Here is a 70,922-nt window from a genome sequence, read left to right as displayed (position 1 = left end):
TACACTGTGCTTGTTCTTTTGGCCTGTTTACCCTTCAAGTCAAGTAGGAGCCATTTTTGTACCACAAAACCTCACTTGTGCATAAGCAAGAGATACATTAATGGCCACATTGTGCTGTCTTCTTATAAACAGGTCCGAAAAGTAATGCCAAACACCACCACCTACTTTTCCATCCTGAGAAACCCAGTTTCACTGATGGAGTCCTCCTATGCCTATAATAAATTTTTTACACCAGCATTTAGAAGATCAAAGGATGTGAATGAGTTTCTGGCATCTCCATGGACATATTACAATATGAGTGAATGCACAAATAACATTCATGCGAGGAACTACATGTGGTTTGACTTTGGCTATGACAACAACGCAATGGACACTGAGGACTACGTTCAGAGTGTCATAGCGGAGATCGAACAGGCTTTTCAGCTGATGTTGCTAACTGATTACTTTGATGAGTCCATGGTCCTGCTGAAGGACACTTTGGGTTGGGAGCTGGATGATGTGGTTTACTTCAAGCTGAATTCCCGAAGCCAGGACACTATCAAGAGCATGACCCCTGAGAGCAAGGAAAAGGTAAAAGAATGGTGCTCATTGGACTGGAAGCTCTACCAACACTTCAACAGAACCTTCTGGAGGAGAATTCAGGAGACAATAGGGCTAGAAAAATTGGATCAGGATGTGAATCTCCTGAGAATGAGACAAAAGGAACTTATGGAGCTGTGTCTCTTGGATCCAGTGCCGATAGATAAGAACAAGATCAAAGACAAAAAACTTCAGCCCTTCCAATCAGGGCGTGCAAATATTCTGGGCTATAATCTTAAAGAAGACATGGCTAATGAGACTCTGAGAACCTGCCTGAGACTGATCCTGCCTGAGCTTCAGTATATGTCATATCTGTATGCTCATCAGTTTCCAGAGAAGAGGAGGAAGAGCACAGCTTTTCCCTTGTGGCTGAGATGACAGTGTTGGTGGATTGTTAATATCACCCACAGAGCAATAATGCTTATAACATTCCTATCACCTTGTTCATGTACCTCCCAGAGATGTGTTTACATTTTTGTGGCCTAATGGAGTTAACCCATGAAATTTCCTTACAGCGTTTTCAGATCCGGGAGTGGGGTGGGGAGACAGAAGGGGTGTGGCAGGAACACAGCACTCCCCAGCTGACTCCATTTGCCATATGGTTCCCTGGATGTCTTTGCTTGCTCCAGCCTACACCAGGGGCTGGGCTGGGGTGAAGTTGGCTAAAGAACCAGGGAGCTGTGACTGGTTCCCTAACCACCTACTGTCTCTGCTGCACAGAGCAGATACTGGCCTTTCCTCTGTGGGTGAAATACTAGTTTAAATCACAGCATCAGGTTTAGTAAAAATACCTGCACTGATCTTCTTGTAAATGGAAAATACTGCAGAGAAGTGACTCTGCAGGAAATTCCTGTTTCCCATTCTAGGCTAACGCAGGGATTGCCAGTGCAGTATAGGTCAATTTCGTGCACGAAGACATTCCAAAGACTAGACAGCATATTTAACAGGCCTGAGGGAAAGCTTTATATTTCAGTTTATTTGATTGTACTTTATATCACAAGTCAGTGGAACTGAGCTCACAGGATGTACCGTGCCAGCTGTTGAAACACAGGAACAGACTCCTGAGATACAACATCCCTTTGAGTCTGGAACATAGACACCGACTGCTACTGGTGCCGGTGAGTGCTCAACCTCCCCCCCCCCCCCCCCCGGCCACTACTCCACCACTGCCCTGTCCCCTCCTTCCCCCATTCCAACCCCTTCCCCAAAGTCTCCGCCCCCTCCCTGCCCCTATTCTGACTCCTTTCCCAAATCCGCACCCTGGCCCCGCCTCTTCCCTGCCTCCTCCCCTGAGCACGCCACATTCCTGCTCCTCCCCACTCCCTCCCAGAGCTTGCTACAGCTGTTTGGCAGTGGTAAGCGCTGGGAGGTAGGCAGAGGAGTGGGGATGCAGTGCGTTCGGGGGAGGAGGTGGAGGTGAGGAGAAGTGGAGTGGGGCGGGGAGCTTGGCTGCCAGTGGGTGCAGAGCACCAACTAATTTTTCCCCATGGGTGCTCCAGCCCCAGAGCACCCATAGAGTCGGTGCCTATGTTTGGAATATATTCGCCCCCCTGCCCATGTAATAGCTACAGAGAACAGACTATTCAAGGGCTCTGGGAGGGTAGTAGGTTATTTCTATGTACGCAGAAGCAGTGTGATCATTAGCAGGGCTACAGCCTGGGACCTTCAGAATCAAAAGCACAAGTCCCACCTAGGAGAGATAAAGGAGTTATGCCATGAGCCATCGCTAAGTTGCAGGCTGTGATGCTCAGTGGAGACAGGAATGTGACCACACACATGCAAGTGAGCTGTAGCTCACGAAAGCTCATGCTCAAATAAATTGGTTAGTCTCTAAGGTGCCACAAGTACTCCTTTTCTTTTTGCGAATACAGACTAACACAGCTGTTACTCTGAAACATGCACTAAGCCAGGCTCTCGTACTTGGAACCAGAATCTCCACAGACAGACCAAGCCAAGCCCCAAACATCAGCCCAACTCAGAGAAGCCAATAGATGGCTGCGATTTCAGTCAGCAGAAGATGCTTCAAGCTGGACTCACCTTTTTCTGCCAAATGTTGCCCTCTGGGCTCATGATTTTACACAGCAGCTGTCATCCTCCAGCTAGCCCGAAATGTGTCAGGTAGTCCAGAGCACAGTGAGGCAGAGTATTACTGTCAGCTGGGTTAGAGAGATGTCAGTGTCATTATTCACCACTAGAGATTTAAGGAAAGATGTGAGATTATGCAAATGTTCCTTTTTGAGACAGCAGCGTGGTCTAATGGATAAATCATAGAATCTTAGAATCATTTATCAACATTAAATTTCATCTGATGATGGTGTGTAGTTTGTAAAGATTGTCCTCTGGTCTGGGTTCCTTCAATGAAAGGTAAATAAATAGCATATAAGGTGTTGTATACTATGTTAATAATTAACAATAAAGACTGTGTCATATTAATCTGTTGCTCTCTGAACAGATCTTTGCAGATTGGGATAGTTTTTGAATCTACAGATTGAGAGGTGGTCACATGTGCAAACACTTTGTGACAGGACATGGAGTTCAAGTATTACAACTCTTCCAGTGCAATGGCATTGCTACAGTGCTCAGAGTGGTAAATACGACACCCCTCTCCCTTATCTGTCCCATGTCAAGGGCAGGAATTTTAAGTGTGCAGTAAATCAATAAGGGTGATATATTTCATCAACTGTTTCCTACCTCAGTTACTGTATAAGCACTGATTACACAATAAACCCATTGAAAACAGGTGACACCCATTCCTTCCCTGGAGCACTATGGCTGCTAGGTCTTATTCCACCTTATTGCCATGCTGTGCCATCTGTCCTTCCCCACTCAGCAGCACTGCGGTGGGTATAATGGAGAGGGTTAATAATTACAGTGCAGTGGGCAAGGGCCATGTTTGCTGGTGTCACTATACCGGTACAGCGATGCTGGCAAGCCCTCCGAGCATAGCCATAGCTATACTGGCATAAATGTGCCTTTGCTAGTATAGCTTATACTGGGCACCCAAGTGAAATGAACTGTTCCCCCAGTAGCACTTTTAGGTTGATGTAACTGGTCCACCATAGGGCTTTTGCTGGTATAGCAATATCACAGGTAATCACACCCCTGAGCGACAACTATACTGACAAAAGTTTCTGGTGTAGACCTGGAATAAAGCTAAAACCACTGTGGATGCCTTGGTTAACTGGGCATAAGGAGAGAGCATAGAGGTGGTGGAAAGGGAGTTAGTCTGGAGAAGGGAAAGGGGTGAATGCTGAGCTTTACAAATTAAATAAAAACATGGTGCAAGCACTAGTGCGAGTCTCCATTGCAATCCATGCTGCTGTGGGGATAGGAGTGCATGCAGTAGCTACCGACAAACTCCAGAATCCATAATCTGGAACAGTGCCACTCTGCCAGTGGGTTGTGATGCCTGGGGCATTAGCAATCAGAAGAGTCACAAGGGAGTGAAAATATTACTACAGCCTAAAACAAAGAAAATCTTGCTGCCCCACTTTCCACACACCCTGTATCCTTCAAGGCCAAGTATCCCTATCACCTCTTGTAACTCACGCACACACTCGTATATTACACAGGCTGATCACTGTTACCATGGAGACAGATTTTTACTCTAACTTTTGTAGTAAATGTTGGGGGAGGGGTGCAAACATTCTTGCCTTTGAGTAAGGGGTCACCAGCCTGACAAGGTTGAGAAACTCTGAGCTAAAGCAAAGGAATGAGGTCAGCACAGTGCCCTCCAGGGGGCAGAATGGGGCTCTCTCCCTGCTGGGGGCTCGGTGGAGGGTGCAGACCTTGTTATTCATCCTCCACAAGAGAGGAAAACAGAGGCTCTTCCTTCACTTCCAGAGGACAGACTCAGGCTGTCTTTTGCCAGACAGCAATATTGGCTTCCCCCCGCCCTTGGTGGGACGGGTTTCCTGACTTCATCTTTACTCCCTCAGGAGGAGAGCTCCCAGCAATGAGTCCTTCTGCATCCACCCAGGGAGGATCACTCCAAGCCCATGCTCCCTCTTCAACTCCCACTCCAAGAGCAGCTTCCATCACTAGCTCTCTCATTGCCGCTTACAGGGAAGGCCGGTCCTTTTGATCACCTTCCATTTTGTCTGTTTAGGATGGACCCTAGGGCTAGGCTGAAGGAAGCTGCTCACATTTGTTTTACTTCCTGTAGCCAAGGAGACCTGCCATGTTGTTCTCCTACAGCTGAGACTGGGTAGCTATTCTCTCTCCCTTTTGAACCTGCCCTAGAGGGATGGTGACCCTCCCACCAACCTCTAGCCAGGACTGGTGCTCCTAATCCAGTGGGCTATTCCTTGTCTCCCTAAACTTGGTGACAGGAAGGGTTTGAAGACCCTTCTCTACAAATCAGGTGTCTGTGCCTGCCTTTGAAGGGGGTGTGATAGCTAAAATGAATAAGGGACATGTATCATCTAAACTGAACCTGGATGTCCTGATTCACAGAGGGGAGGGACACAGAATAGACAAATGCAACCGCTGCCGGAAGGTACCGTACCATCTTCCAAGTCATAATCATGTATAAGCAGGCAAACACAGGGCACAGGAGATCCAACAGGGAGTCCAGGACTGGAAACTAGGTGACACCAGTTCCACAGAGATGCCATCTATATGGCACCAAAGAAGAGGAGACCTCTCTGCTGTACTAGCTTGTGGCCCTGTAAGGGGGGGCGGGGGAGAAGAGAAAGGGTGGCAGCTAAAACAACAAGGGTGTTGCCGGCACCCAGTGCCGAGAGGCTAAACGACAGCTGGAGTTGGTTCTCCACCCGGTGTGCTACACCCAATAATCACAACGGGGTGGAGAAGCAGAAAAGTTTATTTACAGCTGCAAAAAGGTACAGGGAGAATAAAATATCAAATCCTGCACACAGAGCAGGAAGTTACACAGGCTTTTATACATCCTTTTTCCCAGCATACTTATCCAATAGCAAGCTGCCCTAAGTATCCATATAGCCAGCCAATCCAGTTCCCAGCTAGTGCCCTTGTGCGCTGTATCATTTCTTAAACCATACATAAAGCTGCTTTATTCAGCATTGTTCTTCCATATCTGCCCTGTTTGGCCTTGCTTAGTTTCAGGCAGTCTGACTCTGCAACATATTGTTGCAGATCCCCAGCATAACTGCTGCGAGTGCCTCCAGGCGGGGGGGCCAAGGACACTTGGGCCTAGTACGCAGAGCTGTTGCGAGTGCCTCCAGGCAGGAGGGGGCCAAGGACACTTGGGCCTAGTGTGAGGGGGCTTCATTGACACTCGTGGTCTTCCATCCCCTCGAGTTACCTAGTGGCCATGCCCCAGTGTCCTCAACAACTTCCTCCTTTGAGAACGCTCAACAACCTTGGCTCTGAGTTTTCTCACTTGGGCTACTTATTTCTTTACAATAGGACTTTGCATAAGCACTTTGTGATAGCCCTGAAGAGAATGACTTATTAACTTTTGCAAAAGGGCCCTAACACATGATACTGCACAGCATAATACCAATAATACAAGCAATACAGGAAAGAGAAGTTTCCGATGAAGTGAGCTGTAGCTCACGAAAGCTCATGCTCAAATAAATTGGTTAGTCTCTAAGGTGCCACAAGTACTCCTTTTCTTTTTGCGAATACAGACTAACACGGCTGTTACTCTGAAACCTGTCAATAAATAAACCACCAAGCCAAAATGACAAACCCCAGCCTGAAAATAAGGTTTGCAACCAATCACTCTATGGGGCAGTATAGGCAACCTGTGCTCCAGCTCGGGCATGGGCCTCGGCCTGTACCACCTTTTCATAGATCTCATAACTGCTATCATTTACATATACACAACATCGGTGCCCAACGAGGGCACAAACCCCTCCTTGGGATGCCAAGAGATAGTCCAAAGCCAGTCTGTTTTGGAGGGAAAACGTCCTGAGCTGCTGTACCTCTTTATTTAATGTTTTTACTGCTGATCCTAAATCACTAACCGAGTCCTCTAACTCTAAGGCCACTTTCTCACGTACCATTATGCCAGCATGTACTTTCTCAAGTACCAGCATGCCATGGCTGGCCCGGTAAACAGTGGCGCTATTTCCAGTACAGAGCACCCTACAAGCTTCTCGGTTATGAGGGAATTCTTCATACTGCCCTCTAATGCCGTAGTCAGTCGCCGCAGGGTTTTTTCTCGTGACTTAACAGAGGTGTCTCGGGCATTTCTAATCTTTCCTTTGGGCAGTGTGGCAGTTATGGAAAGATGAGGAACTCCATGAGCTATATAACAGCTATCTGTCCAGTTGGCTGGCAGCACCTTGTAAGCCTTTCGGCCACATGCAAAATAGTAACCCTCTAGGGCCCAGTAAGGACTGTTTCTTAAGGGGATTCCTGGGATATTTAAAGCTGCTTTGGCTGCTTTTCCAAACAGTTCATATGCCCCTAAGGGGGCATCCCATCCTCCTGATTGGGTACAAGTGGGGGCGTTTCTAATTGCGCCGTTCAAATTACACTTGCCATAGGGACCACTACAAACCCACCATTGGCTTGCTACATTGGAGATATTAACTGGACGGCAAGTTATATTTCCAAACCTTTCTTTTGTGGTAAGATTATTTGTAAGAGTTTCCCTAAAAGGGGAGGAACCATTACACCCACACTGTTGGCCTCCCCTGTTGGTCTTTATCCAATATCCATCAGCCCACTGTGTGATAACACAGGAGCTCTTTCCCACAGGACGCCCATAGTGATCAGATTGGTTTCGGGTAAAACATAACATTCCCTCAGTGAGTACTGCAACTGACTACTCCTGGTCCTGATAGGTGGCCTGCTGTAAAGAGGTCTTATTCCAGAACGGCGAGTCCGTTCTTTCCTGCTCTTTGGTGGTGGCTAATTCTGCTAAGATCAAGAGCAGCATGTCAAGGGGCATTCCTGTTTTGGGGGACAGTGGAGTTGGAGCACATACCCAGCAATCAGTCTGGTTTGTTAAAGTAGCAACATGGTGCGCAAGCAAAACAAAGGAGTTATGCTCCCGATATGCACAGTTTGGAAATACCAATACAGAGACTAACAATGTTACCCAATTAATTATCACCAGAGTCTTTTTAACCCAGGGTCTTTAGTACCTGGGTGGGCCCATTTTAGCGTAAAGGTGCCCACTATTTGTGTCTTTTAAACAGTAGCTTTAGCCCGAGATCATCACTAGATGAGGAGTCCGCAGGTTGGACGGTCCACTGTTCTGCTGACGAGGGGGCGGGTACTGCCTTCAGACGAGAGTGATGGATCCAGTTCTTGTGTCCCTCGATCTTTGCCGCTGTATGGGAGATCAGCAGGACAGTATAGGGTCCTTTCCACTTTTCCTGGAGAGGCTCATCTTTCCAGGTGCAAACAAGCACAGAGTCACTGGGCTGTAAGGAGTGGACGAGAGAGTCCAAGGGGAGAGGCTGGGAATGCTTGGTATACCTGTGAAGAGACAAGAGAACAGGAGACAGGGAACACATATACTGTGACAAAAAACCATTACCCAGCTCCCATTCCCCTGACAGAACCGGGGTGCCATTCATAGGCCATGCCCTTCCAAACATAATTTCAAAGGGACTAAGCCCTAATCTACCCTTAGGGAGAACGCGGATACGAAGTAGGATGAGGGGCAAAGCATCAGGCCACCGCAGTGAAGCTTCTTGGCACACTTTTGAGAGATGCCGTTTAAGGGTCTGATTGGTATGCTCCACTACACCACTGGCTTACGGTCTCCAGGGCGTATGGAGTTTCCAGGGGATCTGTAAGGCATGTGAGATGCTTTGAATGATTTTTGACGTGAAGTATGTCCCATTGTCAGATTCCATCCACAGGGGGAGTCCAAAGCGAGGACTGATCTCCTTAACAAACTTGAGGGCCACTGTTCTGGCAGTGCAATTAAGGCATGGAAAGGCTTCTGGCCATCCGCTGAACCGATCCACTATGACAAGGAGATATTGGAACCCTTGGGTCCGGGGAAACTCAGTAAAGTCTATTTGCCACACTTGTCCGGGGCCCGGAGTGGGTTCTAGGGCAGCTGGTGGCACAGGATGTCCCGGTCGGGGGTTATTCTTTTGGCAGACTAAGCAGTCCGCTTGTACCTGGGCAGCCAGGGGTCGGAGTCCGGAAGTGATAAAGTATTTTCCCATTAGCTGGATAAGTGCTTCCCTGCCAGCATGAGTGGTTTGATGTAGTTTCTGCAGCACCAGCTGGATCAGGCCCTTTGGTAAGAGGACCTTCCCTTCTGGGGAATGGAGCCATCCCTCCTTTTCCCGGAGACCGAGTTTGTCAGTTAGCTGTCTCTCCTCCCCAGAGTACTGAGGGGTTGGAAGCTCCCCTACTGATGGGATAAGGGCATGCATATGGGCGTTCTCAGTCTGATGGGATGGCAGGGTGCCAGCATGCTTAGCCTCTCTATCTGCCCGGGCGTTACCTCTGGCCACATCTTGATCCTCCCTTTGATGGGCTTTACAGCATACCACCGCCACTTCCGAGGGAAGTTGTACGGCTTCTAGGAGCCGGAGGATTTGGGGCCCATACTTGACTGGGGAGCCTTGGGCTGTCAGCATTCCCCTTTGCTTCCATAGACCACCATAAGCATACCAAAAGCATACTTTGAATCAGTAAAAATGTTGACCCGCTTTCCTTTTGACAGTTCAAGTGCATGGGTCAGGGCTATTAGTTCGGCAAGCTGGGCAGAGGTCCCAGCAGGCAAACCTTCAGCTTCCACAGTGTCATGGAGGGTCACAACAGCATAACCCGCCCTCCTTTGCCCATCTATTACAGTACTGCTACCATCAGTGTACCACTCATAATCTGCATTTGGGAGGGATTTAAATTTAAATCCGGACGGCTGGAGTACTGAGCATCTATGATCTCTAAACAGTCATGTTTTTGTTCCTCTGTTTCTGGAAAGAGAGTGGCTGGGTTAAGGGAGGGGCAAGGCTGTAAGGTGACTTCAGAGTTCTCTAACAGCTTAGCTTGGTACCGAGCAATCCGAGCCTGGGTGAGCCAAAGCCCTCCCTTTGCATCCAATAAGGCTCGGACCATATGGGGAGTATAGATTTGCATAACCCCTCCCAATGTTAGCTTCTCAGCTTCCTCAAGCACTAGGGCAGTAGCTGCGACCACCCGTAAACATGCCGGCCAACCCTTTGCAACCTGATCCAGTTGCTTAGAAAAATAAGCCACGGGACGTCTCCATGCTCCTAACAGCTGTGTGAGCACTCCTAGGGCCACCCCCTTTCGTTCATGTACATACAACTGAAACGGCTTAGAGAGATCTGGCAGGCCCAGTGCTGGGGCTTCCATCAACTTCCTTTTCAAGATTTTAAATGCCCTGTCAGCCTCTGGGGTCCAATAGAAGGGGTCATGATCTGCTCCTTTTACACAGTCATACTGAGGTTTAGCCCACAGTCCAAACTCTGGGATCCATATCCTGCAAAAGCCTGCCATACCCAGAAATGGCCTGAGCCGCTTACGATTACTTGGGGTAGGAACTTGACAGATAGCTTCCTTTCTTTCGCTTGAAAGCTGACGCTCCCCTTGCTGTATGTGAAACCCGAGGTACCATACCTCTGGGAGGGCGATTTGAGCCTTACTCCGTGCTACCCGATATCCCCGGAATCCAATAAAATTCATGAGGCTCACGGTGGCTTTAAGGCAGGGGGTTTGGCCCACAGTGGCAATTAACAAATCATCTACATACTGCAGAAGGAGGGCCTCCTCATTATCCGACTCCTCTAGGTCCCTGGCCAGAGCCTGGCCAAAGAGGGTGGGTCAGTTTTTAAATCCCTGGGCCAACACTGTCCAGCAAAGTTGCTTTTTAACCCTTTTTCAGTCCTCCCACTCGAAGGAGAAAATCTCCTGTGACGGGGTGGCAACTGGGATGGTAAAGAAAGCATCTTTCAGATCGAGGACTGAAAAATGGGTATACTGTCCCCCTATAGAAGCCAATAAGGTATACGGGTTAGGGACAAGTGGGTGCAGCGTCTTAACCCGTTCATTGACTGCCCTCAGGTCCTGTACCAGCCGATACGTGCCATCAGGCTTCTGTACGGGTAGAATGGGAGTGTTCCAGGCTGACTGACATTCCCGGAGAATACCTTACATTAGGAATTATTAGGGTGAGAAACTGCTTGATTCAAAACTTGCTTAGGCCTTGTCTACACTACGAAATGACTCCGATTTTACAGAAGTCGATTTTTGGGAACAGATTGTATAAAGTCGAGTCCATGCATCCACACTAAGCACATTAATTTGGCGTTGTGCGTCCACAAAGCTGTGGCAAGCATCGACATTCCAAGCGGTGCACTTTGGGTAGCTATCCCACAGTTTCCACAGTCCCCGCTGCCCATTGGAATTCTGGGCTGAGCTCCCAAGGCCTGAGGGGCCAGACATTTGTCACAAGTGGTTATGGGTAAATGTCGTCAGTCAACCCTCCCTCCGTGAAAGCAACATCAGACAATCATTTCATGCCCTTTTCCCTGGATTGCCCAAGCAGACGCCATAGCACGGCAAGCAAGGAGCCTGTTCAGCTCACCGCAGCAGTTATGACCATTGTAAACACCTCATGCATTATCATGCAGTTTATGCAGAACCAGAACCTGAAAAACCAGGTGAGGAGGCGATGGCAGCGCGGTGACGAGAGTGATGAGGACATGGACATAGATTTCTCTAAAACCGCGGTCCCCGGCAATTTGGAGATCATGGTGTTACTGGGGCAGGCTCATGTTGTGTAATGTCGATTCTGGGCCCAGGAAACAAGCACAGACTGGTGGGACCACATAGTGTTGCAGGTTTGGGATGATTCCCAGTGGCTCAGAAACTTTTGCAGGAGTAAGGGCACTTTCATGGAACTTTGTGACTTGCTTTCCCTTGCCCTGAAGCGCATGGATACCAAGATGAGAGCAGCCCTCACAGTTGAGAAGTGGGTGGCAATAGCCCTGTGGCAGCTTGCAACGCCAGACAGCTACCGGTCAGTCGGTAATCAATTTGGAATGGGCAAATCTACTGTGGTGGTTGCTGTGATGCAAGTAGCCAACGCAATCATTGAGCAGCTGCTATCAAAGGTAGTGACTCTGGGAAATGTGCAGGTCATAGTGGATGGCTTTGCTGCAACAGGATTCCCTAACTGTGGTGGGGCTATAAACGGAACCCATATCCCTATCTTGGGACCGGACCACCAGGACAGCCAGTTCATAAACTGCAAGGGGTACTTTTCAATGGTACTGCAAGCACTGGTGGATCACAAGGGACATTTCACCAACATCAACGTGGGATGGTCGGGAAAGGTGCATGATGCTCACGTCTTCAGGAACTCTGGTCTGTTTAAATGGCTGCAGGAAGGGACTTACTTCCCAGACCAGAAAATAACTGTTGGGGATGTTGAAATGCCTATAGTTATCCTTGGGGACCCAGCCTACCCCTTAATGCCCTGGCTCATGAAGCCGTACACAGGAACCCTGGACAGTAGTAAGGAGCTGTTCAACTATAGACGTTTATGGAGGGGTGGGAGGTTGAGGCAAGTCACCTGCCCACTGAATACACGCAGCCAGGCACCAGGGCGACTAAAAGAGCTCAGCAGGGTGTGGTGCGCAACAGAGAAGCTTTGAAAACCAGTTTCATGACTGGCCAGGGTACCGTGTGACACTTCTGTTTGTTTCTCCTTGATGAAAACGCGCCCCCTTGGTTGACTCTAATTCCCTGTAAGCCACCCGCCCTCCCCCCTTGGATCACAGCTTGCTTGCAAAGGAAATAAAGTCACTATCATTTAAAAACCATGTATTCTTTATTAATTGATTATAAAAACAGGGAGATAACTCACAAGGTAGCCCGGGTGGGGTGTGGGAGGAGGACAGAAGGGAAGGAAAAGGCCACTTCAAAACTTGTTGAATGACAGCCTTCTGTTGCTTGGGCTATCCACTGGGGTGGAGTGGTTGGGTGCCCGGAGCCTCCCCCCCCGCAGCTTTCTTGGGCGTCTGGGTGAGGAGGCTATGGAACTTGGGGAGGAGGGCGGTTGGTTACATAGGGGCTGCAGCGGCAGTTTGTGATCCTGCTGCCATTCCTGAACCTCCACCAAATGCTGGAGCATGTCCGTTTGATCCCGCAGTAGCCTCAGTGCTGCATCCTGCCTCCTCTGATCTTCCTGCCGCCACCTCTCATCTCGATCGTCCCTCCTGTCCTCACGTTCATTGGCCGCTTTCCTGCACTGTGCTACTGTGTCCCTCCACACATTCTGCTGAGCTCTGTCAGTGTCGGACGACTGCATGAGCTCAGAGAACATTTCATCGTGCATGCATTTTTTTCGCTGCCTAATCTGAGATAGCCTTTGGAACGGAGGAGGGAGGCTTGAAACATTTGCAGCTGTGAGAGGGAAAAAAGGGAGAGAAGTATTTAAAAAGATACATTTTACAGAACAATGTCTATACTCTTTCATGGTGAACAACACTATTCACATTACACAGCACATGTGATTTCGGTACAAGGTCGCATTTTGCATCTTATATTGAGTGCCTGCGGCTTTGGTGTTAGAGATCACACACGCAGTGCCAGGCAACAGAATTCAGCTTGCAGGCAGCCATGGTAGCCATAGTCTTTCGGCTTCTGCAACCTTCATAACAACAGTGCCCTCCTTTCCCATACCAAGCAAAGCCCGTTGAGTTGGCCATTTAGTGCTGCAGTTTTCATGTTAACGTGCAGCAGCAGAAATCAAACTAACCCCCCCCCATCCAATTCTCTGGGATGATTGATTTACCCTTCCCCCCACCGCATGGCTGGTATCAGGGAAGATCCCTGCTAGCCAAACGTGAACAGCTCAGTGCCAATGGCACCCTGCTCCGCCCCCCACCGCTTGGCTAACTGCGGGAGGATTTCTTTTCAATCACAGGCAAACAGCCCAGTAGGAACGGCCACCTCTGAATGTCCCCTTAATTAAATTTCCCTATTTCCACCAGGTTACCATGAATAATATCACTCTCCTGAGGATAACAGAGAGATAAAGAATGGATGTTGCTTGAATGCCAGCAAAAACCTGGACCATACGCTGCCAGGCTTTGTCATGCAATGATACCAGATTACTTGCTACTAGCATGGCATAGTAAAGTGTCCTACCATGGAGGACGGAATAAGGCTGCTCTCCCCAGAAACCTGGCCAGTGCATCCGAGTTCAGAGTGCTGTCCAGAGCAGTCATAATGGTGCACTGTGCAATAGCTCCCGGAGGCCAATACCGTCAAATTGCGTCCACACTAACCCTAATTCGAAAAGGTGATGTCGATTTCAGCGCTAATCCCCTTGTTGGGGAGGAGTACAGAAACATAAACTCGTAGTGTAGACCAGGCCTTAGTCTGTAGAATCTAGACTGTAATTTTATTTTAATTTCTTATGTAACCAACTTTGAGCTTTTATGCCTGCTAGTTATAATCACTTATAATGTATCTTCCTGTAGTTAATAAATCTGTTTTATATTTTACCTAAAACAGTGTGGTTTTGGTTGAAGTGCTTGGGGAACCTCAACTAAGGTTAACAATGGCTGTTGCACATCCACGATCCTTTGCTGGAATAGTGAACTAATTAATGAGCTTGCACCATCCAGAGGAGTCTTGAGCAGTGTAAAATGGTATATTTCTGGGGTGCAAGGCTAGAGTCTCGGGTGACTGGCTGGTGCCTCTCTGTATATGATTCATGAATGGCTTAGACAGCATTCGTATAAATTAGCTGGGTGTGGGTCTCCACATGCTGATGGCTGAGTGATCACAGAGCCTGCAGGAGTTTGTGGCTTCTCACTGGCATAGCATTGTGAGAGACAGCCCAGGCTGGAGAATTAAGGGACACAGTGGTCCCACAATTCCCGGTGGTACCCCAGTGATCCTGTCACAGCAATCTCTTTCTTCTAGGTTTGACTAACTGCTAATCCTTATCTTGGTTTGCTGGTTTGATGCCTGTCCCCCAGAGAGTCTGGACAGCCTTCCACAAGGTTTACTCTTTTGAGGGTCCTAATCCCCAGGGCTGTCCCTAGCCATTTCGGTGCCCTATGCAATGCCCCCCTGCCCCACGGGGGGGACTGTGTGGGGCCTCAGGCCTCCATGGCGGGGGACTGGCCCCAGGCCTCTGTGTGGGGGAAGGAGAAGGCTTGGGAGGCAGGGGGGAAACCGCTCCCCAGCACGAGCCGGCGGAGCAGAGTGGGTTGGGGCCAGGTCGCTCCACTTCCTGCTGCCTGGTGATTGCAGGGCAGGCCCGACCCCACACTTACGGGGTGGCGGGAAGTGGAGTAACCCAGCCCCAGCCCGCTCTGCTCTGCTCCCCTGGCTCTCAGCCTTGGGAAGCAGGGGGGAACCACCCCCCAGCACTCACCAGTGGTGTGGAGCGGGCTGTGGCCAGGTCGCTGCACTTCCTGCCACTGGTGAGTGCAGGCCTGCAGGACAGGGGCAGAGAAGAGGTGGGGGGCATGGGGAAGAGGTGGGGTGGGAGCGGGGCAGGGGCTTTGGGGAAGGGGTGGAGTGGGGGTGGAGCAGGGGTGGGAAGAGGCGGGCTGGGGCGGAGCAGGGCGGGGGCCATGGGGAAGAGGCGGAGCAGGGGCTGGAGCAGCACACAGATGTGTAGGGCACCAGGAAATTTGGTGCCCCAAGTTCCTGGTGCCCTACGCAGCTGCGTACTTTGCATATGGGTAGGGATGGCCCTGCTAAACCCTTCTCTTTTTTCTCTTGTATGCCTGTCTGTTGTGGATGAAGAGGAGATAAAAGATGTCACACTCCTGTACCAGAGATGGGCTAGTCACAGACCAAGCTTCTGCACCTCAGCTTTCTTCATCATAAGGTCCATTAAGGATCTGCCTAATACAGCTTTCAGAGTAAGAGCCGTGTTAGTCTGTATTCGCAAAAAGAAAAGGAGTACTTGTGGAACCTTAGAGACTAACCAATTTATTTGAGCATAAGCTTTCGTGAGCTACAGCTCACTTCATCGGATGCATACTGTGGAAAGTGTAGAAGATCTTTTTATATACACACAAAGCATAAAAAAATACCTCCCCCCACCCCACTCTCCTGCTGGCAACAAAGCCCGTTGCCAACTGTGCCCACATATCTATTCAGAGGACACCATCACAGGGCCTAATAACATCAGCCACACTATCAGAGGCTCGTTCACCTGCACATCCACCAATGTGATATATGCCATCATGTGCCAGCAATGCCCCTCTGCCATGTGCATTGGTCAAACTGGACAGTCTCTACGTAAAAGAATAAATGGACACAAATCAGATGTCAAGAATTATAACATTCATAAACCAGTTGGAGAACACTTCAATCTCTCTAGTCACGCGATTACAGACATGAAAGTTGTGATATTACAACAAAAAAACTTCAAAGCCAGACTCCAGTGAGAAACTGTTGAATTGGAATTCATTTGCAAATTTGATACAATTAACTTAGGCTTGAATAGAGACTGGGAGTGGCTAAGTCATTATGCAAGGTAAACTATTTCCCCTTGTTTTTTCCTACCCACCCACCCCCCCCAGACGTTCTTGTTAAATCCTGGATTTGTGCTGGAAATGGCCCACCTTGATTATCATACACATTGTAAGGAGAGTGGTCACTTTAGATAAGCTATTACCAGCAGGAGATTGGGTTTGTGTGTGTGGTGGTGGTGGTGGTGGTGGGGGGGGGGGGGTGAGAGAATGTGGATTTGTGCTGGAAATGGCCCAACTTGATTATCATACACATTGTAAGGAGAGTGATCACTTTAGATAACCTATCACCAGCAGGAGAGTGGGGTGGGAGGAGGTATTTTTTCATGCTTTGTGTGTATATAAAAAGATCTTCTACACTTTCCACAGTATGCATCCGATGAAGTGAGCTGTAGCTCACGAAAGCTTATGCTCAAATAAATTGGTTAGTCTCTAAGGTGCCACAAGTCCTCCTTTTCTTTTTGCTAATACAGCTGAGGTTTGTTTAAAATCGGGTATTTTTGCACACAGCGCCACCTAGTGGCCACACAGTACAATACAGTTTAGCATTCCATTACAAAGGGAAAAACCCATCTGTATTTTGACAGGTTTCAGAGTAGCAGCGGTGTTAGTCTGTATTTGCAAAAAGAAAAGGAGTACTTGTGGCACCTTAGAGACTAACCAATTTATTTGAGCATAAGCTTTCGTGAGCTACAGCTCACTGTGAGCTGTAGCTCACGAAAGCTTATGCTCAAATAAATTGGTTAGTCTCTAAGGTGCCACAAGTACTCCTTTTCTGTATTTTGAGTGTCCCATAATGCTGTTGAGAGTTCAGCTAGCTCCCTTCTGTGTTTTGGAATGGTGGCTGCTGGATCCTGCAAGATCAGTAGTTTATGACCCCCTAGAATTACCACTGTGACCTCTCTGGCTTTTCTTACAATTAGATCTTTTTGCACAAAATAGAGAAATCATACAATCTGGGAGGAGGGATAGCTCAGTGGTTTGAGCATTGGCCTGCTAAACCCAGGGTTGTGAGTTCAATCCTTGAGGGGACCATTTAGGGATCTGGGGCAAAAATTGGGGATGTGTCCTGCTTTGAGCAGGGTGTTGGACTAGATGATTTCCTGATGTCCCTTCCAACCCTGATATTCTATGAATCCTGCCTATTGAAATGTTAGTGGGGGAGCATGCAGGCCTCTGAGCTCTTTCTCAATTTTGCTAGCTCCTGGGTATAAGAAGGTGTAGGAGACACCTGCTTTAGAATTTGCACTGAATCATAGAATCATAGAATATCAGGGTTGGAAGGGACCTCAGGATGTCATCTAGTCCAATCCCCTGCTCAAAGCAAGACCAATCTGTCCACACAATCCTCCAGATCTTTTATGAAGATATTGAACAAAACTGGCCTGAGGACCGACCCTTGGGGCACTCCACTTGATACTGGCTGCCAACTGGACATGGAGCCATTGATCACTACCCATTGAGCCCGACAATCTAGCCAACTTTCTATCCAGCTTATCGTCCATTCATCCAGCCCATACTTCTTTAACTTGCTGGCAAGAATACTGTGGGAGACCGTGTCAAAAGCTTTGCTAAAGTCAAGGAACAATACATCCACTGCTTTCCCCTCATCCACAGAGCCAGTTATCTCGTCATAGAAGGCAATTAGATTAGTCAGGCATGACTTGTCCTTGGTGAATCCATGCTGACTGTTCCTTATCACTTTCCTCTCGTCTAAGTGCTTCAGAATTGATTCCTTGAGGACCTGCTCCATGATTTTTCCAGGGACTGAGGTGAGGCTGACTGGCCTGTAGTTCCCAGGATCCTCCTTCTTCCCTTTTTTAAAGGTGGGCACTACATTAGCCTTTTTCCAGCCTTTTTCCCTTTGTTCCACTCCTTCAGGGAGGCCCCTGATCCTTAGGTTACTGCTCCTCTCACAGTTCTTTCTTTAAGCTTCTCTGCAGGGTCCCTCTTTTTGAACCTAGCATTTTAATTCTATTCTACAGCAGAGCTTCAGTGTCCAATCTCTCCCCTATGCCTGTCTCCAGACTGATCACTCTCACCCCCATTTTGCTGAGATCAGCCTTAACTTTAGCCAATTTGGCATCTAGAGGGATTTTAGAGATCTAAACTCAGAAATCAGATCACCAAAACCTTCCTCTCCTGAGAGGCCTGGCTGGGCCAGGCAGCTACTGTAACAGAATGCCAGACTATATTATACTGTACCACCATTAGGTGACACTATGTGCAACATACATTGTTTAAGCTAACCATATCTAACCTGGTAGAGAATTAAAGGATCTTATGGAAGATATATTTTGTGCATCTGTCCATATCTGGTACAGAAGCTTGACCTGCTAGTAGCAGCCCTGTAACCTACCATGTACAAGAAATATATGACAGCCACCATCTTGGATTTTTCCAGCTCAGCCTGCTCTGCAATCTCCCTACCTTGTAAATTCCTTTTCTAGAAATGGAATCATAGAAATGTAGCCCTGGAAGGGACCTTGATACTTCTAGTCCAGTCTCCAGCACAGAGGCAGGACTAAGTACTATCAAGACCATTTCTGATAGGTGTTTGTCTAACTTGTTCTTAAAAATCTCCAGTGACAGAGATTCCACATCTCCCTAGGTAATTTGTTTCAGTGTCTAACTACCCTGTCCCTGACAGTTAGGAAGTTTTTCCCAATATGTAACCTAAATCTCCCTTGCTGCAATATAACCCCATTACTCCTTGTCCTGTCCTCAGTGGTTGAGAAGAACAATTTATCACCCTCCTCTTTATAGCAACCTTTTATGTGCTTGAAGGCTGTTATCATGTCCCCTCTTAGTCTTCACTTCTCCAGATTAAACAAACCCTATTTTTTTCAATCTTTTTTCTTAGGTCATGTTTTCTAAGACTTTAATCATTTTTGTTGCTCTCCTTTGGACTTTTTCCAATTAGTCCACATCTTTCCTGAAGTATGGTATCCTAAACTGGACACCATATTCCAGTTGAGGCCTTATCAGTGCTGAGTAGAATGGAAGAATTATTTCTTGTTTCTTACTTACACCACTGCTGCTAACACATCCCTTTTGGTGCAACAATATTACATTGTTGACTCATACTTCGTTTGTGAATCACTATAATGCCCAGATCGCTTTCTGCAATACTCCGTTCTAGGCAGTCATTTCCCATTTTGTACTTGTGCAATTGATTATTGTTTCCTAAGCGTAGTACTTTGCATTTGTCTTTATTGAATTTCTGCCTATTTATTTCAGACCATTTCTCCAGTTTGTCAAGATCTATTTGAATTCTAATCCTGTCCTACAAAGCACGTTCAACTTCTCCTAGTTTGGCATCATCCACAGACTGTGCTCTTTATACCATTATCAAAGTAATTTATGAAGATATTGAATAGAACCAGACAGTGTTCCCTCTAATCCATGTGTGGAATGAATTTTGTTATGTGCACCATATCAAGGTAATGTGAGGATTTGCGCCACCAGTAGAAACAAAAAACCTAGATATAATATATATTTTTAAAAAGTTACCATAGCGATAAGTACTCCAGCCAGGACAGGGTAGGCATTATAGAATTCACTAGTCAAAGAATTAAATTTAAGTGTAAGAAAGAAATAAAAATTATGAAATGCATAGATCAGTCAAAACACTAAAATCACACACTTTGAAAGAACTATTAAGTAACAACAACAACAATAATACACGTATGTGATGGGAGATGAGTGTGAAAGACAGAGTGTGTGTGCATGTGTGAGTGAGACCGAGACACACACTGTGTGTGTGTGTGTGTGTGTGTGTGTGTGTGTGACACAGAGAGACTGCCTTTTAAATAGATCGGCACTCAGCAGTCTGAAGCCTGCTCCCTGCTTGTTCAGACACAGCAACAGCTGCCAATCAGCTGCCTCTGTCCTGACCCCTGTCGTGTCCCTCACCCGGCTCTGTGGAGATGGGGTACAGGGGTGGGAGGAGGGGACATCCTGACATCAGTGCCCCTCCTTCCCTCCCCCCTGCTCTGCACAGCAAGCAGGAGGCTCCCAGGAGCAGCTGGCCAGGGGCTCCAAGGCAGAGGGCAGGAGCAGTGCAGCAGTGAGGGGAGGGACACATGAAGTGCGTGGCACTTGATAGCTTCTTGGGCGCAGCCGGGCAGCTTAGAGGGAATTTAGGAATCAGATCCAGGACAGATCCCTGCAGGACCCCACTTGCTATGCCCTTCCAGCTTGATTGTGAACCATTGATAAATACTCTGAGTGCACTTTTCCAACGAGTAGTAGGTTTTGTCTAGGCTATAGTTCTCTAGTTTGTTTACAAGAATGTCATGTGAGACAGTATCAAAAGCCTTACTAAAGTTGACATATATCATATGTATTGCTTCCTCCCTATCCACAAGGCTTGCTTCCCTGCCAAAGAAGGATATTAGGCTGGTTTGATATGATTTGTTCTTGACAAATCCATGTTGACAGATGGGAACTCCATATGAAGGAGATCTATTAAGGAATTAGGTGAGGCTTTCTGGGGAGTCATGGGGGACTGGGGAGTAGTGAAGGCTGAGGATTGTGCCAACTTCAAGCAGCCATTCTGCTCTGGTGATATCACTTCTCCTGCCCCACCTCCCCGCAGTTCTTTCTATTTTTTACTTTCCTGACAATCAAACAGTAGACAAACAACACAGTAATGAGACATATGAAGACTTGGAGGAAGGGTGACTTTCGATGTTTTACTCATTACAGACCCCTAGAATGCCTCAGTTCAGATCTCTGCAGTGTCATTGCCTGAGTATGGCACATGCAAGTATTTTTCTACTGAGACGCCTTTTTTGCCAAACTTTCTGGCTGATTATGGCTTCCTTTTTTGGGTGGGGTCTTACCTCTTGTGGTGGGTTGTACGTATTTGTCAATGTTATGGGCCTCAGCATGACACTAAAACTGTAGAGCAACTACAAACTGTGAGAACCAAACACATTTGATTCCGTCTCCCTTCCAGTTCTCTTTAGTCTGGAAAGAAATTGGAACCCCTTTTCTGTGTTGTGACCCTGAGTCACCTCTCCTCTGTAGCCACCTGCCACTGCTTCTGGGATTTTACAGGTCCTGCCTGTTAAGAGAAAGCCATATAAGAAATGTCTATACGCATGAGTATATGTAGATAACACAAAAAGTGCCATTTTCTGGCATGTAGGAACTGCGTGACTGGGCAACAAAATGGCAGATGAAATTCAATGTTGATAAATGCAAAGTAATGCACATTGGAAACCATAATAAGCTTTAGCAAAGCTTTTGACACAGTCTCCCACAGTATTCTTGCCAGCAAGTTAAAGTATGGGCTGGATGAATGGACTATAAGGTGGATAGAAAGTTGGCTAGATTGTCGGGCTCAACGGGTAGTGATCAATGGCTCCATGTCTAGTTGGCAGCCCGTATCAAGTGGAGTGCCCCAAGGGTCAGTCCTCCGGCTGGTTTTGTTCAATATCTTCATAAATGATCTGGAGGATGGTGTGGATTGCACTCTCAGCAAGTTTGCAGATGACACTAAACTGGGAGGAGAGGTAGATACGCTGGAGGGTAGGGATAGGATACAGAGGGCCCTAGACAAATTAGAGGATTGGGCCAAAAGAAATCTGATGAGGTTCAACAAGGACAAGTGCAGAGTCCTGCACTTAGGATGGAAGAATCCCATGCACCGCTACAGACTAGGGACCGAATGGCTCGGCAGCAGTTCTGCAAAAAAGGACCGAGGGATTACAGTGGACGAGAAGCTGGATATGAGTCAACAGTGTGCCCTTGTTGCCAAGAAGGCCAATGGCATTTTGGGATGTATATGTAGGAAAAATTGGAAAAATTGGAAAGAGTCCAGCGGAGGGCAACAAAAATGATTAGGGAACTGGAACACATGACTTATGAGGAGAGGCTGAGGGAACTGGGATTGTTTAGTCTGCGGAAGAGAAGAATGAGGGGGGATTTGATAGCTGCTTTCAACTACCTGAAAGGGGATTCCAAAGAGGATGGATCTAGACTGTTCTCAGTGGTAGCTGATGACAGAACAAGGAGTAATGGTCTCAAGTTGCAGTGGGGGAGGTTTAGGTTGGATATTAGGAAAAACTTTTTCACTAGGAGGGTGGTGAAACACTGGAATGCGTTACCTAGGGAGGTGGCGGAATCTCCTTCCTTAGAAGTTTTTAAGGTCAGGCTTGACAAAGCCCTGGCTGGGATGATTTAATTGGGGATTGGTCCTGCTTTGAGCAGGGGTTTGGACTAGATGACCTCCTGAGGTCCCTTCCAACCCTGATATTCTATGATTCTATAATCTTAATGCTACATACAAAATGATGGGGTCTAAATTAGCTGTTACCACTCAAGAAAGAGATCTTGGCGTCATTGTGGATAGTTCTCTGAAAACCTTTTGTTCAATGTGCAATGGCAGTCAAAGCTAACAATGTTAGGAGCTATTAGGAAAAGAGAAAGATAAGACAGAAAATATCATAATACTACTATATAAATCCATGGTATGTCCACATTGTGAATACTGCGTGCAGTTCTGGTTGCTTCATCTCAGAAAACATGTATTAGAATTGGAAGAAGTACAGAGAAGGGCAACAAAAATAATTGGGGGTCTGGAACAATTCCATATGAGGAGAGACCAAAAAGACTGGGACTCTTCAGCTTGGAAAAGAGACAACTAAAGGGGGATATGATTAAGGTCTATAAAATCATGACTGGTGTGGAAAAAGTGAATAAGGAAGTGTTATTTATTCCTTCATGTAACACAAGAACCTTAGGTCACCCAATGAAATTAATAGGCAGCATGTTTAAAACAAACAAAAGGAAGTACTTCTTCACACAATGCACACACTGTGCATTGTGTGAAGCTGTAAAACTCACAGGGATGTTGTGAAGGTCAAAGATATAACTGGGCTCAAAAAAGAATAAGAAGTTCATGGGGGATAGGTCTGTGACACCCTGGTACCCCAATATTCACCACTGTCATATAATTAGGCTATGTTTTGCACAAAGTATCCCTTGTGAGGTATCATTCTAAAAGTCTTGATCAGATAGACATTAATAGCTCATTGGGTTTTATGTGCTGCCGTCATATGTGAAGTGATGAAGTTTGGCTATGAGTGTGTTGCTGAAACATGTTTAGAGGTTGGAAACACCCACAAGAAGACTTTCAGGTACAACAGTAAAAAGGCCAAACAATGTTAATGGGTTATTGAGGAAATGCACACAAACACAAGGATTACCCCAGGAGCTGTGTACAATAGAAACCTCTCAAAGATAGTATTACACAATGGGAACTGTTTGACCCAGGTCACAGCAAAAGATCTTTCCAGCAAGTGGGAAGAAGATATAAAAGGAGGAAATGACATCATGATGGTACCTCACTCTCCCTACAGCAACACACCTGGAAACACCTGAAGAAATAAGACTAGACTGGGGGAAGTGATGGTCCCCAGCTAAATGAATTTCTAGCCTGTGTATGACAACCCAGGAAACCCAAGCTGCAAAGCAAAGGCAGCTTGTGCCTTAAGAATCAGCCAGCCTGCTTATCGCTCAGGGTGAGAATTTGCTAATTCATATCCTACCTATCTAGTATGGTAAACTCAGTTTGTGGCTTTGTTTATTTACTAGGTAATCTGCTTTCATCTGTTTGCTATCACTGATAATCACTTAAAATATATCTTTTGTAGTTAATAAACATATTTTATGCTTTAATCCAAACCAGTGTGTGTTTGACTAAGATTTCTGGGGAAAATCTCAGCTTGGTTACCCCAAGTGTGCATGGTCCTCTTCACATTGAGGGAGTGGTGGACTGGGTGTTAAACCCATATACAGGCCAGATTTGACCAAGGCAGGATGGTACTGCTCTGGGGTCCTAACTGGGAGGCTGGTGGTTAGAGAGCCTGCATGTAACTGCAGCTGCGTGTGTCTCTACCTGTGTGAATGCTGGTGAAAGTGCAAGCTTGGAGGGCTTTTCAACTTGTCATAGCAGCACAGTGTGAGAGGGAGCCCAGGCTGGTGGGTCAGAAGGCTCAGTGATACCCCAGTTCCATGCTGCACCCTGGGGGGAACCCATCACAAGGTCCATCAATGGCTATTGATGCAATCCCATGCTCTGGATATCCCTGAACCTCTGACTGCCAGATGGCGGGGCTGGATGAAAAGGAAAGGATCACTTGATACTTTCCCTGATATGTTCATTCCCTCTGAAGCATCTGACCCTAGTCATTGTGGGAAGACAGGAGAGTGGGCTAGATGAACCATTGGTCTGACCCACCATGGCAGTTCTTATGTTAACATGTAGCACTGCTCTTGGTAAATTCCATAAAACTGTTACTATGCACTGCAATTGGCTTCCTGAGCCTTGCTACTGGTATGTCCCCCATGCTGCACCTGCTGTTCACTTCCTCTCTCGGTGTGGCACTTTCCACTTGTTGGTACTAAATCTCCTGTCCTAACTGACTGTTGCCCCTACTACTCTAATCATCCCCACTTAACCAAAGACACCTCTGGCATCAAACAGCCATGTAGACTGCTGAGAGAGGCTTGTTTTTCAGAGAAGTCTTTGGAGAACCTGAAGGAGTCTTAGATGGGGTAATAGGTAGCAGCACTACTTGAATGCTGATAGATGCTGCACCTCCATGAATTAGACAATGCCATGGAGCACAGATCAGTCTGGGAACTCCTGCCCTGCTACCACTCTAGCACCTTTCACTTCAAATTTCTGGCTTTGACATATCACACTGCATTTGGGTTACTGCTTTAGGAACAGGTCTCATAAGCAGAAAGATGGGGCAATGGTGCAAGTGCGTTATCCATGCAGCCTTCTTGGCAACCAGTGCGCGTAGGGGCACAATCCATATAAATGTGGCACATGAGCAACTTTTTACATAATAACTATATAACTCAGCACCATGACAGTTCTTGCAATGCTATGGTGGATTGGTATCCCAAACAGATATCCTGAAACCCAGCTAATCCTGAACTGCTATTTAGCTTTTCTCCAGCCACAAAGGTATTCAGAAATGCATGCTTTTAAATCAAAGGTTGGGTGGATTTCAGTGCTTACGAGTCAGAGGCTAAGAGCACCAGATTGAGCCAGGCATAATGGAGGCAGGCACTGTGCAAGCTTCCACACACAGCTTTGTTAACGAGCCTTTATCCCTGTCCAGAAACACCCCATCATGTTCATTCTACTGATAGATCCTTGAGCTGTCCCTCTGATCCCTTTCCCCTAGTTATTGCAGGCCTTGGCCCCTCAAACAGATGCTTGATCCAAATTGTGATGGACTTATAATGGGCACAAATGGGAACTAGGAGACAATTTATCTTGCTTTAAACCAAACTGTTTCCTAAGGAAACTCAGATCTGTGGGTCTGATTCTCATTTCATACCAGTGTAAATCAGGAGTAGCGCCTCTGAGGTCAGTGGAGGGACACAGTTGTAAAGCCAGTGTGAACGTAGAATCGGACCCTGTGTCTCCAGACATGTAAGGCACCTGGTGTCTTGCTCCCACATTTTTGTAACATGCTGAGTGATAGTTTTTGCCTGTGGATATCTCACAGGGAACCCCAGAGCTTTGTGGTAGGGAGGCATTATTCATTAGGCATTATGCATGTCCCTGAGAATCTCCTCCGTTCCCAGGCCCTCCCTAATAAATAAGCTGTAAATGGATGACCGTGGGGACCTGAACATGGGTCACTGCTGATCACTATTTCACTGCTCTCTGACAATGAGGCCTTTGTTGGTCTCATTTTGCTGTTTGAGCCAAGCGTTGCTGTCTCAGGGTTTTTTTCCTGATCACTGAAGATCTCTGCTGTCAGCAAGCCATGTGAGTGAGCCACAGGGGGCCAGGCAGGGGAGAGGGAGGCTGGAGTGATGGGTCTAAAGAGAGAACACAATGGATGAAATGCATCCTAGAAAAACCAGGAGATCGGAAGACTTGCTATGATGATAACATTTAAACCAGTTCACAACCAGCACTCAGGAGAACAAGGCTGGAAGTGTGCTCTGATCTGTCAGTACTAGCTTTGGGGAGGAACGAGAACACGCCAAACTGAGAGGGGGATTAGGTGAGTTACTTCATTTTTCCAGGTTCCACTACTCCTTTAGTGAGCGCCTGATAGATTGGTTCTAAGCACTAGATGAAATGTGTTTCCCTGGCTGTCGCAGCTCCCTGTTGCAGGGAAACTGCTGGTCAAAGACATATTTCCTCAGTAGCAGATTCTACTAGCAAACCACTAATTTCCATCTTTAGCTTTCCATTCCATAGGTCACAACAGGACATTTCCTGCCTGCTATCCACTAGTTCCCTTCCTACAGGAGCCCCAGGTCAGAGCATTCTGAATCAGTTCACGTATGGGCATTATCTAGTATTTTTTTTCCTGGTTAACTGAAATGTATAATTAATGCAATGAGATAGCCAGTAGTCAAAGCAGAAACAGATACAGTTAAAGGAGAGTAAACAAAGAAAAAAACCTAAGTCTCCTGTGACCATCTAAACAGTCCAATATACTGAATGCAGAGAGAATGAGCCAGGTGCTCACCAGATGTAAGTCACTTATAGCTCCATTGACATCAGTGACTTACAATAAGGAGTAGAGTATAGAACACTTAATCAAGAATCCCTGTCAGGATTTCCCTTCATCTCTGTAGTGCCTCCTCCTGTGGGAAGTCTGCACCAAAAAATTAAACATTCTGTGCACAATATTTTAAAATTCTGCATATTTTATTTGCCAAATTAACACAAAATAATCACACCGTTTTCAATACTTTTGGTAATTTATTTCAAAATACCTGTCAGTAAGTGTGTCTGTAACAATACAGACAAAAAGTCAGGAAATGGTTTTTGATAAATAGATTCCTTACTAGGCATATTAGCAGATGGCTCCACAGTGAGCAAGAGGGACAGAGTCTTCTATGCACACCCAGCCCTGCTCCAATCAAGGTGTGGGACAGGCAGGATCAGCCTGGCAGGAGCCAAATGTGAGGGGGGGCTTAGTGTGGGGGAGGTACAGGTCTGGGATGAGAGGGTTCTGCATGGGACACTCTGGGAGTGAGTGGTTTGGTGGGGGGCTGGGTGTGTGGCGGATGTGGATGCACAGGGATTTGTTGAGGCATTCTGAGTGCGGGTAGAATGGGACTCTGTGGGGGTTCAGGTGAAGGTGGTTGGGGCTCAGTGGGGGGGCAGGGTCTGTGAGAAGGGATGAGGCTCAGCAGGGGGGGTCTGGGTGTCTGAGCGGGGAGTCTGGGTGCTGGGGAGTTGGGCTTGGAGGGGTGGGGGTCTGGGTGCAGCTGGTTGGGAATCAGTGGGGTGGCTATTACCAGCAGGAGAGTGAGTTTGTGTGTGGGGGGGTGGAGGATGAGAAAACCTGGATTTGTGCTGGAAATGGCCCAACTTGATGATCACTTTAGATAAGCTATTACCAGCAGGACAGTGGGGTGGGAGGAGGTATTGTTTCATGATCTCTGTGTGTATATAAAGTCTGCTGCAGTTTCCATGGTATGCATCCGATGAAGTGAGCTGTAGCTCACGAAAGCTCATGCTCAAATAAATTGGTTAGTCTCTAAGGTGCCACAAGTACTCCTTTTCTTTTTACACCAAAGACCGAAGTTGGAGTTGTGGGGTACCAGTGGTAAGGTTTTTAGCCTGCATGTAAGTTTTTGTTGTTTTTAATGTTTTCTCTGTAATGCTTTCACCATAAGAATAAAGGTGCTTGCTTATACTGGGATGTGTGGTAACTTATAGCTGCTGGCAATTACAGCTGTTCACAGCCTTCAGAGAGAAAGCAACGTGCAAACACTGGGCTGTTTAGGCCATCTGGCTTGCTCAGGATATCACAGGATAGGCAGGGAATTGTGCAACCTAGAAAAAACTCGGTCAGGAGGGGAGAGGTGCGGGTCTCTATGCAATAGAGGTGAAGGCTGAGGAACCTAGTGGGTGTCCTTGGTGGACCATGGAGCCAGAATACAGATGCAGTTGCCCTAAACTGTGACAGGAATTTCTCCTGCTGAAGCTATTCCATTGTACTCCAGTGACTGAAGCACTCAGATGGGATGAGGGAAAGTCAGGCTCACGTCCCCACTCCAGAGAATATCTACTCATATAAACTGGAATAGCTTCTCCAAGAGAGAGGCCTCTCCTGAATACCCCTCCTGATCATTAGGGCATGCATCAGGGAGGTGGGAGACCTGCACTGGAAACCGTGCTCCAAGTCAGTCAGAGCTGGGATTTGCATCTAGGTTTCAGTCAGCTGCCTAGAGGCCCAGATCAATGGGAGTTAGACACCTGAGAACCTTTGTGGATCTGGGCCTTAAGCCCTGCCCTTTTCCTCTGCATTTCACTCCTAGCTCCTTGCTCAGCATGCTGGTTTCTGATAATCCCTGTGTTAGGCACCAAGCTCACCCCATACATTATATTGGGAGCCTGGTAGCCTACCTGGGGCCTGAGGAGTCCGCTGTGCAGCAGGGGAGCTAGGAACGAAGAGTAGCCATACTGAGCATTGCAACACCTCAGTGCCTTTGTGGTTCTAGCCCTGTCTTATGCTCAATAGCTTCAAGGTGTTCACACATGTGTTGTGCTACGCTCCCAGCAGTCTCTGCACTGCATCACAAACCACACACTGATTTTGAATTTAACAGGGATTGGTCCAGGGGGTTGTGGCAGCTCTTTTAGTTCACTTGAAAACTTAATATAAATGATCTTTAAAAAAGAGATGTAAATTGTTCAGTGGAGACTGTAGATAATGTTTTGACCCATGCATACGCTACTGGAACCTCACACTCCCTGGGTTCCATATCGGGGCCTTGATTGTTCCAGGCTGGGCCAAATGAATAGAACACAAGGATGGCCAAGTTCCTGGCTGACATCAGCAAGGTCATTGTCTGGATGTGCCCTGTGGCCTTGACAAGCAGCTACCCTGTATATGGCAGAAGGGTGGGACAAGACTTTGGCCTGCTAGGGGCTTATAAGACTAAGGGGTGACTCTGGTATGTTTAGTGTCTTTTAAATCTGTTTATTGTTTTTTACATGTTTTCTCTGTAATGCTTTTACCTGAAGAATAAATGTGCTTGCTTAGAAAGAGCTGTGTATGATTGCTGACAATAAAGTGTTCACAGCCTTCGGAGAAACAGCAATGCACAGGTGCCAGTAGTTAGGCAGGTGGCTTGCTTGGGCTATTCCAGTCTAAGGCAGCCTTAAAACCTCTGGTCAGGAGGGAGTGGGACATGGGTCCCAACCCAGAGACCGGTGATGACTGGAGACCTGAGAGGGCACTGCGGAAGCGGACCACAGGAGTGTGTGTTTGTGTGGGGAGGGGAGGAATACAGACACAGGAAACTGCATCAGTATTTTCCCCTTTGTTATGCCTCATCTGTTTGGGGTTTATGTATTTTCTGTCCCTGGCTGCAGCAGTGATGGGATCGCGCCATTTCCCAGCTCGCACTGTGCTGTTCGAGAGGGAGCTGAGTGGAGTGACTTACCGTGTCCCAGCTCTGCTCTACATCCCCTGCATGGCAAAGCTGTTGGCCTTTGCTGAGGAGAGATTGAGCATTGATGATGCCCATGCCAACCTGCTGGTGCTGAGACGAGGAACCTTCTACAGAAACTACGTGGAGGTGAGGGGGAAGGCCGATGCTGTTAAATCAACTAATTAGGCAGCTGTCTGGAACAACAAAATAGTTAGGGCCAGATCTGCGGGGGTCCCCACGGCTGGCTCTGCATCACCCTTTCCCACCCCACTGGTGTGGGGCATGACAGGGGACCAATGGGGTGTGTGGCTGGGACAGACAACCCTGTGTAACATGATATAGCTTACAGCAGCCCTGAGGCTTTTCTCTGTGGGGCTTTAAAATGGGGAAGGAGGGATAAAGATGACATGACTTCATCTTGTTCCCACCCATGGGTCCTGCCTTGGGCATGATGTGACCCAAGGAGCAGGCCCAATATTCCTGTCTGCTGTGCAAGTTGCTGTGAGGTGTGCAGAACTCCCGTTTTCATAAAGGCAGCAACCCCTCCAGCTCCAGCAGGGAGAGCAACCGAAAAGAGGATGGTGACTGGAGTCAGTGTGGGACAATGGCTGAGGTGACCTGGTTTGTGAGGGAACAGACAAAGGCCACAGTTCAGGAGAAAAGATGGGTGAGAGTCATAGAATCATAGAATATCAGGGTTGGAAGGGACCTCAGGAGGTCATCTAGTCCAACCCCCTGCTCAAAGCAGGACCAATCCCCAATTAAATCATCCCAGCCAGGGCTTTGTCAAGCCTGACCTTAAAAACTTCTAAGGAAGGAGATTCTACCACCTCCCTAGGTAACGCATTCCAGTGTTTCACCACCCTCCTAGTGAAAAAGTTTTTCCTAATATCCAACCTAAACCTCCCCCACTGCAACTTGAGACCATTACTCCTTGTCCTGTCCTCTTCTACCACTGAGAATAGTCTAGAACCATCCTCTCTGGAACCACCTCTCAGGTAGTTGAAAGCAGCTATCAAATCCCCCCTCATTCTTCTCTTCTGCAGACTAAACAATCCCAGTTCACTCAGTCTCTCCTCATAAGTCATGTGTTCCAGTCCCCTAATAATTTTTGTTGCCCTCCGCTGGACTCTTTCCAATTTTTCCACATCCTTCTTGTAGTGTGGGGCCCAAAACTGGACACAGTACTCCAGATGAGGCCTCACTAATGTTGAATAGAGGGGAACGATCACATCCCTCGATCTGCTGGCAATGCCCCTACTTATACATCCCAAAATGCCATTGGCCTTCTTGGCAACAAGGGCACACTTCTTGTCCACTGTAACCCCTAGATCCTTTTGTGCAGAACTGCTGCCGAGCCATTCGGTCCCTAGCCTGTAGCGGTGCATGGGATTCTTCCGTCCTAAGTGCAGGACTCTGCACTTGTCCTTGTTGAACCTCATCAGATTTCTTTTGGCCCAATCCTCTAATTTGTCTAGGGTCCTCTGTATCCTATCCCTACCCTCCAGTGTATCTACCTCTCCTCCCAGTTTAGTGTCATCTGCAAACTTGCTGAGAGTGCAATCCACACCATCCTCCAGATCATTAGTGAAGATATTGAACAAAACCGGCCCGAGGACCGACCCTTGGGGCACTCAGTCAGTGAGAGCCTGTAACCCCATCTTGCCCTCTCCTGCTAGTGGGAAGACATGAGAGCACTCGAGACTGCGACCTTGAAGCACCATCGGTCCATGAACCCCTGTCCTGTCTATGATGAATTCACAGGCATCGTCTTCCTCTTCTTCACTGCTGTGCTGGGCAAGACTCCTGAGGCCTATCAGATCATCACAGGCCAGAACGTCGCCCGCCTGTGCTATGTGTCCAGTTCCGACCAAGGGCTGAGCTGGAGCAAGGTTACAGACCTGACACAGCAGGTCATTGGCAGGTCCATCACAGGTAAAGATCCCAAGAGGTAGGCAGGGGGCAGGGGAGAACAAAGAGGTTCAGAGGGGGCTGGGACAAAGTGCTCTCTCCTGGCTTCCTAGGAAGCTGAGCGTGGGAGTCAGTGAGGAGGAAGCACACTTCCTTCAGCCTGGAGTTTTGCTTGCCCAGCGTTGGTAAACGGCCAGGCCCAAGGCAATAGGGACAGCAGGAAAGGAGCAGAACCATCAGGGTCAGGAGAGAAGGTGAGGAGGAGGAGCATGGGAGGGAGTCAGTATTTGCAAGGTTCTCTCTCTTTTGATCAGTTGTTGCCATGGTCAAGATACTTCAAGGAAAGAGGCTGATCAGCTGGGCTTGCGCCTCCCCTCAGTTGCTGCTGGGGAAGCCTTGCTCGCCTTAGGCTCTGTACCTCATGCTCGGTGGGCTGACGTGACAACACAGGGCTCAATGACATTCCTGGCTCTCAGCTCAGGTGTTAGTGGACAGAAGGGCTTCTCATAACTAGCACCATTGATGGCATCTTGGCAGAGAGACTGAGGAGTGAATGAGGCTGAAGACAGAACTACCCTTTTCCCCAGAAAAGTGGTCTCTGGAGCTCAGGGTAGAGGCACAATGAAGGGGTGCTCGTTCTTCCACATGCTGTGCTGGGGACATCAGACTCAAAGTCTCAGCCCCTGGTTCTGGCACTAAGTGCACTTCTAAGGGAAAGACAGTTAGGGGGAGAAGATGGAGAGGGTAGAAGGGAAAGTTCCCAACATTGGTCTTTTCTTTTCCGCACAGATTGGGCCACTTTTGCTCTAGGCCCTGGCCATGGAATTCAGCTCAAGTCGGGACGACTGCTGGTTCCAGCCTACACTTACCACATCGACTGCAAGGAGTGCTTTGGGAAGCTCTGCAAGACAACCCCTCACTCCTTCACCTTCTACAGCGATGACCATGGCCAGAGATGGCGCTTCGGCGAGTTCATCCCCAACCTTCCCACCGTGGAATGTCAGATGGTGTCTGTGGATGAGGAGGATGGCAGCAACGTCCTCTACTGCAATGCCAGGAGCCCCATGGGCTTCAGAGTGCAAGCGCTGAGCACAGATGATGGAGCAGTTTTCCACTTGGGGCAGCTTGTTCAGCGGCTTGTAGAGCCCCCTCATGGCTGTCATGGCAGTATCATTGGCTTCCCAGCCCCTCTCTTCTATGCCCCGAGCAGCCCCCATTCACAGTGGAGCACGCCTTGGTCTATCAATGGCCCAGACTGCCCACTGCTGTCTAGAAAAACCACTAGACACTGTTATCTCCCTCTCTGTGACATGGCTGTTGAAAACCCAGCAGCCATGTCTTTGGGCAGCCAGCTGCAGGGTCACCAACAGCCGGCAGGGTCAAAAGAGCCCTGTCCTTCCAGCAGCCATCACGAGATCCATGACTCCATGTCCTCAACTGTGTCATGTGGAGGTACGGGGCAGCCTGAACCAGGAGCTGCTTCCAAATCCATTGTCCTCTTCCAAACCCCAACATGGGTGCTCTATTCCCACCCAACAAGCTCCAGGTCTCGGGTCAACATGGGTGTCTATCTCAGTACATTCCCCAGTGATGCAGATAGCTGGACAGAGCCCTGGGTCATTTATGAAGGCCCCAGCGCCTACTCAGATCTGGCCTACATTGAACTGCCCTTCTCTGAGTTCTCAGCCACTGGGATCCCAGCCATAGCCTTTGCTTGCCTGTATGAAAATGGGACGAGGTCCCCCTACGAGCAGATCTCCTTCAGCTTGTTCACACTGTATGACGTGATTCAGAACATCCCCCTGAAAGTCACATCACCAGACCCGAAGCACCACTTGGATAAGAAAAAGAGGGGGAGGAGCTGTGTCACCTCCTAAAGCTCCAACTCCACAGCACTCAGGAGCTAGAAGTGTGGGATGGAACTCGCTACAGGGTGGCATGAAGGATGCCTAATTATTTGTATTCAGACTGATAGTGGGCCAGATCCTTAGCTGCTGTAAGCAAGCACTGCTCCCCTGCCATGAGTGCAGATATGCTGCCTGACACCAGCTGAGGAGCTGACCCACACCTTCATCAGTGAAAACATCAAAGGCCCAAGCTGCAGACCCATATTCATATATCCTACAGAAGTCAACGGGACTAGAACATGCATAATAAGGTTTGCTTGTGTAATCAAATGCTTGCAATCAGGCTCAAGCCCAATGTATGGTTTAATACCCTAGAAGGAACTGTTACCCATATATTACAGTGCAGCTATGCAGGAACACTGTACTTTTTTACAAGTAATCACAAAACATTGTGCACTTTTACTTAAAGGGGACTCACTTTTAAATAAGAGAGAAACATCCCGATGTGTGATTGCTCTAAGATACAGTGAGCCTGATTCAACAGTGCCTTGAGCTCTGTGCAGTATTATGCACCACTGCAAAATGCTCCTACCCATCACCGGGGTAGCAATATTACACCCCTGCTGCACAGGTGTAAATGACACCACAAGGTGCCATGCGGCATGAGACCCAGCGACCCAATGGCAAGAAAACTAGATGTTACAGAAAATGATCCGTGCTGCTCATTCATTACCAGCTAGAATAGACATGCCCAGTTGTGGCCTCTGTACCACTGCATCAGAAAGCCTGCAGAAAAGTTCAGCTGCAACTCGCCATGGCTCATTTGTATAGTAACTGTGAAAACACCCTTTCTATCTGTCATGCTTGGGGCTAGTCTCTGTCATGCCCTCATCAGCGGGATAGTTCTGCTATGTAAATTTCCCCTGCTTGTTGTCAAATGAAGTGAACTTTGGCCATAAGGGCAGGCCTAGGCCCAAGGAAGGATTAGAGGAGAAAGAACTAGGACTGCCTCAGCACCAGTCGCAGCTCTGCCACAGGCAATGTGTGGCCATGGGCATGTCCCTCAGGTTTGAACGCTGTGGCTGAGGTCTGGCTAGCCTGCAGTCCGAGGTCTGACTGCAGCACTGTAGTGAGCTAGCTTGGCTCAAGACCGTGTGGGCACGGCTAGCCGAGAAGCTGTGGTACTTGCACAGGTGGCCGCATTGGCTAGCTGCTGGAGTGGCTCCCCAGGGCTCTGGTCTGGTCTGGTCTGTACAAGCCAGCCTGCCACCTGTGCCACTGCTGCCGCTGTTCAGGACAGCCAGGTTAAAGCTCGCTCGGCTAGGACTACTCATGCTGCGGGCATCCCGGGTGGCCATACCCTGAGTTTGCCACCTCAAACCATGCTAATCAGGCTACTTATTTAGGCCCCTAATGATGAAGCTAGGCTGATTTACTTTGTTTACTCGGCTTTGCAAATGTCGCCTTAACCTCTAAGTGCTTCATTTTCCTCAACTTGTGAATGAGGCCAATACTTGCTCTCTGGCGTCTGATGTCACAGTGTGCATGGAGTTTTACAGCCCAATAGAGTGACAAAGCTCCTGCCTCCAGGAGCTTCCAGTCTGTGAAACAAATGGCAAAACAAAAAGCTGTAACAGACTGGGGAAGAGGGGGGGATCCAGCGAAGGGAGGGTCAGCTTTTCAGGTAGGAGCACGATTTACAGGAGTTAGCCCTGGCATTTTGATGCAGTTTTGCTTTTCTCATGTGTTAGTTGCTTAGTTCCCTTCTAATCAGATACCAGCAATGGAGCAGCTCTCATCAAGGTCAGATTTGGCATGGTGCAGTAAAGCGATGAGTACTACAGATGGGCTTTAAAGGAGAAGATTCAGAGATTCCAAGGCCAGAAGCAAACATTGTGATCATCTACATACTTCTCATATAACACAGGCTATAGAACATCCCCCAAATAATTCCTAGAGGATATCGTGTAGAAGAAACATCCAATCTTGATTTTAAAAGTGCCAGTGATGGAGAATCCACCACGACCTTTGGTAAATTGTTCCAGTGGTTAATTATCCTCCCTGCTAAAAATTTGTACCTTATTCCCATTCTGAATTTGTCGAGCTTCAGCTTCCAGCCACTGGATCATATTAGACCTTTCTCTGTTTCCTTGAAGAGCCCATTATTAAATATTTGTTCCCTGTGTAGATACTTATAGATTGTAATGAAGTCGCCCCTTAACCTTCTCTTTGTTAAGCTAAATAGATAGACTTGGGGTGCTCAATCTCTATAAGACATGTTTTCTAATCCTTTAATCATTCTTGTCGGAACCCAAAAGCTGGAAAGCTGCAGGGGTTGATGGCATTCCTCTGGAGTTTCTCAAGAACCTGGGGAGACGGGGACAGGAATGGCTGGTGGTGCTTTTTACTGCCGTGCATAGAACTGGAGAAGTGCCAACAAGCTGGTGACAGGCAACAGTGGTTGCCCTACTGAATCCTGGAAAACTCCAAGAGGATGCAGACAGCTACCACCCTATCTCTCTCCTCTCAACTACCAGCAAGCTCATGGAATGGGCACTGCTCCGCTGCCTGTCTGACATTATCAAAGACATCCTCCCAGTGGGGCAGGCAGGATTTTGCCCTAAGAGGAACTGCTGTGACCAAGTAGCTTCACTTACCAGCTACACTGAGGCAGAATTCCAATGTAAGTTGAAGACACGGATCACGCTTGTTGATTTGTCCTTGGCATGCAATGCCATCTGGAGACCGGGCCTCCTCCTCAAGATCTCCTGCATTATTCAGTGCCAGCAAACGATCCACCTCTTGGTGGTGATGACTGGGGACCACCACTTTAAGATACAGCTTAATGCAGGGGTGGACAAACTTTTTGGCCCGAGGGTCACATCGGGGTTCCAAAACTGTATGGAGGGCTGGGTAGGGAAGGCTGTGCCTCCCCAAACAGCCTGGCCCCCACCCCCATCCACCCCCTCCCACTTTATGCCCTCTGACTGCTCCCCTCAGAATCCCTGACCCATCCAACCTTTCCTGCTTTTTGTCCCCTGACCCCCACCTCTGGGGACCCCCTCCCCTAATCGCCCCCCGGACCCCCCCATCCACCCCCCTGCTCCCTGTCCCCTGACTGCCCCAACCCCTGTCCACATCCCCACCTCTTGACAGCCTCCCAGGACTCCCATGCCTATCCAAGCCCCCCTGCTCCCCATCCTCTGGCACACCCCCCCAGAACCTCTGCCCTATCCAACAGCTCCCTGCTCCCTGTCTCCTGACTGCCCCCGGGACCCCTTGCCCCTTATCCAACCCCCAGACCCTGGCCCTGGGCCCGTTACCATGCTGCTCAGAGCAGCAAGTCTGGCAGCCGCACCGCCCGGCCAGAACCAGACAAGCTGCCGCACTGCCCTGCATGAGCGTGCAGCCCTGCCGCCCAGAGCACTGCCTGCGCGGCAGCGTGGCTGCAGGAGAGCGGGGACAATGGGGGAGGGGCCGGGGGACAGCCTCCAGGGCCAGGAGCTCAGTGGCTGGGCAGGACGGTCCCGCGGGCCGGATGTGGCCTGTGGGCCATAGTTTGCCCACCTCTGCCTTAATGGCTAGATCAGTAGACCAAAAACTCTTAACTTGGGCATCCCGCAGGGCACTGTCCTGGCCCAGATACTTTTTAATCTATACACCGTGGATATACCAGTGACAGAGTTGAGGAAATTCATGTATTCAGATTACATTGCCCTAGCTGCTAAGCACACAAGCCTCCATACCATCAGCTGCGCGTAACCCAAGATCTTACAACAGTGGCTGATTATTTCCAGGGCTGGAAGCTTAGGCCTAACCCGAAAAAAACCATAATGACCACTTTCCATCTGAACAATTAAATGGCTAATGCCAAACTCGATGTGCAGTTCTGTGGCGAAAGCGTCAGCCACAAAGCTAACCCAAAGTATCTCGGCATTATACTGGACCGGAGTTTGACCTTTGACAACCCCTCAAAAACACCCGGGATAAGGTCAGGTCTCATGTCGTGCTTATCAGGAAATTGGCCAGAACATTTTGGGGTTCCAGGCCATGGACCTTATGAACTGCAACAATTGTCTTGGTACAGTCTGCAGCTCAATACTGTGCACCAGTCTGGTCTCACAGCAGTCACACTAAAGTCCATGATATGCAACTCAATAACACCATGCGCATAGTGTCAGGGGCGCTCAAATTGACTGGCTCCTGGTCCTATCACACATCCAGCTTCCACAGATTAGAAGAGCTGCCCAGACATCTTGCTTTCTCAACCATGTCAGTGCAAACACAAGGATCCCATTGCACGATGACCTGCAGAACCTGCCAAAGACAAGATAAAAATCCTGCAACCCTCTATGAAACCGCATCAAGCCTTACATCCAACTTCGATGCTGAGGCTCAATGGAGAGCCACATGGAGCATTTTGACCATTCAAAACAAACAGCTCATCACTAATCCTGCCAAGGAATCACCAGGTTTTGATTTATATCGGGCAGGCTGGTGCAGATTGAATCATATCAGGACATCTCATGGGAGATGTGGACAAACCCTCTTTAAATGGAAAATGAGGCAAACATCTGTATGCAACTGTGGTCACCAGGCAAAAACAATGGAGCACATCATATCTGAGTGTCCCCTTTGTTCTTTTGCCAGGGCCTAAAGGACATTCACCAGCTCACTGCTGCAGCAATGTGTGACTATCAAATCTAGATATAAATTTGTAATTGTTGCTATCTACCCAAGCCGTACAAAAGAAGAGGATTCTTGAGGCTCTTCATTCAGCCCTCTCCTCCAATTTACCAACATCATTCTTGAACGACGGGCACCACAACTGGACCCAGTATTCCACCAGCAGTCACACTAATGCCAAATACAGAGGTAAAATAGCCTCACTACTCCTATTCAAGATCCCCCTTTTATGCATCCTAGAATCATAGTAGCTCTACTGGTCACAGTAACACACTGAGACCTCATGTTTGCCACAACTCCCAAATCTTTTTCACAGTCAATGCCTTCCAGGCTAGAGTCCCCTATCCTGCAAGAACGGCCTACATTCTCTGTTCCCAGATGTAGACATTTAGCAGTATTAAAATGTATTGTACATTTGCTTTTGCCAAGCTTACCAAACAATCTAGATTGCTCTGTATCAATGACTTGTCCCCCTCATTATTTACCACTCCCACTATGTGTGTGAGGTCTGCAAACTTTTTCAGTGATGGTTTTATGTTTTCTTCCCGTTTATTTAATAAAACTGTTAACAGTGTAAGACCAAGAACCTATCCCTGTGGTACCCAACTAGAAATGCACGTGGTCGATCCATGAGGATTCCCCGTTTACAATTACATTTTAGATCTAACAGTTAGGCGGCTTTTAATCCATTTAATGCGGGCATGTTAATATTTATCTCTTCATGGTTTTTTAATCAAAATGTCATGTGGTACAAAGTCAAATGCCCTACAAAACTCCATTACGTCAATGCTATTTGCGGATGATACTAAACTGGGAGGAGTGGTAGATACGCTGGAGGGGAGGGATAGGATACAGAAGGACCTAGACAAATTGGAGGATTGGGCCAAAAGAAATCTGATGAGGTTCAATAAGGATAAGTGCAGGGTCCTGCACTTAGGACGGAAGAACCCAATGCACAGCTACAGACTAGGGACCGAATGGCTAGGCAGCAGTTCTGCGGAAAAGGACCTAGGGGTGACAGTGGACGAGAAGCTGGATATGAGTCAGCAGTGTGCCCTTGTTGCCAAGAAGGCCAATGGCATTTTGGGATGTATAAGTAGGGGCATAGCGAGCAGATCGAGGGACGTGATCGTTCCCCTCTATTCGACATTGGTGAGGCCTCATCTGGAGTACTGTGTCCAGTTTTGGGCCCCACACTTCAAGAAGGATGTGGATAAATTGGAGAGAGTCCAGCGAAGGGCAACAAAAATGATTAGGGGTCTGGAACACATGAGTTATGAGGAGAGGCTGAGGGAGCTGGGATTGTTTAGCCTGCAGAAGAGAAGAATGAGGGGGGATTTGATAGCTGTTTTCAACTACCTGAAAGGGGGTTCCAAAGAGGATGGCTCTAGACTGTTCTCAATGGTATCAGATGACAGAACGAGGAGTAATGGTCTCAAGCTGCAGTGGGGGAGGTTTAGATTGGATATTAGGAAAAACTTTTTCACTATGAGGGTGGTGAAACACTGGAATGCGTTACCTAGGGAGGTGGTAGAATCTCCTTCCTTGGAGGTTTTTAAGGTCAGGCTTGACAAAGCCCTGGCTGGGATGATTTAACTGGGAATTGGTCCTGCTTTGAGCAGGGGGTTGGACTAGATGACCTTCTGGGGTCCCTTCCAACCCTTATATTCTATGATTCTATGATTCTATGATTCTATTACTTTTATCGACCAAATTTGTAATTTCATAAAAAAAATACCAAGTTAGTTAGACAGGATCTATTGTCCATAAACCCATGTTACTTGGCATTAATTACATTACCGTCCTTTTATTCTCTGTTAATCAAGTCCCATATCAGCTGCTTCATTATCTTGCCTGGGATTGATGTCAGCCTGACAGGCCTGTAATTACCTGGGTTATCCCTTTTATCCTTTTGTTGCCGGCACCCAGTGCCGAGAGGCTGAACAACAGCTTGAGTGGTTTGTTACCCGGTGTGCTACACCCAATAATTACAACGGGGTGGAGAAGCAGAAAAGTTTATTTGCAGCTGCAAAAAGGTACAGGGAGAATAAAATCTCAAATCCTGCACAACAGAGCAGGAAGTTACACAGGCTTTTATGCATTCTTTTTTTTAGCATACTTATTCAATAGCAAGCTGCTCCAAGTAGCCATATAGCCAGCCAATCCAGTTCCCAGCTAGTTCCCTGATTCTCTGTATCATTTGTTAAACTATACATAAAGCTGCTTTATTCAGCATTGTTTTTCCATATCTCCCCTGTTTGGCCTTGCTTAGTTTCAGGCAGTCTGACTCTGCAACATACTGTTGCAGATTCTCAGCATAACTGCTGTGTGTGCCTCCAGGCGGGGGGGCCAAGGACACTTGGGCCTAGCACGCAGAGCTGCTGCGAGTGCCTCCAGGAAGGAAGGGGGGGGGGGCAAGGACACCGGGGCCTAGTGCGAGGGGGCTTCATCGACACTCGTGGTCTTCCATCCCCTCGAGTTACCTAGTGGCCATGCCCCAGTGTTCCCAACAACTCCCCCCTTTGAGAACACTTAACAGCCTTGGCTCTGAGTTTTTTTACTTGGGCTACTTATTTTTTTACAATATGACTTTGCATAAGCACTTTGTGATAGCCCTGAAGAGAATGACTTATTAACTTTTGCAAAAGGGCCCTGACACATGATACCGCACAGCATAATACCAGTAATACAAGCAATACAGGAAAGAGAAATTTCAATAGCAGGCTAAATAAACCACCAAGCCAAGACGACAAACCCCAACCTGAAAACAAGGTTTGCAACCAATTGTTCTCTGGGGCAGTATAGGCAACCTGTGCTCCGGCTCGGGCATGGGCCTCAGCCTGTACCACCTTTTCATAGATTTTATAACTGCTATTATTTACATATACATAACATTGGGGCCTGATGAGGGCACATACCCCTCCTTGGGATGCCAAGAGATAGTTCAAAGCCAGCCTGTTTTGGAGGGAAAACGTCCTGAGCTGCTGTACCTTTTTATTTAATGTTTTTACTGCTGACCTTAAATTACTAACCGAGTTCTCTGACTTTAAGGCCACTTTCTCAAGTACCATCTGCAGCCTTACAGTATAGCGGCCTATGCATGCCAGGGCTGGCCCGGTAAACAGTGGTGCTATTCCCAGTACAGAGCACCCTACCAGCTTCTCGGTTGTGAGGGGATTCTTCATATTGCCCTCCAATGCCTTAGTCAGTCGCCGCAGGGTTTTTTCTCGTGACTCAACAGAGGTGTTTCGGGCATTTCTAATCTTTCCTTTGGGCAGTGTGGCAGTTATGGAAAGATGAGGAACTCCATGAGCTATATAACAGCTACCTGTCCAGTTGGCTGGCAGCACCTTGTAAGCCTTTTGGCCACATACAAAATAGTGACCCTGTAGGGCCCAGTAAGGACTGTTTTTTAAGGGGATTCCTGGGATATTTAAGGCTGCTTTTCCAAACAGGTCATATGCCCCTAGGGGGGCATCCCATCCTCCTGATTGGGTACAAGTGGGGGCATTTTTAATTGTGCCGTTCAAATTACACTTGCCATAGGAACTACTACAAACCCACCATTGGCTTGCTACATTGGAGATATTAACTGGACGGCAAGTTACATTTTTAAACCCCTTTTTTTGTGGTAAGATTATTTGTAAGTGTTTCCCTAAAAGGGGAGGAACCATTACACCCACACTGTTGGCCTCCCCTGTTGGTCTTTATTTAATACCTATTAGCTCACTGTGTAATAACACAGGAGCTCTTTTTTACAGGATGCCCATAGGGATCAGATTGGTTTCGGGTAAAACATAACACTCCCTCAGTGAGTACTGCAACTGAATACTCCTGGTCCTGATAGGTGGCTTGCTGTAAAGAGGTCTTGTTCCAGAACGGTGAGTTTGTTCTTTCCTGCTCTTTGGTGGTGGCTAATTCTGCTAGGGTCAAGGGCAGCATGTCAAGGGGCATTCCCGTCTTGGGGGATAGTGGAGTTGGAGCACATACCCAGCAATCAGTCTGGTTTGTTAAATTAGCAACATGGTGCGCAAGCAAAACAAAGGAGTTATGCTCCCGATATGCACAGTTTGGAAATACCAATATAAAGAATAACAATGTTACCCAATTAATTATTACCAGAGTTTTTTTAACCCAAGGTCTCCAATACCTGGGTGGGTTCATTTTAGCATTAAGGTGCCCGCTATTTGTGTCTTTTAAACAGTAGCTTTAGCCCGAGATTGTCACTAGATGAGGAGTCAGCAGGTTGGATGGTCCACTGTTCTGCTGACGAGGGGGCGGGTACTGCCTTCAGACGAGAGTGATGGATCCAGTTCTTGTGTCCCTCGATCTTTGCCGCTGTATGGGAGGTCAGCAGGACGGTATAGGGTCCTTTCCACTTTTCCTGGAGAGGCTCGTCTTTCCAGGTGCGAACAAGCACAGAGTCACCGGGCTGTAAGGAGTGAACGGGAGAGTCCAAGGGGAGAGGCTGGGAATCCTTGGTATACCTGTGAAGAGACAAGAGAACAGCAGACAGGGAACACATATACTGTGACAAAAAAACATTACCCAACTTTTATTCCCCTGACAGAACCGGGGTGCCATTTATGGGCCATGCCCTTTCAAACATAATTTTAAAGGGACTGAGCCCTAATTTACCCTTTGGGAGAACGCGGATACAGAGTAGGACGAGGGGCAAAGCATCAGGCCATTGCAGTGAGGCTTCTTGGCACACTTTTGAGAGATGCCGTTTAAGGGTCTGATTGGTACTTTTCACTACACCACTGGCTTGCGGTCTCCAGGGCGTATGGAGTTTCCAGGGGATCTGTAAGGCATGTGAGATGCTTTGAATGATTTTTGACGTGAAGTGTGTCCCATTGTCAGATTTCATCCACAGGGGGAGTCCAAAGCGAGGAATGAGCTCCTTAACAACCTTGAGGGCCACTGTCCTGGCAGTGCAGTTACGGCATGGGAAGGCTTCTGGCCATCCGTTGAACCGATCCACTATAACAAGGAGATATTTGAACCCTTGGGTCCGGGGAAACTCAGTAAAGTCTATTTGCCACACTTGTCCGGGGCCCGGAGTGGGTTCTAGGGCAGCTGGTGGCACAGGATGTCCCGGTCGGGGGTTATTCTTTTGGCAGACTAAGCAGTCCGCTTGTACCTGGGCAGCCAGGGGTCGGAGTCCGGAAGTGATAAAGTATTTTCCCAGTAGCTGGATAAGTGTTTCCCTGCCAGCATGAGTGGTTTGATGTAGTTTCTGCAGCACTGGCCGGATTAGGCCCTTTGGTAAGAGGACCTTCCCTTCTGGGGAATGGAGCCATCCCTCCTTTTCCCGGAGACAGAGTTTGTCAGTTAGCTGTCTTTCCTCCCCAGAGTACTGAGGGGTTGGAAGCTCCCCTACTGATGGGATAAGGGCATGTATATGGGCGTTTTCAGCCTGAGGGGATGGCAGGGTGGCAGCATGCTTAGCCTCTCTATCTGCCCGGGCGTTACCTCTGGCCACATCTTGATCCTCCCTTTGATGGGCTTTACAGTGTACCACCGCCACTTCCGAGGGGAGTTGTATGGCTTCTAGGAGCCGGAGGATTTGGGGCCCGTACTTGACTGGGGAGCCTTGGGCTGTCAGCATTCCCCTTTGCTTCCATAGGCCAGCATGAGCATGCAGCGCACTAAAAGCATACTTTGAATCAGTAAAAATGTTGACCCGCTTTCCTTTTGACAGTTCAAGTGCATGGGTCAGGGCTATTAGTTCGGCAAGCTGGGCAGAGGTCCCAGCAGGCAAACCTTCAGCTTCCACAGTGTCATGGAGGGTCACAACAGCATAACCCGCCCTCCTTTGCCCATCTATTACAGTACTGCTACCATCAGTGTACCACTCATGATCTGCATTTGGGAGAGGTACATCCTTTAAATCCGGACGGCTGGAGTACTGGACATCTATGATTTTTGAAGAGTTATGTTTTTGTTCCTCTGTTTCTGGCAAGAGAGTGGCTGGGTTAAGGGAGGGGCAAGGCTGTAAGGTGACTTCAGAGTTCTTTAACAGCTTAGCCTGGTACCGAGCAATGGAGCCTGGGTGAGCCAAAGCCCTCCCTTTGCATCCAATAAGGCTCGGACCATATGGGGAGTATAGATTTGCATAACCCCTCCCAATGTTAGCTTCTCGGCTTCCTTAAGTAATAGGGCAGTAGCTGCGACAGCCTGTAAACATGCCGGCCAACCCTTTGCAACCTGATCCAATTGCTTAGAAAAATAAGCCACAGGATGCTTTTATGTTCCTAACAGCTGTGTAAGCACTCCTAGGGCCACCCCCCTTTGTTCATGTACATACAACTGAAATGGCTTAGAGAGATCTGGCAGGCCCAGAGCCGGGGCTTTTATTAATTTTTTTTTTAGAATTTTAAATGCCCTGTCAGCCTCTGGGGTTCAATAGAAGGGGTCATGATTTGCTTCTTTTACACAGTTATACAGGGGTTTAGCCCACAGTCCAAACTTTGGGATTTATATTTTGCAAAAGCCTGCCATACCCAGAAATGCCCTGAGCCGCTTACAATTATTTGGAGAGGAACTTGACAGATAGATTCCTTTCTTTTTTTTTTTGCTTGAACGCTGAGGCTCCCCTTGCCTTAGCTGTAACCTGATCCCTCTCCACCTCAGACAACAGGGTTCTCAGGAGGATATTACAGTTGTCTTAATTGGCTTGTGACTACTGAGGCACCCTCAAAGACTGAAATAAACCTGCTTGCGTTTGTTGAGAATTCCCCAGCCTGTGTTTTAAAAGCTGCTAAGTCTATTGGATTGAATGGCACATGGGTTTAAACTTGCATAGTGGTAGCCTGACGTCTATCTGCCCCTGGGCAAGCCACAACAGTCTCGGTAAGCAAAGGATAGAGTCCCACCGAGGGGGCAATCTCTGTAACCCGAGGCATCCTACCCTTATAAGGTGGGGATGTGGGGGCCGAAGGGGACACCGGCTCTGCCATTACAGTGGGGGTGGGGGTCTGGAGACTAACATTAGCTACTACCGAACCAGTCGGAGTCAAATTACAACTTTGCAGAATTATAGCTTTTTTTTATTTTTTAAAGCTATAAACGCTTGTGCATACAAATATTTATTTTATTTATTTATTTACTGACAAAACAAAACTAATTGGAGGATCGTGTTGTAATTAATTGACCCTCCTGGTGGCCACCACTCCTGGTCCTCTAGTTGATATTGAGGCCAGTCAACTGTACAGAATCGTTTTAATTGGCTTTTAGTTATTGGATCCGCACCAAATACCTTCCAGTTTGCTAGAATGCACTCTAGGGGCGTACACCGTGCCCTAACCTCTGAGCTCTGTCCCTGTCCCATACCTACAGGGTAACTCTGGGCGTCCCCAGGTTCCAACAGAGCATATAATCCGGATTTTAAAAGGTTCCTACCTTATTTAAGGGTCCGGTTTTTCACCGTGGCCTGCAGCTGCTCCTCCCCCATGTCTAAGGGACCGGTTCTTCACCGCCGTCCACAACAGCTTCTCCACTATATGAGTGCGTTGCACCGTTGTGCCCTCTGGGGTTGATCAAATTGCGTCTCCTCCGAGGCCCCCGATGAACTCACCGGTGCGCGCTGGGCGTCGGTTCTTGCTGCAATCCTCGACCTCCAGGAGGGGTCCGGGCAAGGCTAAATTGCAGCCTTGTCGCCCACCCAGGGACGCCAAAAGCTGTTGCCGGCACCCAGTGCCGAGAGGCTGAACAACAGCTTGAGTGGTTTGTTACCCGGTGTGCTATACCCAATAATTACAACGGGGTGGAGAAGCAGAAAAGTTTATTTGCAGCTGCAAAAAGGTACAGGGAGAATAAAATCTCAAATCCTGCACAACAGAGCAGAAAGTTACACAGGCTTTTATACATTCTTTTTTTTAGCATACTTATTCAATAGCAAGCTGCTCCAAGTAGCCATATAGCCAGCCAATCCAGTTCCCAGCTAGTTCCCTGATTCTCTGTATCATTTGTTAAACTATACATAAAGCTGCTTTATTCAGCATTGTTTTTCCATATCTCCCCTGTTTGGCCTTGCTTAGTTTCAGGCAGTCTGACTCTGCAACATACTGTTGCAGATTCTCAGCATAACTGCTGTGTGTGCCTCCAGGCGGGGGGGGCCAAGGACACTTGGGCCTAGCACGCAGAGCTGCTGCGAGTGCCTCCAGGAAGGAAGGGGGGGGGGCAAGGACACCGGGGCCTAGTGCGAGGGGGCTTCATCGACACTCGTGGTCTTCCATCCCCTCAAGTTACCTAGTGGCCATGCCCCAGTGTTCCCAACACTTTGGAACTATTGGCACAAGCTGAGCTTTCCACCAGCCCTCTGGAAGAGGAGCGTGATGGGCACAGAGGGAGGGAAAGGCTGTTCCAAGCTTAGGGATGAGAGTGGAAGTGTGTGAGAGAGGCAAAGGGGATGGGTAGCAGAGAGACAAGGCCAGAGAATAGGCTTGGGGAGGGGAGCAGAGGTAAAGCTATATAGCTAACGGAGGTTGGGTAGAAGGAGCATCATGCTGGAAGTGTGGCTGGGGCCTTGATTATTTTGCCGGCAGTTTTCAGGCAAGGGTTGGAAGGGAAGGGTTGGGGGTGCATGAAGCTGACTGAATGGCAGGACAGCAGCATGGAAGTAAATTGCTAATGGTTATTTATTACTACTGATAATGATAAACCTCCACTTGGGCTACTCGGCTGTGACCACTAAACTGACCCATCCCAAGTGCTGCCACCTCTTAAATCTAGGCACTATATTTCTGACCTTATCAGTGAGGGGAGGAGATTAATAGCCATCTAATGGGCTGGAAAGCAGGCAGAGATATGAGAGAGAGGCTAAGTTTTTAGATAGAGTTGAAGATGTCACCAAAAGTAATAGATAAAGACTCTACCTGCCTGCTAGCAAACAGGAATGTGAGTTAGAAAACTCTACATATGTGGGCAGCCTGTCCCTGGACTCTCCATCACATTCTGGCTAGAGGTGAAGACACCACTCCTGGGTCAGAGCAATCCCTCTAACCCCCCTGCTCCCCTAAAACTTGTAAGCAGTGTGATACAGAAGAACTAGAGAACCATAGGACAGTGCTAGAGGGGAAATATATAAGCTCAAGGCTAATTAAGGCATGGTTCCCTGTAGACTAGGGAAGGTGGCTGGAGGTTAATTGGAGCACCTATAGTCAATTAAGGCCCTGTTATGAACCTAATAACACCCCCCCTGCTTCAGGCAGACAGAGAAGGAGAGAGGACTAGAGCTTGGAGATGTGCTGTAAGACTTGGAAAATCAGAGAACTAAAGTAAGGGGGACCCTACCCCAGTCTCAGGCAAGGAGGGAGACTCCCTTCCACAGCATCTAAGGACTGCAAATACCCCACTCAAAGGGGAAGAGGGTAAGAACCCACAGGGTTTGAGAGGGGCTGGGGTTCAGAGTGAGGAGCAAACCCAAACCCCTCCCCTGCTTCTCTCCTTTACCACCTTCCTGGGCCACTAGCAGGGCTATTGATGCCCCAAGAACTGGGGCAAGTGGTGGCATCTTAGCTCCCCACCAAGAAAAGTGCAGGACCCACCAGGCTGACATTGGCCATCTTGTCACAGCAGGGAAATAGTCATAGAATCATAGAATATCAGGGTTGGAAGGGACCTCAGGAGGTCATCTAGTCCAACCCCCTGCTCAAAGCAGGACCAATCCCCAACTAAATCATCCCAGCCAGGGCTTTGTCAAGCCTGACCTTAAAAACTTCTAAGGAAGGAGATTCCACCACCTCCTTAGGCAACGCATTCCTGTTTTTCACCACCCTCCTAGTGAAAAAGTTTTTCCTAATATCCAACCTAAATCTTCCCCACTGCAACTTGAGACCATTACTCCTTGTCCTGTCCTCTTCTACCACTGAATAGTCTAGAACCATCCTCTCTGGAACCACCTCTCAGGTAGTTGAAAGCAGCTATCAAATCCCCCCTCATTCTTCTCTTCTGCAGACTAAACAATCCCAGTTCCCTCAGCCTCTCCTCATAAGTCATGTGTTCCAGACTCCTAATCATTTTTGTTGCCCTTCGCTGGACTCTTTCCAATTTATCCACATCCTTCTTGTAGTGTGGGGCCCAAAACTGGACACAGTACTCCAGATGAGGCCTCACCAATGTCGAATAGAGGGGGACGATCACGTCCCTCGATCTGCTCGCTATGCCCCTACTTATACATCCCAAAATGCCATTGGCCTTCTTGGCAACAAGGGCACACTGCTGACTCATATCCAGCTTCTCGTCCACTGTCACCCCTAGGTCCTTTTCCGCAGAACTGCTGCCTAGCCATTCGGTCCCTAGTCTGTAGCTGTGCATTGGGTTCTTCCGTCCTAAGTGCAGAACCCTGCACTTATCCTTATTGAACCTCATCAGATTTCTTTTGGCCCAATCCTCCAATTTGTCTAGATCTTTCTGTATCCTATCCCTGCCCTCCAGCGTATCTACCACTCCTCCCAGTTTAGTATCATCCGCAAATTTGCTGAGAGTGCAATCCACGCCATCCTCCAGATCATTTATGAAGATATTGAACAAAACCGGCCCCAGGACCGACCCCTGGGGCACTCCACTTGACACCGGCTGCCAACTAGACATGGAGCCATTGATCACTACCTGTTGACCCCGACAATCTAGCCAACTTTCTACCCACCTTATAGTGCATTCATCCAGCCCATACTTCTTTAACTTGCTGACAAGAATACTGTGGGAGACCGTGTCAAAAGCTTTGCTAAAGTCAAGATACAATACATCCACTGCTTTCCCTTCATCCACAGAACCAGTAATCTCATCATAGAAGGTGATTAGATTAGTCAGGCATGACCTTCCCTTGGTGAATCCATGCTGACTGTTCCTGATCACTTTCCTCTCATGTAAGTGCTTCAGGATTGATTCTTTGAGGACCTGCTCCATGATTTTTCTGGGGACTGAAATGAGGCTGACTGGCCTGTAGTTCCCAGGATCCTCCTCCTTCCCTTTTTTAAAGATTGGCACTACATTAGCCTTTTTCCAGCCATCCGGGACTTCCCCCGTTCGCCACGAGTTTTCAAAGATAATGGCCAATGGCTCTGCAATCACAGCCGCCAATTCCTTTAGCACTCTCGGATGCAACTCGTCCGGCCCCATGGACTTGTGCACGTCCAGCTTTTCTAAATAGTCCCTAACCACCTCTTTCCCCACAGAGGGCTGGCCATCTACTCCCCATGCTGTGATGCCCAGCGCAGCAGTCTGGGAGCTGACCTTGTTAGTGAAAACAGAGGCAAAAAAAGCATTGAGTACATTAGCTTTTTCCACATCCTCTGTCACTAGGTTGCCTCCCTCATTCATTAAGGGGCCCACGCTTTCCTTGGCTTTCTTCTTGTTGCCAATATACCTGAAGAAACCCTTCTTGTTACTCTTAACATCTCTCGCTAGCTGCAGCTCCAGGTGCGATTTGGCCCTCCTAATTTCATTCCTACATGCCCAAGCAATATTTTTATACTCTTCCCTGGTCATATGTCCAACCTTCCACTTCTTGTAAGCTTCTTTTTTATGTTTAAGATCTGCTAGGATTTCACCGTTTAGCCAAGCTGGTCGCCTGCCATATTTACTATTCTTTCGACACATTGGGATGGTTTGTCCCTGTAACCTCAACAGGGATTCCTTGAAATACAGCCAGCTCTCCTGGACTCCTTTCCCCTTCATGTTAGTCCTGCTATTGTGAGGAACTTTCTTGGCTTATACACTATCCTGGTGAAGTGGACTAGTGAAAGGATCTGAGTCCTTGCTCCCACTCCCTTTACCCAGAGGCCTGCCTGACCTTGGGGGCTCCCCTTCCACTCTCCTGTTTGGCAGAGTCCTAGAATCATAGACTATCAGGATTGGAAGGGGCCTCAGGTCATGTAGTCCAACCCCCTGCTCAAAGCAGGACACATCCCCAATTTTTGCCCCAGATCCCTAAGTGGCCCCTTCAAGGATTGAACACTCAACCCTGGGTTTAGCAAGCCAATACTCAAACCACTGAGCTATCCCTCCCCACAACAATATGTAGAGTCCTCGTAACCCCAACAAGACTGGGCCCAGGATTCCTGGGGGCTTGACCCCCAGCCTTGTTGGGGTCTGTCATAAATATAAAGGGAAGGGTAAACCCCTTTGAAATCCCTCCTGGCCAGGGGAAAGATCCTCTCACCTGTAAAGGGTTAAGAAGCTAAAGGTAACCTCACTGGCACCTGACCAAAATGACCAATGAGGAGACAAGATACTTTCAAAAGCTGGGAGGAGGGAGAGAAACAAAGGGTCTGTGTCTGTCGGTATGCTGGTTTCTGCCAGGGATAGACCAGGAATGGAGTCTTAGAACTTTTAGTAAGTAATCTAGCTAGGTATGTGTTAGATTATGATTTCTTTAAATGGCTGAGAAAAGAATTGTGCTGAATAGAATAACTATTTCTGTCTGTGTATCTTTTTTGTAACTTAAGGTTTTGCCTAGAGGGGTTCTCTATGTTTTTGAATCTAATTACCCTGTAAGATATCTACCATCCTGATTTTACAGGGGGGATTTCTTTATTTCTATTTACTTCTATTTTTTATTAAAAGTCTTCTTGTAAGAAAACTGAATGCTTTTTCATTGTTCTCAGATCCAAGGGTTTGGGTCTGTGGTCACCTATGCAAATTGGTGAGGCTTTTTATCCAACATTTCCCAGGAAAAGGGGGGTGCAAATGTTGGGAGGATTGTTCATTGTTCTTAAGATCCAAGGGTCTGGGTCTGTAGTCACCTAGGCAAATTGGTGAGGCTTTTTACCAAACCTTGTCCAGGAAGTGGGGTGCAAGGTTTTGGGAAGTATTTTGGGGGGAAAGATGCGTCCAAACAGCTCTTCCCCAGTAACCAGTATTAGTTTGGTGGTGGTAGCGGCCAGTCCAAGGATAACGGGTGTAATATTTTGTACCTTGGGGAAGTTTTGACCTAAGCTGGTAAAGATAAGCTTAGGAGGTTTTTCATGCAGGTCCCCACATCTGTACCCTAGAGTTCAGAGTGGGGGAGGAACCTTGACAGGGTCACTTAAGGCAGAGGCTAGGGTGTCCCCACTCCTGGGTGCTCTCTCTGCACTGCATGCTTCCCTGACCCACTGATCAAAGCAAATACAATTTATTAAACAGCAATCAATTTTTAAAAAAATAAGGAAAAAATGGGAAAAGGTTAAAGGAAAACATGTCACCCTGCTCTGTGGCACAGGGGCATCACAACCAGTGTCTCTGGAATATAAGGGAAGGAACTTAAGTCTGTTCCTCACAAGTCCTAGGCCCCTTCTCAGACCCTGGCTGTGCTGCAGGGATGTGGTGGGCCAGACACTTGCTCTGGCAGTGGCCACGAGCTCTCAGGCTTTAGGTGGCAGGACCCTTCTTCCCAGTGTCGCCCCTGCCCCGTCGGAGTTATGATCCCCCTCCAAGTCTGGCCTGCCAGGTGTCTTGGCTGGGGGCATTTACCTGCGCTGGGCCCACTACCCAGGGTCCCCCCTCACTCTCCCAAGCTGCTCACCACACCCAGCTCTGGACTGCTCCCGCCTCAGCTCCAGCTCCACCACTCTGCCTCAGCACAGCTGTTGCTGCTCTGCCTCTAGCTCCTTGGGCTGATTCTCTGGCCCCCTGGCTCTGGTTGCTGCAGCTCTGCTCCCAGGACAGGTCTGCTCTGCAGGCTGCTTCTGTGACTCTGCTCCCAGCTCAGACCTGATTCCTGGGCTGCTTTTCTGGCTGGCACAGCTCTGCTTCCTAGCTTAGCTTAGGCCCCTGCTTTCCCCTTCCCTTGGCCCCACTCTGTCTGACCCAGGCAATTCCAGCTCACACGGAGGACGGGACCCTCCTGACTCCCTGAATAGTCTGCCTGCCCTGTCAATCAGGCTGATCTGGAGCATTGGTCTCTCCTCATTGTTCCTGGGGACTCAGTCTCAGGATCCTGATTTCTCATTGACCCTACCCCTTACTTTTAGTACTGGAGCTAGCTGAACAAAACACCCCCACTGAATGTCAGTAAAGGGACAATGGTCCCCTTACACTAGCAAACAGGCGTGTGAGTTAGAAAACTCTACATATGTGAAAAGAAAAGGAGTACTTGTGGCACCTTAGAGACTAACCAATTTATTTGAGCATAAGCTTTCGTGAGCTACAGCTCACTTCATCGGATGGTGGAGCTGGAGCTGAGGCGGGAGCAGTCCAGAGCTGGGTGTGGTGAGCAGCTGGGGAGAGTGAGGGGGGACCCTGGGTAGCGGGCCCAGCGCAGGTAAACGCCCCCAGCCAAGACACCTGGCAGGCCAGACTTGGAGGGGGATCATAACCCCGACGGGGCAGGGGCGACGCTGGGAAGAAGGGTCCTGCCACCTAAAGCCTGAGAGCTCGTGGCCACTGCCTGAGCAAGTGTCTGTGGCCCACCATATCCCTGCAGCTCACGAAAGCTTATGCTCAAATAAATTGGTTAGTCTCTAAGGTGCCACAAGTCCTCCTTTTCTTTTTGCGAATACAGACTAACACGGCTCTTACTCTGAAATCTACATATGTGGGCAGCCTGCCCCTGGACTCTCCATCACATTCTGGCTAGAGGTGAAGACACCACTCCTGGTCCAGACAATCCCCCTAACCCTTTAACTCCCTGCTCCCCTGTCCCCCTAAAACTGCCATGTGTGGTATTGCAAGCTCCTTTACAAACCGATTCGGAGAAGAAAGTTGCAATAGAATTAGTTTTCTTTTGCCTTTTAAGGATGGAGAAAAGCAGCCATAGCAAAGCTTGGCAGGTGCTGTGGTTTTAGCTCCCTCTGGTGGTGTCTAGGAGACTTCTGAATTCACAGTGAGTAGGGCTATGACTGTCACCGAGGTCATAGATTCTGTGACTTTCCAGAACCTCTGTGACGACTTCTGGGGCAGGGCTGTAGCAGCTGTCAGCCCTGGGGCTGCCAGAGCAGCAGCTGGGCTTGGGTCAGCTCCCCTGGGGCTGAAGCAGCAGCTGTCAGCCCCCGTCACAGGAGCAGCAGAGGGGCTGGAGAAGGTGCAAGTCCCGGCAGTGCTCTTTGTCCCCTTTCCCCAGGGTATTTTTAGCAAAAGTCAGGGACAGGTCATGGGTTTCCGTGAATTTTTGTTTATTGCCATGAGCTGTCTCTGACTTTTGCTAAAAATAACCATGACACAATTTTAGCCTCAACGATGAGAGAAATGAATGGTCCCAGACTGCCTTAATGTTGAAGGACAGGGCCTGATTTTTAAAGTCATATCATTCTTTGATAGGCATTACCTCATGATTAAAAATTGTGTAGTCTTTTGACAAAAAGTGTCCAATAAAACATATCCAGCATGTAAACAGTGTGGCTGTATCAGTTCTCTCCAGCAGTTCAGCGTGGATCTGTTTCAGTAGCTACTAAATGTCCATGGGCGTACCCAATTGACTTCATTGGGTTTACGAGTCATAAACTACATCATTCTAGCCTTTGTAGGCCGACAAGATATGGGAATGGGGCAGGGATGACTTAATTCACTCTGCCTTTGGAGAAAGCATCCCTCAGTCCGGACCGGTGTACCCTCTAGGCTGTGCGGTCGGGCAGCTGCCCAGGAGTGATTTAAGGGCTGCGCACTTGATTAGCAGAGCTGTGCACATCTGGCAGCATGTGTTTAGGTGCCCCTCCCCCCCGCTACTTTGCAGCCATGTTGCTGCTGCTCCTGGGACCCTCCTGCAGAAGGGGAAGAAGAGTGGGGGTGCTGATGTCAGGGTGTCCCCCTTCCCTCACCCCTGTACCCCATCTCCACAGAGCAGGGGAGAGGGGACAGCCTGGCTCAGGACTCTGAGCGGGAGAGAGCTGCTGTGGTCTGAGGTTTGAACGAGCCTTCCAGGTGAGTGACTGAGTCAGTGCCTTAAAGAGACAGTGCACGGTCTCTCAGACTTCCCCAGCAGCCAGCTCACACACTCCCAACACATACTTGTATTATTGTTGTTACTACTTGGTACTTCCTGCAATGCACATATATTCTCGGTAATTTTAGTCTTTCAAAGAGTATTTTTGTTTAACTGGTCTACACATTTCATAATTATTTCTCTCTTACACTTAATTTTAATTCTTTGAGTAGTGAGTTCTAAAATGCCTAATCTGTCCTGGCTGGAGTAATTATCCCTATAATATCTTTTTAAAATATATATTCTATCTAGGTGTTTTGTTTCTCTTGGTGGCATACATCCGCACATTACCTTAGTGCACTAACAATTTATTCCACACATGGATGGAAAAAATTAGAGAGAACACTGGTCCTGACCCAGAGTCCAGGAATTGGTTTCTCACTCTTCAGAGATGCCAAATAATGATCAAACCCAATGGCAGCATCCAGAAGGCTCCAACTCAGTATGTCTAAATTCAGATTTATTAGATTAATAAATTAAATAAAATAAAAAATAAACCACGTTTTGGACTAATGTCACTATAAATATCGCTACATAGGCTACAGTCATATGGGTTGTGCAAACAGGAAAAAATGGGGCTCATGGCTATTTTGCTTTGTTATGATGAATAAAGGTCAAAAAGGTTATTGGTCCCAAGTGATGCCCCCTTCCATCTCTTTGTCATTAAGAAAAATGTAAGCTCAAGGGTCACATAGTCCATCCATAGTCTCTCTGTTAATCAGCAGCCCTCAGACAGGCCAGTTTCAAGCCACTAGTTAGAGGCATTGCCTCAGCACAGATGAAACCACAGGGTGGGAAAACCCAGATCAGATGACGCAGGATTCATTTGTTCTTCAAAGCAATCCCTTGCATGTGCAGAATCTGTCATGTCTAGTGCCCTAGGTCTTGGCTTCTTTCCAGACTTGCACAGTGTTCTTCCCTTGACAAAGGGTCTGTACATTTCCTGAATCTGGCGCTAAGGGACATCACACCCTTCCCAGACAAAGGTAAACAGCTAGCACGGATTATTTCCGCTTCCTCCTGGGTTTGTGCCTGTAGAAATCAAAGGGTATTCATATAATGGCCCCATCAATTCAGTACAATGTGTTCATACAGAAACTACATTGAAGCTCCATCACACAAGCATAAGTCTGATATCCAGCTCTAGCTGCCACTCTGGTATAAAATGGTGGCAGTGATTCTAGTGTGTATTAAATGTCCTTGTAGTGATGAGTAATATGGCTACCCAGGAGACCACGATCGGTTTAATATTTGCACAGGTGTAGCTGATGTAAAGGCTCAAAGCTCTGGGATGATCACCCCTTTGTAAATGCCACCTCTACTCTGCACAGCAAAATCCAGGCAACACAGGAGTCTGATGTGCACTGAACCTGCAACAAAATCAAACAGCAGATCAGCTTAGAGGATAGCACTTTAGCCTCACCTGTAGTGGGAGGAAAGCAAGGATAGTCCATCTCTAAATTACCTGTTTCCCACAGCTTCCCAGATGTGCTCAGAGCAGCCCCTGATGGCACAGCAGTGGAAATGGCAGCAGCCAGTACATCCTAGCCCTCCCACCAGCGCTAACATCAGTCGAGCAGCCACAGGGCAACATTAGAAGATTGACTGATTGCTTGAAAATCTTCAGTTTAGACAAGGCTTTACTACCACTGGATTTTTGTTCTGCTTTCTCTCTCTTGCCTGGTAAGGACTGGGTGTGACTTGGAAACATGGTGGGTTTGCAGAGCTAGCTTCACTCAATTGGTATTAAGTAGGGTTTTTTTTTTTTTTTCAAATTAGCCACAGTTAACACTTCTAGGAAGTCAAATAATAATGTAGGGTTCCCCCACCAGTTTTAGCTCGATCAGTTCAGCACATGCTAAAATTAAATGTGGCGGAATTTTTTTTAAAATAATTTTGATGGATGAGATCAATATTTATTTTAAAGCATTTTTTTCTGATTTGTATCTATTTTAACTTTCAGAGTTATGCAAAATTATGGGCAGTTTAAATTTTTTCACCAATTTTTATTTATTTAAATGTTCATAGTTGTGGGAAATTATCAATCATAATTATTTAATGACAGTAAACGGTGACATTCAAAACTGTTAAAACAAATTGTCTATCACATCAAAATATACAAAATAAATATTTTTAAATCAAACTAATATGTTTTCAAGCAGCATTTTTCTTATTTTGCCTGTCTGTAAATTTCAGTTATGAGTGATAGGAATGTTTTTTTATTGCTCTGTGTGTGCAGGCACAGCAGTGTGTGTGCGTATGTGCGGGGGGTGTGTATGGTGAAATTGACATTTACTGATTAAAAAATTGAATCCTTCCAAGCCTACCTAAAATCCTCATCAAGACGAGGCCTGATTCATTCTACTGGCTGAATCCATCATCACATTCTTGCCTGTCTCCACTAGCATTTGTCACTAGCTGAAATAAACCCTGCCTAGAAGGAATATTCAGGGAGATTTCTTTTTCTGCTACTAGGTTCCTAATGCTGGGATTGACCTAACCGTGTGGGAATAAAGGGCTGCTAGGGGAGCATGCCTCAGCCCTGTCTGAGCACTGGCTACATCTGAGCATTCCAGAGCCCCATTACACTGTACCACCACTGTGGGCCTGCAGTGAGAATATCAGTTGATCCAGTGTAGTATAGTGCACTACAAGATGTATCTCGGTCAAGACGCTACCCTTGGTGACCAGACAGCAAGTGTGAAAAATCAGGCCGGGGAGTAATAGGAGCCTATATAAGAAAGATCCAAAAATCAGGACTAACCCTATAAAATTGGGACACCTGGTCACCCTACGCTACCCATCATCCGCTTTGAACACTACACTTCAACCCACGGCTGCCTCTCACACAGCTGGTCTAGAGATAGACTCCTAACCCTTTACTCCAGTCCAGTAGAAGGGGTAACTTGGGGTCAGCCAGCCGTTCTCTCACACTGTCCTCCACTTTCTGCCCTGTCCACCACATTTTACCTTGCATTGATACATAATTCCACTCCCACTCTGTGCAGAATCAAACCCTTATTGTGCATCACACCTGGGCAAAGTCTCAGCAAAAAGATGATGCACTCAGATCATGCAGGAAAGCCTGCAGGAGTTTTTGCCTGAAATTCTTGGTGGCACCATTCACACAGGGAAGATGAGGAAAAGCAGTGACAGAGTTATTAGGAATTGAAATTACCTATTTGCCTTCACATAAGCCACAGAGGCATCCAAAGAAGCCATTGATGATCTGAAGAGAAGCCAGGACCATTTCGACCACGCTGATGACCAGTAGAACAGAGAAGAAGTAAATATTCCAGGCTACAACATTCGGGGGCTCAATGCAGACTGAATTCCAGAGAGATTGGTCATACAAATAATTCTGAGCCCTTAAAGAGAGACTCTGATGAGACAGTGATAGGACAAAGACATCTGAAGAGATGACATGCAGTTGATTGTGTAAAAAGTGTGTGTGTGGAGGGGGGCATGTGTTCCCTTTTTGCTTCATTGTGATGGATAAAGGCAGCCTGCTACTTTTGTAATTTTAAAAATAACATGAATTTGATCAGACCTTCCTTGACTTTTCTGAAGGACCTCGTAGGGGTCTCAGATATGTGTATTGTGAGCTATCAGGTCTGAATTATAAAACATCAACAAATACTTCCTTCCCCCAAAATATTCAGTAGCCATTAAAGTTAAATAGCAAAAGCATGGAATGCTAAAGATGCCCTACACTGACATCCGCTCAGCTTGAGTACATGGCTCTTGTTAATGTAATAATTTCAGTTTCTCCAGGCACTGCAGAGCCATCCCAGCTAGACTGGACCTGATCTAATGGAAAAAACAAGCAGGTAAAAACCCCCACCCTTAAAATCACCTTTCAGACCTGTCTATGTATTATAAAGCCATAAGAGGAAATAAGCCCCCACTAGTCCCCCATTTTAAGGTCATCTTTAGTGGCCATTCATCCTGGACTGCTCCACTCCCTGTTTCCTGGCAAGCCAGCTTGCTGTAATGCTGGTTTAATGCTCCTCAGCAGGAGGAGAACTTCGTTCTCAATGTTGCCGAGTCTGTTGAATGCTGAATCATTTAACGTTCTTCCTCAGATTGTTGGATTAAGGGAAGAGATGAAGCTTTGTGAGTATTTTAGCCCTACTGCTGCCTGGACATCACACAAGCTCCTTCTACCTGGTGTGGAAGGCCTGGTTTTCCATGTTTATGAAAGGGTAATCCCACTGCGGGACTTCAGTCTGGTTGTATAGACAGAGGGGTCCGTTTGTCAAGCCCACACCCGAAAGGATAAAGCAAGCAGTAGATCCCAGCAACGCCAGCCCCGACAATACAATGGAAAGGAACATCTGTGGGTAAAAGACACAGAAACAAACTTGTAATTCCAGGTGATCATGCTTCTCTCCTCAAATGTCAGGAGTCCCGCATGGCTGGGCCTACCCTTAGCAGAGACTGGAGCAACAAGAAACTGCCAAGGGCGTGAAATGAACTCTAATGGCCTCAGATGCTGCAATTACAACTGCCGGAAGAAGCTGGGAAACCCTTGCAGCTCCTGTATGACTTTAACCAAAGGAGTCACTGCAGATGAGAACTGTCTCGGCTCCTAGCCAGAGCTTCTTTACAACTGCAACATGAGTCCTGATCCCCCCCTGCCCTGCAACTTGCGCCACCGGTTACAGCTACGTGCCGTGACTTCAAAACATGGACAGATCAGATCGGCCGCTTGCTGCGTGCTGGAAGAGAATACACAAGGCAGAAGACCCTGTGCACTTAACCCCCTCCCAACACGTTATTGGGCATATGTGCACAGGAAGTCACTCAGAAAGTAATCAAGTCAGTCCCATGGCATGATCCAACAAAAAGTGCTGGCAGGAGGCAAGGCTGCTGTTGTGGTTCTCCTCCTCCACTTCAACTTGCTCATCCACACTCAGCCGTGAGGCATTGAGGCCATTTGCAAAAGTGGACCTGATTTGCAGAAGTGCTGAGCATGCGTGACTCCAGCTGGAGGCCATGAGAGCTGCAGGCCCTCAGCACTGCTGAACATCAGGCCCAGGTGGTGCCCAAAGTCAGTGGCTCCTTTTGAAAGCGTGGCCTTAGTGTACAAGATTACTGTGATGGGAGCATATGCTGCTTTATACTCTTCCGGAAAGCTGCATTTGCATGAGATACCCTGGGAAAGGGCTAGGGGAGATTACCCTTCCAGCTCCATTAGGGCAGGTACACTGGCTATTTCCCTGCCATTGTCAGGTATGTCCCTTTAAAAGGCCTAAGGATCAGAAACTCCCATCAGGATTGCAATGCCAAGAAAGGCAGGTTCCTTGCTTCTGCAGGCTAGAGGCAAACCGCAAGCTCCAGCATGGGATTTTTTATTTTTATTTTTTTTTGTCCTGCCTAACAGAACAGCCGGTGGGGACAGAGCAGTGAGTGATAACTAGGATCCTGTTATCACACAAGCTCTTGTGACAATATCATTCAGATCTGCATTGAAGAAAGGGCTGTATCCTTTTTACCATTAGAGACCCAGCACCCTAAACCTGCGGGTAGGTGCGGAGATGCGGATAAAGAGGATTTGCAAAATGGGGGCTTAGCTTACCGAGCAGCTCATCATCACTCTCATCAAAACCCTCCTACTCTCGGGGCTGTCAGTAAAATATAGAGGCAGAACGTGAATCGCTGGGTTGGTGGCATGTGGTCCCTACCCCACACAAATACGCTGACTGCAAGTCTCTGGTGCTGTGCAATTCACACCCCAGTGCACGAGGGGAGGGCTAAAAAAACCATGGGACCAACCAGATGTGGTACCAATCTGGCCCCCATTACTGGAGTAGCTGAGCCCCCCAACAAGCTGTAATGTTTTTAGCCTCAACGCCCCTGTGAGGCAGGGGTGATCCCCAGTTCACAGAGGAGGAAATGAGGCCCAGAGAGATTTAGCGACTTACCCAAGCTCATACAAGGAGCAGGGCTGACAAGAGCAGGGCAAAGGGGACCCCCAAAAATGCCTGTACCTGATTGGAAATGGGAGGGGGTGACGCCCCAGCAAACATGGTGTACGGGGCCCCAAATTTCCCTTGATGGGCCTAACAGAGAGTTAGGCTTGCCAACTTTCTACTCGCACAAAACCAAACACTCTTGCCCTGCCCCACCCCTCCTCCAATGCCTTGCCTCTGCCCCACCCCTTCTCTGAGGCCTTGCCCCCCGCTCACTCCATCCCCATTCCCTCTGTCACTCACTCTCCCCACCCTCACTCACTCACTCATTTTCACTGGGCTGGCTCAGGGGGTTGGGGTGCAGGAGGGGGTGAGGACTCTGGCTGGGCGTGCAGGCTCTGGGGTTGAGCCAGGGATGAGGATTTTGGGGTGCAGGAGGGGGCTCTGGGCTGTGGGGTGCAGCTGAGGGGTTCACAGTATGGGAGGGGGCTCCAGGCTGAGACAGGGGGTTGGTGTGTGGGAGAGGGTACAGTCTCTGAGCTGGAGGTGTAGGTTCCAGGGTGGGCCAGAAATGAGGGGTTCAGGGTGTGGGAGGGGGCTCTGGGCTGGGGCAGGGGGCTCAAGTGTGTGAGGGGGAGGGCTCTGGCTAGTGGTGCGGGTTCTGGTGTGGGGCCAGGGATGAGGGGTTTGGGGTGTAGGAGGGTGCTCTGGGCTGGGAACGAGGGGTTCAGAGGGTGGGAGGGGGAATCAGGGCTGGGGTAAGGGGTTGGGGAATGGGAGGGGGTCGGGGTGCAAGATCTGGGTGACATTTACCGCAAGTAGCTCCCGGAAGTAGCATCATGTCCCCTCTCCAGCTCCTAGGCAAAGGTGCGACCAGGCGGCTCTGCATGCTGCCCCGTCCGCAGGCACCACCCCCGCAGATCCCATTGGCTGTGGTTCCCAGCCAGTGGGAGCTGCGGAGGTGGCAGTTGGGGAGGGTGCAACATGCGGCTCCCCCTGGGTGCCCCTATGCGTAAGAGCCAGAGGTGGAACATGACGCTGCTTCCGGCAGCCGTATGGAGCCATGGCAAGCAGGGAGCCCGCCTTAGCCCTGCTGCTCCGCTGACGGGACTTTTAACAGCCCAGTCAGTGGTGTTGACCAGAGACGCCAGGGTCCCTTTTCAACCAGGTGTTCCGGTCAAAAACCGGACACCTGGCAACCCTACAGGGAGTCCAGGGTGGAGCAAGCACCTGAACCGAGGTCTCCCGAGTTCCAGGCTAGTGCTTTAATCACTGGATCACCCTTCCTCTCTTTGCCACATAATTGCAGCTCGTTGGGCTGTCTCACTCCCTATCTAAACAGTGGCCTGTTTGGAACATAAGCTAAGGAATTTTTCTTTCTACTTGTCTGCAAAACGTATCGTTCCCTTCTGGGGCTACGCTAACACAGCACCATTAAATCTGGCAGCCCAGTGACAGAGAGGTGTGGCCTGTTAACTCCAGAACTGTGGGTCTGGAGTCTGGTTCTGCAGCTAAAATAAGAACATTTTCCACAAGTCAAAGGAATCTCTGTCTTACATTCCGGCAAGTTCTGCAGTCGGAGGAACGGCCACAGCGCCACCCAACAGCCGTGATCTGAGTTGCAGCCAGAAGAACCTGAGAGAGTAGGAAATGATTCAGGATGAATGGGACGATCCAGTCTGCTGGCACCAAGAGCTGGCAGTTAGTTCTTTCCCTTATTCAGCATGGAGCAGTTATGAACTACCCTTCATCCCAGTCTTAAAGATCCCAAATCCTGCAACAAGACCTGTGGACGGATCCTCATGCCTATGCAGAGCACCACCGAAGTCATTCATGGAGGTTCTGGCTTGTGCTGTGCTCCTTGTGTGATTAAGGCTAAAGTTAGAACCCTGGCAATAGGCTGTACCATGTCAATCTAATATCTGTCTGCAACATCTAGGTGGCTGCTTATGAGCGTGTGCTTTTCATTTAGAGAAAACATTTTGCTGCATATGGAAAGTTAGAAATGTCAGAAGGACCAGCATTTAGAATCTGTTATCCACCACCATCTCTTTATTGTGTGTTTGTACAGAGCCCTGCGACTAAGTCCTGGGCTGTAACTAGGGCTCGTAGGAGCTACAGTAATAAAAATAAACCATAACAAATCGGGGTATGCAAAACGGAAGATGAATTCCCAGTGAAATAGAACTGGGACTACAGACACCTGAGTTCTATTACCAGGGCTTTGACAAAGACAAAATCACTTACTGTCTATGTGCTTCAGTTATGAACATAACACATGCCTTTAAAGCGGCGATACGGGGTAGAATACTGGACTCACTGAAGTCTATGGGAATTTTGCCAAAGACGTCAATGAGGCCACAGGAACTGATTTTCCTCTAGCAGCAAAATGGTATTATTACTGTTTAAAACCAGCCAAGGAGCCATTGCAAACAATCGTGCAGGAGACTTTGCTAGTTATACTGACACTAGCATAACATACCAGTAGCCAGCGGGGAGCCGAGCTAGGCAAACAATAAGAAAAGTTAATTTAAAAGCATCCCAGAATTCATCAAATATGCTATTAGACTATTGTTGGCTACCCCACTCCATCCCAGTCCTTGCCAGGGTGCCTGATTGCACTGCCAAGGTGCAGAGCAAAGCGTTGCCATACTGGAGCAGCTTTCTTGGAAGATAACGATCATTTCACTCAGTGGCCTGATGTGTCACCGTGAACCTGGCGAGGCTCCAAAATGGCCTCCCTGGAGAGCAGCATGGAGAAGTTTGGATTAGCAAATACAGAAGTTACTAGCACCAAGCAGATGGGCAACATGACGACATGGCATGGGCAGCGGGTACCATAGCCTGGGGGAGGCTGTGCCTCCCCAAACAGCCAGGCATGGCCTCACCCATGCTCTGCCCCCAGGCTCCCTGCTTCTGCTCTGCAGCCCGGCTCCAGGGGCCAGGGCTGCACCACCCGCCCTCCTGGCGCTCCAGGGCTGGGGGGAGCCTGCGGTGGCACTGCCTGCCCTCCCTCCTGGCACTCCAGGGCTAGGGGGGCTGTGGCCGGGTGGGTGGCTGTGGTGGTGGGGTTCTGGGCTCTGGCAGAGGGGGCGGAAGGGGTGGTGTCTGGGGCAAAAGGGACGGGGCTGAGAGCTAGCCTCCCGCAGCTGGCGGTTCATGTGTTGCCCATGCGACATGGAAGTGATTCTTGCTAATGGTCATTATACCAACTGAGGACGTTATGGAGGAAAGGACTAATTAGTTTAATCTGTTAACTGTTCCAAGAAGTTTGTAAATATGTGATTTTCTATCTGGATTTTCTTTTCTGTTACCCTTAGGACTTGATCCAAAGCCTGTTAAAGCTGATGTGAGTCTTTCAGCTGACTTCAGGTCAGGGCCTATACAGTATATAGGTATGAGAAGTATGTTAGTGTCAGCCACCAGCATACAAAGCCCTATAGAATCATAGAATATCAGGGTTGGAAGGGACCTCAGGAGGTCATCTAGTCCAACCTCCTGCTCAAAGCAGGACCAATCCCCAATTTTTGCCCCAGATCCCAAATGGCCCCCTCAAGGATTGAACTCACAACCATGGGTTTAGCAGGCAAATGCTCAAACCACTGAGCTATCCCTCCCCTGAGGAAAAAGGGGACATAATGACATCCAGAAGCCTTTCATAAGGCTGTAAGGGGTCACCCTGATCATCCAGTCTGCCCTGCTGTCTAACACAGCCCATAGAATGTCAGCCAGGGGTTGTAGCATGGAGCCCAACTGTGCCCCAGCTTACCAACATCCCCACTTCTCAGATGGGGAAACTGAGGCACAGAGTGGGGAATGAGCTTGCCCAAAGTCACCCAGAAGGCCAGTGGTATCATGCCCTACCCACTGGACACATTGTGCCTTGGTCCTGTGACTCCCTTGGTGAATGTTCTGTCCAAGACAGTGCACACATGCTGGGGAAAAGGGAAAGGAGGGCAAAGAAGTCACACCACTTACAATTATGCCTCCTCCCCAGACTCCTGGCACTTGCATAGCCTGTTTGGTGATGTGGCCCTCCTTCAGATAGCTCCACATCCAGCTGGGAAAGAGGAGGAGCACGTTGGCAGCAATGGAAAGCACACCCAAGGCAATGAGGCATGGGCCCAGAATCCGAGTGCACTTCCCTACGCACATTGTCGGCAAGCCAGTGAGCCCTGCACAGAGGGGAGGGGAAAAAAGAATGATTGGATTTCACAGTCTCTGGGCCAGATCCTCAGCTGGTAGAAGGAAAAGTAGCACCATAGGCTAACGGCATTTTGGGTTGTATAAGTAGGGGCATTGCCAGCAGATCATTCCCCTCTATTCGACATTGGTGAGGCCTCATCTGGGGTACTGTGTCCAGTTTTGGGCTCCACACTACAAGAAGGATGTGGAAAAATTGGAAAGAGTCCAGCAGAGGGCAACAAAAATTATTAGGGGGCTGGAGCACAGGACTTATGAGGAGAGGCTGAGTGAACTGGGATTGTTTAGTCTGCAGAAGAGAAGAATGAGGGGGGGATTTGATAGCTGCTTTCAACTACCTGAAAGGGGGTTCCAAAGAGGATGGATCCAGACTGTTCTCAGTGGTACCAGATGACAGAACAAGGAGTAATGGTCTCAAGTTGCAGTGGGGAAGATTTAGGTTGGATGTTAGGAAAAACTTTTTCACTAGGAGGGTGGTAAAGCACTGGAATGGGTTATCTAGGGAGGTGGTGGAATCTCCATCCTTAGAGGTTTTCAAGGTCAGGCTTGACAAAGCCCTGGCTGGGATGATTTAGTTGGGGATTGGTCCTGCTTTGAGCAGGGGGTTGGACTAGATGACCTCCTGAGGTCCCTTCCAACCCTGATATTCTATGATTCACCACTGACTTCTTCAGAGCTTCGCTGAGGATAGGACTCCCCTGCTGGGTTGGTATGACATCTAAATGCCATTTCTGAGACTTACTTAGGTACTTAAGCTATGGGCACTTGCCTCTTTGCTTGCTGTTAAGGTCATGTCTGCCTTCTCACTAGGGCTGGATGTTTTCGCTCTAGCTGCATGTACCCAGGTAAGAGCATTGCCATAACCATGGTAAAGGATTGACAAGAAAGAGCTGTATATACCCAACGTATTTCCGCTTTGTTTCCACTCTCCATGCTGCTGGCTAGCACAAAAGAGAACAAGGGAGATGTTGGATGCTTTCGAAAACCTGGCCTCTTTATTTTGGTGAGCTCTCAAAATCCAATCCAATGGTGAGTTCTGACAGGGGCAATGGAAGCTCCCTAAAAGTGTGGGGGGGGGCACTGGTGCCTGAAATGAGGCCCCACCCTTGCGCTGTCCCTTCCCCCAAGGCCCTGCCCTCGCACTGCCTCTTCCTCCAGGGCCCTGCCCCCTGCCACCTCTTCCCTCAAAGCCCCACCCCTGCACCGCCTCTTCCCCCAAGACCCCGCCCCCTGCTTCCTCCTCTCCGCTCCCTCCCTCCTGGCCAGTACAAAGTGGGAGGGCATAGCCCTCGTACTTTAAAAAGTCATGGGGCCATGGCCCCCTGGTCCCCCAGTTCTGGTGCCCCTGAGTTCTGAGCACTTGAAAAATCTGGAGCCTAGTGTATAGCTTCCATCTGAAAAAATTCTCTGACAAGGATAGGAATAGCCCTTTTTCTGCACATCATGATAAAAATTAACTGCCAAGAGATTTTAGCTGTTTGATTGTGCCCTTTCCTGAAATCTATCTATCAGCTATGACCTGGCATACCAAATATAGTAGATAAAATATTTGGTCAATAAAGCAAAACCTCTTCATCTCTCATGACACAAAGATACCATGGATAAAGAGATGTAATCCATAACTAATCTAAAAATCCCAGCCCTAGGATGAGAGGGGTGACCTTCTGGTGCAATACTGAGATGTCTCATTTAGACAGCTTTTTAAAGGATATGAAGAAAAGCAAACATCTGCCCAAGAACAGCAATTAGTCAACACTACCAGATTGCTACTAATCAACACCTAGCTCTTCCCTCGCACTTTGCAGCCAGAGTGCTCAGTGCACTTCACAAAGGAGGTGAGCACCATCATCATTCCATTTCACAGAGAAGGAAATAGAGGCACAGAAAGGTGCAGTGATTGCCAAAGGCCATTCAAATTTGGGAATAATACCTAGATCACCAGGATCTCAGTCCCTGTTCTAGTCTCTGGGTTTAAGCAGCTTCTGCTGTTACAGCAAGCTAAGAAAGGAGCCCGGCAAGGCCAGATTCTACTGGTCAGCACTGGAAATAGTTGGAGGCTTTCTTTCAAGTGGGGGCTAAGACTGAAAGATATTGATCTGCACCAAAGTTGGCTCCTGGGTAGATTCTTGGATTTCCAAACCAATTAAGTGGTACATTTTGCCATCCATAAAGACAGCTGAACAAATCTTTGTATCTATCAGTGGCTATTGCACAGATCTTCTATAGTCAATATATTGCAATGGGATTGCAACTTTAGTAATGTCCCAGATCAGAGAGACTGTTTCTTGACAAAAACCCCACATAGTTTATGACAAAGCAAGAACATATTTAAATAATCCCCTCTTGAAACTCACATCCCAGGCAGAGAAAGGTAAGTATCTCTAATAAAATCAACAAGCTTTGCTGGAGTGAGAAACGCCTTAAATAGGAACTTAAAATGTTATCTCCACAGTCTTGTGGTCAAAATTTTGTTTGTCTCCCCAAATGTCTTACAGTTTGAGAACAACAGATAAGACAGGGCCAGAAAAGGAACTCTGTTTATATTAAAATCTCCAGGGTAGGGACTGTCTCGTACCATGTGTTTGTAAAGTGCCTCGCATGCTGGGGCTCTAATCTCGGTTGGGGGCCGTAGTCACTACCCTGGGTTTTTTTTGCCTTCCTCTGCAGCATGGGGGACAGGTCACTTGCAGGTTTAAACTAGTGCAAATGGTGAATTCTCTGTAAGTGGAAGTCTTTAAACCATTATGTGAGGTCTTCAGCAACTCAGCTAGAGGTTAGGGGTCCATTACAGGAGTGGGTGGGTGAGGTTCTTGGCCTGCGATGTGCAGGAGGTCAGACTAGATGATCATGATGGTCCCTTCTGGTCTTAAAGTCTATGATATAATAAATCCTAGAGGGCTTTATTATCCCTGTGTTGGTCCAACCAACAGATCTTCTCCAGAGCAGTTTCTACCAATTTATCAATCTCTTTACACTTGCCCCACTCCCCTGCCCTTGCTTATAATTAGGGTCTCCTGGCAAAGACCAGAAACTAAACTATGCAACTTTGCGAACAACCCACACAGCTCAAACAGTGAATTCTGATTGAATACTCAAAGGAACTTGTTATGAAACTGGTTATAGCAACCCATAGGTGTTTGTACAAAAACAGTTTCAAATAAGAAAAAAGTCATGATCTGTTCATGGTCAATATGAAAAGAGAAGGGGAAAATCTAACCAAGCTGTTTGCTCTGAATACTTTGACCAGCTCCACTTAATAACACTTTGCCTTGTCTCTTCAAAATTTTACTTGGAATTTATTTACAAAGTAGCAGTGAACATCATTTGATAACATTCGGACTATTTTAATCTCATTTACACTAGTATGAATCCAGTAATGCTACTGAAGTCAACTGAGTTACCATGGATTTACATTGGTGTGGCAGATTAGAACATGATTCAGTGACTTTACTGTGAGTTTTGAAGCTCACTGACCAGATTTAGTCTAAGGGACAACTTTTCACACCAGCATATACAGTTTAAACTGGAGATTTTGGCAAAGTGGTGGGGTTTCCAGTTTAAATCTCTTTCTATCCCGTGCACAGGATATTTAGTGTTTATGTTTCAGATACAACATTTTACACAAATTCCTCTCCTAGCCACATCTTCCTAAAGTCCTCAGGCCAAATTCCACTCAGTTACACCAGAATACATTTGGAATAATTATTCATTTCAATAGAGTTACCCCTGTTTAAACTCATGGGTGGGGGAATCATAGGCTGGCGGAAGCTGTGCCTCCCCAAACAGCCAGGCATGGCCCTGCCCATGCTCTGCCTTCAGGCCCCTCTTCTCCTGCTTCCCACTCTGCATGGCTCCATCCCTGTGCAGTGGCCCTGGTTCGGTGTGGGGCTGCACCGCCCGGCCTCTCGGTGCTCTGGGGCTGCACTGCCCATCCGCCCTGCACTCTGGGCCTGGGGGCGCTAGCCGGGAGGGATGGGGGGCTGGTGGCTATGGTGGGTTGGGCTCTGATGTGGGGAAGGCGCGGAAAGGGCAGGGCCTCAGGTGGAAGGGGCAGGGTTGGGGGCTAGCCAACCCCAGCTGGCATTTCATGCACCGTCCGTGTTTAAATTGATAAAACCAAGACCAAAACTTGGCCCTACATCAGAAGAAAATTAGAGTTCCTGTCTATCGGCAATAGTTGTGAGGATAGATCAGTTTCTCAAATAACCTTTTCCCGATCATTCAGCATCTCCTTTGTGAATGGCTTGATTAGTAAACAGTTTGGCACCATTTAGTAAGAGTAGCGTAGTGTTCTTTTGAAATTGGGTAATATCAATCTAGATTCACTTTACTTTGTATAACAAGGAACTTCAAATTATAAAGGGTCAGTGCAAAACTCCATTTTGGGCGGTATTGTAGTCAGATAAAGTTAACTTCTAGGCATTTACTGGTGCAAATAAAGTGGCAACATACTTACAACATGCAAGTGATTTTTAACTGGTTTCAGAGGAAGTGAGCTGTGGCTCACGAAAGCTCATGCTCAAATAAATTGGTTAGTCTCTAAGGTGCCACAAGTACTCCTTTTCTTGATTTTTAACTATGGCTAGTAGTTTTGCAGACAACAGCAGCAGCAAATGAAATTCAGTCTTGCCGGGCCATTCAGTTAACTCACATGAGCATATGCCCATTTGGGTTAAACAGATTTCCAGTGTTTTTTATAGTATCATGCCTGAACAGTGCAGTTACTATTTAACTCATTTATTTGATGCATCTGGATTCTATGGCATTTATTGTGCAATCACAGTAAGGCAATCATTTTAAAAATATTTTGCTTCAAAAAAATAGACTGACTGGAACTGTTGAAGTGAAATTTCAGAAGTGAAAGTCGAAATAATTACGCAACAACCCCTTGTAGACCTCTGATGTCCTGAAAAACCTTGGCATCAGGGGCAGAACACATCAATTTTGCAAGAGCTGAAGTAGGTAGAACAATTCATCCTGCCAGAGCTGAACCAGAAGGAAGCGGACATGGAACCCATCAAGCTGCCACTCACTGAGAATTCTCTTAGCCCAGCTATTTCACGTTCTAAGGAAGCTTGATATCTGAAACCACTGCAGTGCAGAAGCCAGCCAACCAGTGCAACTGACTAGTGACAAGCTAATCAGGTGCCAGGAAGACCCTAGAGTAACCATATAACCCTAGAGTAACAACATTACAAGATGTGTGCACTATTGCTTGGGATACTCTGCTCTCAACCCTTTGCTAATGTAAATTCACTGACACTGATGGACTTGGAGAGGGTGCTAGACTGACAGTTGGGAAGTCCAGTGTGATTCTTGCCTCTGACACTGAGCTGCTGTACCCTCTTCAGGGATTCATGTCCCCTTAGAATCATAGAATATCAGGGTTGGAAGGGACCTCAGGAGGTCATCTAGTCCAACCCCCTGCTCAAAGCAGGACCAATCCCCAATTTTTGCCCCAGATCCCTAAATGGCCCCCTCAAGGATTGAACTCACAACCCTGGGTTTAGCAGGCCAAAGCTGAAACCACTGAGCTATCCCTCCCCCCCCCTTGTGTGCCTCTGTTTCCCCTACCATCTGTTGCCTTGTCTATTTCGATTATAAGCTCTTTGGGGCAGGCACTGTGTGTTTGTACAGCACCTAGCACAATGGGGTCCAGATCTCTGTTGGACTCTTTAGGCACTACCACAGTACATTGCTTAGCCTTCCAAAGAAGCTGCTCTTCAGGGCCAGGTGTGATGTGGGCACCACCTGCTAGGAATTGGACTGAGTCCACAAGCTGATTCCACACTGGCAGTCGCACATGATGGAAGACAATGACCACCAGAACCTCCCTGTTTCTTGTACCAAGTGACATCCCTCGGGATGCTTTGGAAATGGTATCAATCTCTTTCCCAGAAGATGTTTAACTGCTTTGATTGACCTTTCCCCTCAAGCTGCAAACAGGTTCTGTGTCAGCTGATTTCATACACAACAGGCTACTGCTGGGTCACTAGAGGAGATGAAATCCAGAAGGGAGAAAGATTTTACACCAACAATCACAAATCAACAAGCACAGATGCCCAAGGCTTGGCAACAGAGGTTGAATCAGTCCCAGATTGGGAACCCCAGAGAAACTCTCTAATCCCTCTAACCTTCCATTGATGTTAGACCTAGGTCCTACGGTAATACAAATAAATCATCATCATCACTCAGAGCAGATGCATTCGGTCCCTAAATCATCCTTCTCAAGTAGCCCACAGTCACATCAAATCCCAGTGAATGCTTTCCTTCTCCACTTACCTGAGAGAAATGAAGTGATGTGATGCAAAAGCAATGAGTTGTCTCCCAGTACAATGGCAGTCTCACCTCTGTCTCCCCCAATGGACAATATCTAGGTTACTGGAGAGGGTCTAATGAGGCTTGTTATCGTCCCAAGGAAAGGCGAAGATCCCTGAAGAGTCATGGATATTGGATATTTATAAGTGTTTTGACTGTATCAGGCTGTCTCCAGTTTTTCCCATAGATGGTCTGAAGTTCTATTCATCCGTCACCCACACACCAGTCATATGCCTCGTCTCTTCCACATGACTGACAGCTCTGAAGTGGTGATGACACATTCTCAGAAAAGCACCTTGCACTCATGGAAGGAAATGAGAATTGTTACTAAACAAGAAAGCTGGTTCCTGGAGGAAGGGTGGGGCAGAGCGTGTGCATATTTGCATGGAATGATATGGGCATCCAAGAGCCAGGCAGAGTGGCTGAAGCTGATTGTTTATGCAAAGAGCTTCCCTCTGTGCCCCTGGCATGTGAATTAATCAAGCAAACGTGAATGGCTTGGACACCCAAGGCCCTGATCCTGCAAACACTTGCAATGAGACCCTGCTGAGGCCATCTGTGGGGACTGGATCTGGGACTGCTGGAGCTAAAGGCATGACTCTCTTACTGCTGGAGCGAAAGAAGCAGCGGCATTACATCAGAGACAGTAGCAGACCTGACGACTATGCTGTGCTCCAGACTC

The 70,922-nt window shown here is 48.0% G+C and overlaps 3 protein-coding genes and 1 long non-coding RNA gene across 4 annotated transcripts in view; 2 read left to right on the top strand and 2 right to left on the bottom strand.

The window, feature by feature from the left end:
* GAL3ST2 (galactose-3-O-sulfotransferase 2) overlaps positions 1–1,024 on the top strand; it is a 2,657-nt gene extending 1,633 nt beyond the window's left edge. Inside the window, exon 2 of the mRNA XM_048864619.2 lies at positions 133–1,024. Coding sequence (XP_048720576.1) covers positions 133–957 — 825 coding nt within the window. The 3' untranslated portion in view covers positions 958–1,024. The remainder of the gene's footprint in view (positions 1–132) is intronic.
* A 24,867-nt stretch (positions 1,025–25,891) lies between these two features.
* Positions 25,892–34,451, top strand: NEU4 (neuraminidase 4). The gene is made up of 4 exons (XM_075132660.1): positions 25,892–26,059; positions 29,398–29,603; positions 31,136–31,391; positions 32,157–34,451. The coding sequence occupies exons 2-4, from the start codon at positions 29,403–29,405 to the stop codon at positions 33,242–33,244; spliced, it is 1,545 nt and encodes a 514-aa protein (XP_074988761.1). The 5' UTR covers positions 25,892–26,059; positions 29,398–29,402; the 3' UTR covers positions 33,245–34,451.
* Positions 34,452–39,899: 5,448 nt separating this feature from the next.
* Positions 39,900–48,301, bottom strand: LOC142073198 (uncharacterized). The gene is made up of 2 exons (XR_012669924.1): positions 45,305–48,301; positions 39,900–43,858 (listed from the first exon to the last, which is right to left on the bottom strand). It is a non-coding gene; the product is annotated as an uncharacterized LOC142073198 (long non-coding RNA).
* Positions 48,302–53,644: 5,343 nt separating this feature from the next.
* On the bottom strand, positions 53,645–70,672 carry TM4SF19 (transmembrane 4 L six family member 19). The gene is made up of 6 exons (XM_048865216.2): positions 70,205–70,672; positions 63,698–63,894; positions 61,277–61,354; positions 57,972–58,141; positions 56,983–57,172; positions 53,645–55,174 (listed from the first exon to the last, which is right to left on the bottom strand). Exons 2-5 carry the CDS (start codon positions 63,872–63,874, stop codon positions 56,983–56,985), a joined length of 615 nt encoding a protein of 204 aa, XP_048721173.1. The 5' UTR covers positions 63,875–63,894; positions 70,205–70,672; the 3' UTR covers positions 53,645–55,174.
* Positions 70,673–70,922: the final 250 nt, after the last annotated feature.

Source organism: Caretta caretta, chromosome 9, assembly GCF_965140235.1.
Source record: "Caretta caretta isolate rCarCar2 chromosome 9, rCarCar1.hap1, whole genome shotgun sequence".
NCBI classification, from domain to species: domain Eukaryota; kingdom Metazoa; phylum Chordata; order Testudines; family Cheloniidae; genus Caretta; species Caretta caretta.
This window is presented reverse-complemented; position numbering and strand designations above follow the sequence as displayed.

Coding starts and splice junctions, on each gene's coding strand:
- NEU4 (XM_075132660.1), top strand. CDS start 29,403: ATGGGATCGCGCCATTTCCCAGCTCGCACTGTGCTGTTCGAGAGGGAG. Junction 29,604..31,135: donor TCTACAGAAACTACGTGGAG/GTGAGGGGGAAG, acceptor CTCTCCTGCTAG/TGGGAAGACATGAGAGCACT. Junction 31,392..32,156: donor CATTGGCAGGTCCATCACAG/GTAAAGATCCCA, acceptor TTTTCCGCACAG/ATTGGGCCACTTTTGCTCTA.
- TM4SF19 (XM_048865216.2), bottom strand. CDS start 63,874: ATGTGCGTAGGGAAGTGCACTCGGATTCTGGGCCCATGCCTCATTGCC. Junction 58,142..61,276: donor ACTGCAGAACTTGCCGGAAT/GTAAGACAGAGA, acceptor TTTTACCCACAG/ATGTTCCTTTCCATTGTATT. Junction 57,173..57,971: donor AACCAGGCCTTCCACACCAG/GTAGAAGGAGCT, acceptor TCTCTCTTTAAG/GGCTCAGAATTATTTGTATG.